The sequence below is a fragment of the Silene latifolia genome, chromosome 11, assembly GCF_048544455.1.
Source record: "Silene latifolia isolate original U9 population chromosome 11, ASM4854445v1, whole genome shotgun sequence".
In the NCBI taxonomy this organism is placed as follows: Eukaryota; Viridiplantae; Streptophyta; class Magnoliopsida; order Caryophyllales; family Caryophyllaceae; genus Silene; species Silene latifolia.
This window is the reverse complement of record NC_133536.1, coordinates 115516503-115588591: the sequence shown is the minus strand read 5'-3', so window position 1 is coordinate 115588591 and position 72089 is coordinate 115516503. Positions and strand designations below refer to the sequence as shown.

Below are 72089 nucleotides of genomic sequence, written 5' to 3'. Positions count from 1 at the left end.
GTAAATTATACTCACAAAATTATCCGTCAATTTTAAGCAATTTAATTAACTCGTATCGGTATATGATTAATTAAATAATCAATTAAGAGTATTTCCCTATAGGTATGACCTAAGGGGATCAACTGATCACCACCGTCGCACGACAGTAATGTCAAACTCTAGTCAGCCAATCATTACCGATATGTGTGGACCAGTTGACTGTAAAATATTACATCCCACATGTATTCTTAAAATGAAATTTAATAATGATATTTAAATCATGTGATCGCACTATTGTTGAGGACACATTTCCCAACAATCTCCCACTTGTCCTCGACAAGTGTGCGTCACCAATTCTCTTGTCCTATTACTATCTCCCACTCAATGCAAGGTGTCTTTCAGGTCGTACTTGCAAGTGATCATATCGAGAGTGGTTTACTCGATCTGGAGAATAACTGATTGACCGGATTTATCTATCATAGATACCTTCCGAGCGTGGCCACGCATTTCCAGTTCATTACTCCTCGAGTGGCCCTGAGATATTGTTTTAACCCTGACAAGGGGATGGACAATTCCTATCGCACTCATTCCCTTCGACTAGACACAACCATCATAACCCAAAATATGCCCATTTGACCCCATTTACGAAGGTCGTAGTAACACAAATCAAAGTTAATCTGAAACTGTGCCATCTTAGGCGAATAGTCTTTAGTCAAAAGAATCGACTCATTTGAATACTATAGTAGCTCTCGCCACGACCAGGCTATATAAATTGCCAGAACTCTATAAGCGGTCATAAAGCCCGACAAAATGTTCCTAACAGTCTGCCTATGTGATCGACTAGTCATCTCACATGACTCTATGGCACTTGAACTTGCCATCAATCGCATCACACTCTAGTCACTTCGAGACGTCACCTCATACAAGTAACTATGGGCAAATACAATGTTAATCCGTGTTCACTTTAACGGGGTTCAATTGTCTCCACAACCCGTTTGGATGTAACAAAGTATAATAAAAGAGTTTTAAAATAAAACTCGAACGACAAATGCGATTATCACACATGAATAGTCAATGCCTGATTACTATTTCATGTTCTATAATCTAATTTGATCTTGTACGTAGTTGTTCATTTCAATTCAATTGAAATGACATGACTCATCATGTTTAGCCTTTGAGAAGGCTTTGGTTAGTAGGTTTTATCAATTTCTTGTACCTTACTCAACCTTCCTACATACTCGTTTTCCTTTGTAATGTATACATTTGCATTACAAAACTTTCTGAGTACGTGTCGAGATCCAATCAAGACATAGGCCTTCTATCCTTAGAATAGCTCCCACTGTTTTTGCAGTGTGCGGGACTCTTCCTTCTTGCACATCCCATGATTGCAAGTGTACTCAATTTCCGTTATAAATATCTCTCATTGTTCTTTATTGCCTAGAACGATTCTAGAAAATCTACTTCTTAATTAACATTGCCACAATGGTATCTTAACCATCCTAGTGTGTTTTGATTATGGTTTTGTCGGAAACCATGCGCAATCTCAATTGTCAATTGTCACTTGTGTAACACCCTTACACAATATTGCATCATAAACACTTTGCTTTACTTCCTTAATGCTTCTGCAAGCACTTAAGGGTAATCTTTATAGCTTACTTGGTAAAGATTACTTAAATTCGATTTTTGAAAACAATTCATCATACTCAAAGCATATGAAGTGTTATACATCGATTCTCATTTAATTGATCCGGCAGCGGAAGCAAATGGAATCAATCAAATATGTTCAATTTAATTGAACTAGTCATGAATCTTATTAACATAAGACTTCTTATTGACGCTAATAACATGTGGATTTATCTTCATAAATCTGGATATTAAAGATGTATTGTAATACTCCAAAAGTCTTAAATCATTCCTAATGATCAATATGTCATCCACATATCGGACTAATTAAAATTTCCGTAATTCCCACTAAACTCCATGTATAAACATAACTTCTCGACTTATCGAGAAATGTTTTATCGCATGATCAAAATGTTGATTCCAACTCATTGATGTCCTACTTAAGACCCTCTCTTAAGTTTCACATTATCTTAGGATTGCAAGAATCTACAAAACTCATGACATGTATTGAATATATTCCTTCTTTTGAAGAAGCGGGTTTTAGATTCACTTGCTACGTATTTCATAACCTCATAATGAAACACAATCCTTAAGAAGATCCAAATAGACTTAAGCATTTCAATTAGTGCAAAACCCTTTGCAACCAATCTTGCTTTGAAATATCTCTTTATTAGTGCAAAACCCTTTGCTCACTAATCAAGCCTTTTCGTTTCGGATTTTCATGGCTCTAAGCCTTGTATTGAGTTGTGACTTTAAACACTCTTATGTAAGTCATATGTTCATTACTTTCTAGAAGTAATCAACTTGAATCAAACAATTTCTTTTGTAAGTTATAAGCTCTTTACTTTCTTAAAAGTCGCATGAATTCATCATTTTTAACAAGTGACGAATTTAACCTCCTAGGTTTTGAAGAAACAATGTCTTACACAAAACGTCTCATGTAGCCAAGAAAGACCAGTTTCTTGCGACATAACATTCTCTGTGGCATTCTTTGTGGCTCTTGAATAATTTCTCCCACTCTGTCTTCTAAAATAAACTTATATTTTAGAAAGACAGCTTCATGAGCCGCAAACCCGTCGTGCTCGTGATAATTGCAAGGGAAAAATGAGCATTTGTTTCTTATGAAAAACTTACAACCATGGTACCCTTACCATTTCATATCTCATATGATTCGATTTAGTGGAAAAATAATTTAGACAAAAATGATAAAATCCCCAAAAGGATCAAGTAACTCAAAGTAACTTGATTGAAGTCCAAACCATATCAAATAGCGTTTGATTTCTTATCCATCCACACATTATTCCATAATACGTGCTAAGAGAGATTAATTTGTGATACTATATCACATTTTCTTTGGCTTACATCAAAGTCTTCACTTTGATAATCCCATCACGACTTAAATCGTGATTCCTTGAACTCTTTAAACTTCTTCAAAGATTTTTCTATTTACCTTATTAAGTGAACACATTAGCGTCAACTTAAATCATTGGTAAAAGAGAATGATCAACCTATTATGGATCAATGATTTATAACCTCGATCTCCTTTTCAACCAAAAGGCACGAGACTTCTTGCTTTGAATACAAGATACGCATATACCATTAACAATCTAATGGTTTCAAGAGTACTCGTTAACTCTTTGCGTTCATCATTCCAAAATATTAAGGTTTAATCTTGGGTTACCAATTTGAGTCTTGCATCATCTTTATGATATATTATTCTAGTTTGGTTTAGAATATAATCACCTTGATGATGGGCTAGCCATACATCAAATCATGGTGTATATGGTCACAAAAGTGAAACCTCTTTTGTATCTTTAACAAATTGTATTCTTATTTAGAGTTTATGTACTTAATAGTCACAATTAAGTACAACTCCAAACCCGAAAACTAGATTTAGTACACAATGACTCTATCTCTTGACTTCATTGTTGCTAGTCGTCATATTCTAATCATCCTATGTATCAAACATAATGATGAAAACCACCACCGGTTTCTAATATTGACGAAGTAATACTAGCAAAATTTATGTTTAATCAAATAAACATTTAAAGAAGAAGGTTCAATTAGATGTCCCACAACTAACTTGTTGATACTTCAATAATTTGGGGTAGTTTCCTTTCTCGTGTCCAACATTTAAGACAATGGAAACTTATCGGTTGGGATTGATAGGTTTAGTATCGTCATTCTCAACAACTTTACCTTTAACATAACCTTGTATCAATTCCATTATAATCTTTACTTCTTGAACCTCGTCCTCATCTTAACGGTTTAAGAGAATGCTCCCACTCATTTCAATGAGTCTTTGCTTTGAGAAGCAAAATTGAATTCATGAAGATTACTCTTCATTTGTTCGTTTTAGTCTTAAAACTTTCATTGAAGTGGTTGCGTTATTTTGGTCAATTACGAATTCTTGACAAAACTAATTACCAAAACAATTCATCGCTTCAAGGTACTTAATTCACTTAAGTACATGGAAAAACAATCCATTGTAAGTAGATGTGTTAGTCTCGAATCAAAAACCTGTTTGATAATGAATAACTTTAATCTATACTCTTTACAAGAGATCCTTAGCAATGGTTCGTTTGAGGTTTTAGAAGCAAATTCAAATTTTGTCTTTAGTTACGATGTTTTAATGGAGATTTGTATCAAAATCGAAATGATATCGTATATGAAATGTGGCAAAGAAATAGAACAATATAAAAACGGAATAGTAGAAAACTTAACATTTATCGTTTCATTAATACTTGAAATAACAAGTATAGCATTTACATAGTGACCTCTACCCAACTATGATAAATGATTCCAAGACCCAAATTCATATTGACTTAGGCACGGGGTAGCCGATGCAACCTTTATCAATATAACTCGGTGGATTAACCTTTTAATCGATTCTACTTTTAGAACTCTTGGTCGATAAAATTACTCTAATGTTTATCTATAGCCCAAAACACATCAACAAGGGCACGGGGTAGCTGATGCAACCCTTATCAATAACTTTTGTTGAGTTCAATCCAAATTTCGAATAAATGTGTCCATTATCCAAACCCACATTAACTTGGGCACGGTGTGGCCGATACATCCCTTATCAACATGAATTCGGTGGATTAACATTCATCACCCACTTCCCCTACGTAACAAGGTTTGTACCCCGGGGTAGCCGAGCGCACTCCCTCGCGAAATAGGTTTTCATGGTTTCTACTATTTGGTAAGGCTATGTCTCAATTAATTGTTTTAGCGAGAGGTCATGTCAATTTATTATCACGTTTTAAGTGAACTAAAGCGGTGAACTACGATAATTTTAATTGACACGGTCGATAAACTCGATGAAATAAGGATGCATGTTTTAGTTATGGCGATTTAGCGATGCATGTGACATAAAATAAAATGCAAGCATAAAAATAAATTAAATCCTAGTATGGCCTTTCCTAAAATAGAAAAACTATTTAACTATTACATATTCGGAAACCAACTCCATTGGTCCCTTGAACTTCGGTTGTGGCACGCATCTCGAGGTAACACCGTCTTTATGTATTGCCATTCTTGAAGAAATCCGTCTTTGGGAACTTCAGAATGAATAAAATTACATAATAAATTACATAATTTCCTATTATACATTTGTAACTAAAATAAAATAAATCTATTAAATTACAAAACGGTGATACGAGATCACAATAAAAATTACAACCGAATTGATATTCCCATACATTTCGGGAAATACCAATTAAAATCTAAGGCCATACTAAGTAAAATTACATAATTCAAAATTACATAAATTAAAATTATGACAATCATAAAGAAAAAAAATGCAGCATTATAATATGTATGAACATGCTCAATTTTATGCTAAATCGCCTTTAATTAGCCAATATCGTATATTACTCGGTTTTTACGGATTTGCGTGATTTCAACATTTTATAATCACAAAAATACATAAACTCATATTTATGCATAAGTTAATTACCCTAACCTCTTAGGACTCAAAATTTAGTCTTCACTAATAATTTGACCATAATTAACCCATATTTTATAAAATTGTTCATAAATGGACCAAAAATTACAAAAATAAGCTATTAAACTTCAAATAAATCACAAAATTTCAAATAAATTCAAAATTCAAAATTTAAATTCATGAACATTCTGGAAAAATACCATGACACTCATAATGTTCAAAATCTTAGGTTAAAAATTTCGAAATTTTCCGGAAAAACAATGTTGCGGTTTATCGATTTTTAATAAAATAATCATAAAAACATGGAAAAAAAAATTATTTTCATTAACTTTTCAATTTTAGATCTGAAAAAGATAATAAAAAGCAACATTAGACGTTTTTCCTAAGTCATAGATTATGTTTTATTAATATTTCACTAATAATGTCACTATTTATGCTATTTTTCTTCAAAAATCCATAAATCATGCAAAAAGACTTCTTTATAGCCAATTATTTTACACACATCTTGTAAAATTTCATGTGACAACATATAAATTTTCTATGACCATATTCGAAATTTAACTCATATTAACCTATTTTTCACCTAAATCCGAATTTAATAATGAAAAATCCATTTTTCGAGCATAACAAGTCCAAAAATTATGAAAATTTACAGGTTATCTCAAAATAATATATGTGACAACATATCCAAAAATCAATGGAAAATTCGAAGTATAGCTAATTTTAGACCGAAAATGACATTTTTACTCATAAAATCATATTTAAATGCCATTATAGTATATTATGAACAATAAAAATCCGTAAAATTAACCAAAATATCCTAAAACATTTTAGGACCAGAAATATTAACATGCATGGATTAATTTCGTGATATATCATAATAACACAAATTTTACAAGTTTTATTTGTTATTCTTATAACTCGGAAAAACTTTTAACCGATTTGCATGCAAACAACCGTGGCTCTTGATACCGATTGAAGGAAATGTAGATCTATATACACTAACATACTCATATATGTCTTAATTAATTTGTCATAAAATTAAATATGGATTTTATGCATGCAAACAAATAAACAAAATAGAGAAGAAATCATATTCTTACAATGGGTATTTCGGTTTATATGGGCACAAAAGAGATCTCCTTCTCTTTTGTTCTTGAGCTCTCCAAATGGAAGAACAAGGATTCAAATGTAGAATCCCTCCCAAAAGCATATACCCAAGGAATACATCTTAATAACCAATATTATTTAGATCTAGTAATAATATTAGTTTTGCTATAAAATTGATACAAAATAAATTGTATTTTTGGCTCTTGAATCACTCGGTCAAGAGGGAGTATATGTGAGATTTTATTTCTCTAGAAAATTCATATATTGTAGAGATTCACCATTTTCTTACACTAGAAAATGTTATATGTAAAATGATGAATGAATGAATTGAAAAGAAAAAGCTCTTTTTCTTTTCTTGTATGGTTGGCCGAAAATTGGCTTGGGTAGGATGCCCAATACTTTTGTTTTTGCTCTTCTCAAAAGCATAGGTGGGCATGGCTAGAGATTAGACTTTAATAATTATGTTTTCTCTTATTAAAATAATCAACATAATTATTCCACTAATACTCCTAATTTTCGGTTTATACAAGATAAAATGGAAGGTCCATTTTATTTTGTCATTTGTCAAGTGTGACATATGTGACATGTTACTTGACATGTGAATTTGTAATGTATTTTTAACATATTAAAAATCAACATACTCATAAAATATGTCATTTACAAAATCGACTAGTAATTCGTAATTACTTGTACCAAAAATGTTTCCAAATTATAAACTACAACATTCTGTATTTATAATAATTTATTCATTCCGTTTCAATTTGTTTCTGCAAACAATAATTTCATCTAAGTAATAAAATAATTCGATTACTTAGACCGTGTCTCATTTAATCATATTTACAATGAGATACGTAAATTATACTCACAAAATTATCCGTCAATTTTAAGCAATTTAATTAACTCGTATCGGTATATGATTAATTAAATAATCAATTAAGAGTATTTCCCTATAGGTATGACCTAAGGGGATCAACTGATCACCACCGTCGCACGACAGTAATGTCAAACTCTAGTCAGCCAATCATTACCGATATGTGTGGACCAGTTGACTGTAAAATATTACATCCCACATGTATTCTTAAAATGAGATTTAATAATGATATTTAAATCATGTGATCGCACTATTGTTGAGGATACATTTCCCAACACGAAACACTTCCTTCTCAAAATTCCCATTTTAGAAAAGCTAATTTTTATTTGCCATTCTTCATTAAAATGAAATGCGGCAATCCCTAACATAATGTATCTTGATCAACATCTTCATGTCAATCTTATGCATTTGAATACTCTGAAGCTCTATTTACCTTTAAAGAGACCCTTGCTTTGAAGTAAATCTACTCTTGAGTAACAATTTTCGGATTGTAATGCTATGGCTCGTATGTAAGAAGATCGATTTGGAATAAGGTCATAATACCATTACCTTCACAAAGAAATGTTTTAACAAATAAGACATGTGCGCTAAACTCCCATTGAACTATACTCCCACTCTATCTTTATAGATTATAGTTCCATTACTTTCACAAAGTAACACTTTAACAATAAGACATGTTTGTAACGATCCAATCTACTCCTACTCTATCTCTCAGAAATACATCTATCTTCTTGAGAGGTAGTTTTGTGAGTTACAAACATATATATGGTGGAGTGTTAGGAGTTTGTCTAGATTGACATGTAAGCACATAAAAGAGCAGCTTTATAATGGCATCTTGACTCTTGTCATATGCCAGTCTGATCCATGTCATATGTTAAATAGACTCTTTATTTCTGGTATCTCATGGTTGACCATCTATTTAGAATTACTTGTCCGTTTTGGATTGCAAATTCCCAAAATTTCAACAAATCAAACCGACTCATATTAGTTCGATCTTATGGATAGTGACACTAGGTTATAATCCATCTTTAATAAATCAAATTTATTATTTAGATCTTTGCCACTACGATCGGATCGTAATGCTTTAGAACTTTATTCAATTGGTTCTCTACGTCATTTAGAAATTTCTCAAATTTCTCAAATGCTTCACTTCATATTTGATTAAGTAAATATACCCATATTAACTTTAATCATTATTAAAAGTGACGAAGTAGTCATAAATTCCCTTTGCGATGACGCATATTTAGAACACATACATCGACATGTATTAGTCCCAACAAATCACTTGCTTGTGTCCCTTTACCACTAAAGGGAGTACAAATCATATTGCAAAGGAGACAAGATTCGCATATTTCATATGATTGAAATCATATGGTTCATTAAATCTAGTCGACGCTAGCCTTTAATGCGTTTCTCATTTACGTAACCTAATTGAAAAATCAAATGTACAAATCATTTGTATTACTAGTTATGAGTCTTTTAGATCGTATTATGTAGATATCTTTGCTTAAGTTGGAAGTGTCTAAAACTTGTATATCATAAAGATAAGTGATATGGCTAACAACCATATCAATTTTCAAACACAATACAACCTTTCATGTCTAACATAGAAATGGAAATAATGTTTTAGACTAAGTGGGTACATAATAACAATTATGTAGATTACAACTCAAAGCTATTAGCTAAAACAAGTACATAAGTCCCTCTTGAAGTGGCGGCTACCCTAGCTCCATTTCCTTGTCGGAGATTCATATTACTCTTGTTTAGCTTATCCACATTTCCAAGTCCCACTTGGAGTAATAAGTCCAACTTTGATATTTCCCAAATACTTGGGGCAATTGCGTTTCCAATGGCCCATGACATTACAATAATGACATTCCTCATAGGATTGGGCACCTTTCTTGGTCTTGGTTTTGGTAGTCCCACTATCCATTTCCAATTCATTATCAGGTTTGGTTTTCTCACCCATCTTTGCCTTCCCTTTATTAATACCAATACTCTTTTCATTTGCAAGGACACTCTTGCTAGAACTCCCACTGAATTTAATATTACTTCTTGTTTCTTCAAACATGGATGCCTTGTGTTTAGTGAGATTTTCTTCACAAGATTTTCTTACCAAGGTGGTGGGCAATAATATTGGAGTGGGTGGAGTGTAGATGGTAAAGAAGCAAAAATTTCCATCCTGACTAATGCCAACGCGTAATTCTCTAATCGTATCATTGTCATAATCGGAGCACTTTTCATCAAATGATTGGAGCCATGTATCAACGGTGATTGGTGTAGGAGTATTAGATGAATTCATTGCGTATAATTAACTACAAAAACGAAAATGAAGGAAATAATTAACATCTATCGTTTTAATTAATACTTGTAAACAAGTATTGCATTTATATAGTGTCCTCCACCCAACTAATATAAATGATTCCGAGATTCAAATTCATATTAATACGGGTACGGTAAGCCGAGTCATCCCTTATTAATATAATTCGGTGGATTAACCTCTTAATCGATTCTACTTCTAGAACTCTCGGTTGATAAAAATTACTCTAATTTTCATCTTTAGCTCGGAACAGATGCGACTACAGTCACGAATACTTCCGTTGAGCTCAATCCAAATTTCGATGTAATAACGGCTCAACTCCCTTATGAAATTGGGATTCATGGTTTCTACTATTTGGTAAGGCTATTTCTCAATTATTATATGTGAGAGGTCTTGTCAATTTATTATCTATCACGTTTTAAGTGAACTAAAGCGGTGAACTACGATAATTATAATTGACACGGTCGATGACTCGATTTGAAATGTATGTTGTTGTTTATGGCGATTTGGCAATGCATGTAACATATTAAAACAAATGCAAAGCAATAAATAAAATAAATTCCTAGTATGGCCTTCCTAAAATAGAAAATCTAATAATCTATTACATATTCGGTAACCAACTCCTTTGGTCCCTTGAATCTTCAAATGGGACGCTTCCCAAGACACCGTCTTCGTCGGATCACCTTTCCGAATGGCACCGTCTTTGAAGATGCTCCATAATTACAAATAATAATAAAAATACAAAGCTATTCCTATTATACATTTGTAAAATTGAAAAACTAATAAAACAAAAGTGATACGAGATCACATTAAATTACAACCGAATCAATATTCCCTTTCATTATGGGTAATATCGATTAAAACTAAGGCCATACTAAGATAAAATTACATAATTCAAAATTATATAAATAGAAGACATTCAACAATTGAAATATGCAGCATTATAATATGTACCTATCATGCCAAATGATGTGCCAAATCACCCTTTTAACTTATGTCGTATATATAACCCGGTTTTATGGAAATGCGTGATAATAACCTTTTAAAATCACTAATTAACACTTAAATCACATCTAAGCTCAAGTTAATTATCCTAACACTTTTTAGGACACAAAAATTAGTCATCACTCAAATTTTGACAATAATTCAACTTGATTTAATTTTATGCTCATTTTTTACCTTAAAATCATAATATTTATGAAATAAATCCAAATTAAATTATAAAAAATTTTAAAATTTGAATTTTAAATTTTTTAACATTCTGGAATAATTCCATGACACTCATAATGTCAAAAAATCATGGTTAAAATTTTCAAATTAAATTTGAGAAAATATAGTTGCATTTTATCGGTTTTATCTCATAAAATGTTTAAAGTATCCAAAAATTAATCCAATAATTTTTACAACCTTATATCTGATTAGTGGGATATTTATGAAACCTATAATAATTTTATCATGCCATGCAATACGTGTTAGGTATTAATGCCAAAATAGTCACTATTTATGCCATTTTTACACTAAAAATTCATAAATCATGCTAAATGAGATCATTTAATCCCTAAATTTACATACACTCTTTAAATTATGCATGTGATAACATATTAAAGTTTTATGGCCAAATTCGAAATTTAACTATTTTTAACCATTTAACCTTATTTAATCCATTTTTATCTCATAAAAATCATAAATCATGCAATATTAATCCAATTAATACGAGATTTTATACACAACTTGTAAAATATGTATGTGAGGTCATATAAAATTTTCAAGATCAGAGACTTAGTTTAACTATTTTCAGCATTTTAATTCCCATTTTAGTCATAAAAATGTAATAAAATGACCAAAAATCATTAAAATGCGCAATAAATTTCCATAAATCATAAAAATGACCTAAAAACATTTTAGGACCAGAATATATAGCATGAATGTTTATTTCGTAGCTTATACTTATAAATCACAAATTTTTAGTTTTATATGTTAACTTTTTAACTCGGAAAAACAATAACCGATTATGCATGCAACATCCTTATGCTCTGATGCCACTTGTAAGGTTTATATACTTATTATTAGACTCTTCTAATGGTGAACTAATTACCTTCTTAATTATTTTTTCTTTAGATCTAGTGCATGCATAACAAAATAAAAGATTTATAAGAAAACAATATCCCTTACATTGTAAATTTCGGATTTATCGGCACAAGTAAGGTCTCCTACCTTCACTTGTTCTTGAGCTATGATGAGTAATAGGATGATCCACCAAAGACTTCAAGTATACAAGTCACTCCTCTTGATTGCACCCAAGATTATCACTTACCTCTACTAAATAATATGTTCTAGATATTTGTTTAGTAGTTTACCTTAAAATTGATTACTAATACTCATATATTATACTAATAATATTAGTAATCTTGTTGAACAAATTGGATCATCATTTCTCAAGTTTTAGAGAAAGATGAAGTAAGAAATATGTGAGACGTAAGCATTTTGCATGTGAATGAATAATGGTAGTGTAGTATCTATAATAAGAGAACAAAACTCTCTTAAAAGAGAGTAGTGCAACCGGTGGGATTGTGGGAACAAGAGAAAAGAGCCAAAATTGGCATTTTGCTTTTCACTTTTACTCTTTACCATGCAATAGGTGTGTAATGTAGTCTTTTCTAGCCATGATGATGTCTAATTTTACTAATAAAATAACATCATCCCAACACCCTACACTACCAATATTTCGGTCCATTTAACATAAAATGGACTACCATTTTATTTTGTCAATTTGTCATTTGTCACACAATATGTCACATGTAGTATGTTACATGTTATTAATTAATTTAATGCATATTTATCACATAAATATCATTTTAATAAATTAATTAAATTACATTCAACAAATTGACTAGTGATACTTGATCACATAAATAAAATGGGTCATTTAATTATAATTCACAACATCTTGTAATTATAATCAACCATTTATTCTTATCTCTATTGTTTCTCAAACAATAAACAATTTTAGTAATAAAGCATTTTTATTACTAAAATAAATCTTATTTAATCCCATTACAATAAGATAAATATATTATTTCTCACAAATGAATTGTTCAATTTTAAGGAATTGATCAACTTGTATCGTCATACAATTAATCAACTTTACAGATAAGGGCATCATCCTTTAGGTGTGACCTTAAGGGATCAACTGACCACCACCGTCCCACGACAGTAACGTCAAACTCTTGCAAGTCAACCGTTACCGATTAATGTTGATCAGTTGACTATATAAATGAATCATCCCTTACGTATTCTTTATATGAGATTTAATTATGATATTAAATCATGTGATCGCACTATTGTTGAGGACACATTTTCCAACAATGGGATGAAGTACTGATGACTCATAGGCATTGCTTTGAGGCCGTTGATAAAAGTTTAAAAGATGTAATGCGTCTTTTGCACGTGGGAAATGCTAAACTGCCGTTTGGTGGGAAAGTTGTGGTATTCGGGGGTGATTTTAGACAGACATTACCGGTTGTTTCGAAAGGAAGTAGAGCAGATGTTGTGGCTGCATCCCTGTGTTCATCGTATTTGTGGTCTTTCTGCAAGGTATATATTTCTTTCTTTAAATATCAATTTTACCGTTTTATGTGACTCTTACTTCAATTATTATTGTCGTAATACATTTAAATGATATAAAACGTATACCACGTATAAGTACTTAGATTGACCAAAAATATGCGACTACAAGTTGGTAGTTCAATCGACAATGTTAAGGAGTTACGAAAATTCTCTGAGTGGCTCTTGGATATTGGAGATGGTATAGAAGGCGGTGAAAATGATGGAGAAGTTGATCTAGAATTACCAGCCGACTTACTCATTCAGGATGTGACGAATCCTATTAAGACATTAATAGATGTCACTTATCCGAATCTGCTTGCACAATTGTGGAATCCGGAATATCTCCATGAAAGGGCAATCCTCGCCCCTACTCACGAGATTGTTGAATCAGTAAATGAGTATGTTTTGTCGCTTATTAAAAAGGATGAGAGAATTTATTTAAGCCCTGATGAGGTGTGTAGTGATGACAGAGGTACAGGTGACGATGACATTCACTCTAATGAATTTCTCAACAGTATAAAATATGTCGGACTCCCGAATCACCAATTGAGGTTGAAGGTCGTGCTATGGTGATGCTTCTGAAAAAATTGATCAATCACGTGGATTGTGTAACGGTACGAGACTAATTGTGACCGATCTGGGGGCACGCGTGATAAGATGTACTGTCTTAACTGATAGTCATAAAGGTGATAGAGTGCATACCGCTTGAAGGAATAGTAGATCTATATACTAACATATTCATATATGTTTTAATTTAATTTGTCATAAAATTAATAAGTGATCTTATGCATGCAAACTTATAAACAATATAAAGAAGAAATCACCATCTTACAATGTGTTTTTCGGATCAATAGGGCACAAGAGAGTTCTCCTTCTCTCTTGTTCTTGAGCTCTCCTTAAATGGATGAACAAAGAGGATACACGTATAGTATCCCTCCCAAGGATTAATACCCAAGAAATACCCTTAATAAAATTAGTATTATCAAAACTAGAATAATATTAATCTTAAAATAAAAGACCCAAAAATATTTCGGTCCTCTTGTAATTCGGTCAAGAGGAGGAAGAAGGAAGAAGAATTATTTTTATCTCTCTAAAAATAATGTTTGAATGATGGATGATTGAAAATAAATCACACACTCAAGCATGTAGTGAATGATCAATTTTTAAGCAAAAGACCCTTGTTCTTTTCTAGGGGAAACTGGGTAGGAGGGTGGAGGAATGGCCAACGCATGGGCTTGGTGCTCTTCCACAAGAGACAATAGGTATGCATGCCTAGTGTAGGGAAGTAATCATATATTCCGCTAATCTTAATTAACATTATAAGAATTGTTAATCACACCTAATATTTCGGTCCATTTGAGGATAAAATGGATTCCATTTTATCTTTGTCAATATGTCACATGTCACATGTTACATAAAATTGTTATGTATTTTTAACATATTAAAAATCAACGTATTATTAAAAATACGTCATATACAAAAATCGACTTAGTAATTAATAATTACTTGTACCAAAATATTTTACCAATTATAAATCACAATAACTTGTATTTATAATAATTCATTCAAATTTAATTGTTTCCTTAAACAATTATTTCATCTAAGTAGTGAAATAATTCAATTACCTAGACCGTATCTTATTTAATCAGATTATAATGAGATACGTAAATTTACTTCCAAAATTATCCGTCAATTATTTTTAATTTACTCGTAACATTATACGATTAATTAAATGATCAATTAAGAGTATTATCATTTAGGTATGACCTAGGGGATCAACTGATCACCACCGTCGCACGACAGTAATGTCAAACTCTAGTCAGCCAATCATTACCGATATATGTTGACCATTTAACAGTAAAAAATACTTCCCAATCGTATTCTTTAAAATGAGACTTAAACATGTGATCATCATGATCAACAGTTGTGATCGCATTATTGTCGGAGGACACATATTCCAACAATCTCCCACTTGTCCTCGACAAGTGTGCGTCACCAATTCTCTTGTCCTATTACTATCTCCCACTCAATGCAAGGTGTCTTTCAGGTCGTACTTGCAAGTGATCATATCGAGAGTGGTTTCCTCGATCTGGAGAATAACTGATTGACCGGATTTATCTATCATAGATACATTCCGAGCGTGGCCACGCATTTCCAGTTCATTACTCCTCGAGTGGCCCTGACATATTGTTATAACCCTTACTAGGGGTGGACAATTCCTATCGCACTCATTCCCTTCAACTAGCCACAGCCATCATAACCCAAAATATGCCCATTTGACCCCATTTACGAAGGTCGTAGTAACACAAATCAAAGTTAATCTGAACCTGTGCCATCTTAGGCGAATAGTCTTTAGTCAAAAGAATCGACTCATTTGAATACTATAGCAGCTCTCGCCACGACCAGGGTATATAAATTTGCCAGAACTCTATAAGCGGTCATTACGCCCGACAAAATGTTCCTAACAGTCTGCCTATGTGATTGACTAGTCATCTCACATGGCTCTATGGCACTTGAACTTGCCATCAATCGCATCACACTCTAGTCACTTCGAGACGTCACCTCATACAAGTGACTATGGGCAAATACTATGTTAATCCGTGTTCACTTTAGCGGGGTTCAATTGTCACTACAACCCGTTTGGATGTAACAATGTATAAATTAAAGATAAAAGACAAATGTGATTGTGAACATGAACAAAAACAACACTTTTATTTCATTTCAAAATCTAGCAAAAACTTGGTACACGTTTAAGTCCCATGGACGCAACATGTCCATCATGCTTAGCCTGCGATAAAGGCTTGGTGAGCGGATCGGCTATGTTGTCATCCGTCCCAACCTTACAAATCGCAATTTCCTTTCTCTCAATGAAATCTCTTATTACATGATATTTTATAAGTACATGTCTAGATCTATTACTAGACTTTGGCTCCTTAGCTTGGAATATTGTCCCACTATTATCACAATAGAGAGTGATGGGATCATTGGCGGTAGGTACTACTCTTAGACCTTCCGTGAATTGCACGATCCACACTTCCTTGGCGACTTTCTCGATGTTGCAATGTACTCAGCCTCCGTTGTTGAATCCGCGGTCACAGCTTCCTTGAAGCTTCTCCAGCTAACGGCACCACCATTGAGCATGAAAACGAAACTAGCTTGAGATTTCATGTCATCTCTATCTGTTTGAAAACTCGAGTCCATGTATCGATTAACACGTAGCTCAGTGTCTCTTCCAAACACCAAGATAGAATCCTTAGTTCTTCTCAAGTACTTAAGGATGTTCTTGACTGCAATCCAGTGACTCTCACCTGGATTTCCTTGATATCTACTCGTCATGCTTAAGGCATACGAGACATCAGGACGTGTGCATATCATGGCGTACATGATTGATCCGACAACGGAAGCATAAGGGATCGTCTTCATGCGTTCAACATCATGGGGTTCGGAGGGAGATTGAGTCTTGCTCAATATCGTCCCGGTTACCATAGGTACCAAACCCCTTTTGGATTTGTCCATGCTGAATCGTCGAAGAATCTTATCAACATAAGACTCTTGACTTAGTGCCAATATCCTCTTGGATCTATCTCTATGGATCCGGATACCTAATATGCGTTGTGCTTCTCCTAAATCCTTCATTTGGAAGTGGTTACCTAACCATTTCTTAACAGAAGACAACATTGGAATGTCATTTCCAATGAGTAGTATGTCATCGACATACAAGATTAGGAACACAACATTGCTCCCACTAAATTTCATGTATAAACATGGTTCCTCAACATTTCGAGTGAAACCATTCTCCTTTATAACATGATTGAATCGATGATTCCAACTTCTAGATGCTTTCTTAAGACCATAAATGGATCTCTTAAGCTTGCACACTTTGTTAGGATTTTTAGAATCAACAAAACCTTCGGGTTGTATCATGTACACCTCCTCTTCTAAATGCCCATTTAGAAAAGCGGTTTTGACATCCATTTGCCATATTTCATAATCATGAAATGCGGCGATCCGTATGGATCTTAGCATGGCTACGGGGGCGAAGGTCTCATCATAATGGAGACCTTGGACTTGGGTAAATCCTTTTGCCACTAGCCTAACTTTGTAGACATCATCATGTCCTATGCCATTTTTTACTTTGAATATCCATTTGCATTGAAGGGGTCTTGCCCCTTTAGGCAAATCTACCAAGTCCCAAACTTGGTTTTCATGCATAGAATCCATTTCGGACTTCATGGCTTCAAGCCATAAGGAGGAATTTGGACTAGAGATTGCGGTCTTGTAGGTGGCGGGCTCGTCACTTTCTATAAGCAACACATTGAGTGTCCCATCTTCTTCGATAAGTCCCACATATCGATCGGGATGGCGAATTACTCGACTCGTTCTTCTTAGTGGAGGAGGTATATCCACGTTAGACGACGAAGGAACATCTTCTTGCGTCTCTACCTCGGTTTGTGGCTCTTGAACTTCGTCAAGTTCAAAATTTCTCCCACTCTGTCTCTTAGAAATAAAGTCTCTTTCTAAGAAGACAGCCTCGCAAGACACAAACACTTTGTTATCTTGAGGTTTGTAGAAGTAGTATCCTCGAGAATTCGAGGGGTAACCTACAAAGGTGCATTTTTCGGATCTTGGGGCAAGCTTGTTGTCATTTTTAGTCTTGACGTAAGCATCACATCCCCAAATTTTCATGTAGGATAGATTAGGAACTCTTCCTTTCCACATCTCAAATGGAGTTTTTCCGGTAGCCTTAGTGGGACTATTATTCAAAGATATAATTGCGGTTTGAATCGCAAATCCCCAAAACGAGTTTGGTAAATCGGTTTGACTTATCATAGATCGAACCATATCAAGTAGGGTTCGATTTCTCCTTTCGGCAACACCATTGAGTTGTGGTAATCCGGGTGGAGAAAGTTGTGATATAATACCACAACCTTTCAAGTGTGAATCGAATTCAAGGCTAAGATATTCTCCACCACGATCGGAACATAGTGCTTTTATCTTTTTGTCCAATTGGTTCTCTACTTTGTTTTGAAATTCCTTGAATTTCTCAAACGCTTCACTCTTATGTTTCATTAAATAGACATACCCATGTCTACTCAAATCGTCGGTGAAGGTTATAAAGTAGTCATAATTTCCACGAGCGGTGATACTCATTGGTTCACATACATCGGTGTGTATGAGTCCCAATAGTTCACTAGCTCGTGTCCCTTTACCACTAAAAGGATTACGAGTCATTTAGCCAAGTAGGCAATATTCGCATGTACCATATGATTGATAATCAAATGGTGTAATCACATTAGTCGAAATTAATCTTTTGATGCGATTCTCGTTTATGTGACCTAATCGACAATGCCAAATGAACGCTTCACTTGGGTCACTTGATTTGAGTTTCTTTGATTGAATGTTATAAATATCATTAGTCGGATTTGAGGTCTCTAAAACGTAAATGCCATTGATGGAAGAAGCTTGGCCTATAACCAAATCATTCCTAGAAATAGTACAACGATTGTTCTTAATGACAAAACAAAAACCGTCCATGTCTAGCATGGTGATTGAAATAATGTTTTTAGAGAGTGTAGGCACATAAAAACAATTATGTAAATACAACTCAAATCCATTAGGCAAAGCTAGAACATAAGTTCCTTTGGATTCGGCCGCTACTCGAGCTTCATTTCCAAGGCGTAGATCCACATCTCCCTTGCTAAGCCTCTCCACATCTCTTAAACCCTGTAAATGATTACAAAGGTGAGAACCACAACCGGTATCTAGTACCCATGTCGTAGTGGAAGTATAATTTATATCAATAACATAAATTTCCTTAGGAATTTTACCTTTTGGAGTGATGATTCCTTCCCTTATATTTCGCAAATACACGGGACAATTCCTAAGCCAATGTCCCATGCCATAGCAATAATGGCACTCATCATTAACTTGCTTGAAGTTTTTGATTTTCTTTCCCTTCTTCTTGAACTTTTTGCCCTTTGAAGCAAGAACTTGATTGCTTGAGCTCCCACTAGTTTTGGCATCTTTATCTTCCAGAGACAAAGACCCTATAGATTGTATGAGGTAGTCTTCCTGAGACGGACTCACACGAGTCTAGTAGTAGTAGGTGGTTTAGAAGAAGTGATGAAGTTAAGGTTTCCATCCGAACCTATCCCAAAATGTAGTTCTCTAGTAGTGTCGAAATCATTGTTGGAGCAAACGTCGTCAAAAACATTGTGGTTAGACTCAATGGTTATTGGTGCGGTAGCATTTGATGGATTCATTGTAATGAACTACAAGTATGGAGGAAAAGGAAATATTAACATTTGTCTTTTTAAATCATACTTGTAAAAAGATTGACAAGATATGAACATTTAAATAGTGACCTCTACCCAACTATTATAAATGATTCCAAGATCCAAATTCATATTAACTTAGGCACGGGATAGCCGATGGAACCCTTATTAATATAACTCGGTGGATTAACGTTTAATCGATTCTACTTTTAGAACTCTTGGTCGATAAAATTACTCTAATGTTTATCTATAACCCGGAACACATGCGACTACGGTCACGAATACTTCCGTTGAGGTCAATCCAAATTTCGAATAAATGTGTCCATGTTCCAAATTCACATTAACTTGGGCACGGGATAGCCGATGAAACCCTCATCAACACGAATTCGGTGGATAGACATTTATCACCCACTTCCCCTACGTAACAAGGTTTGTACCCCGGGATGGCCGAGTGCACTCCCTCGCGAAATAGGTTTTCATGGTTTCTACTATTTGGTAAGGCTATGTCTCAATTAATTGTTTTAGCGAGAAGTCATGTCAATTTATTATCTATCACGTTTTAAGTGAACTAAAGCGGTGAACTACGATAATTGTATTTGACACGGTCGATGAACTCGATTAGATGATGATGCATGTTTTAGTTATGGCGATTTAGCGATGCATGTGACATATAAATAAAATGCAAAACATAAAAATAAATCCTAGTATGGCCTTCCTAAAATAGAAAAACTATTTAACTATTACATATTCGGAAACCAACTCCATTGGTCCCTTGAACTTCGGTTGTGGCACGCATCTCGAGGCAACACCGTCTTTATGTATCGCCATCTTGAAGAAATCCGTCTTTGGGAACTCCGAAATGAATAAAATTACATAATTTCCTATTATACATATGTAACTAAAATAAAAATAAATCTATTAAATTACAAAACGGTGATACGAGATCACAATAAAATTACAACCGAATCGATATTCCCATACATTTCGGGAAATACCAATTAAAAACTAAGGCCATACTAAGTAAAATTACATAATACAAAAATTACATAAATTAAAATTATGACAATCATAAAGAAAATGCAGCATTATAATATGTATGAACATGCCCAATTTTATGCTAAATCGCCTTTAATTAGCCAATATCGTATATTACTCGGTTTTTACGGATTTGCGTGATTTCAACATTTTATAATCACAAAAATTACATAAATTCATATTTATGCATAAGTTAATTACCCTAACCTCTTAGGACTCAAAATTTAGTCTTCACTAATTATTTGACCATAATTAACTCATATTTCTAAAAATTTGTTCATTAATGGACTTAAAATTATAAAAATAAGCTATAAACTTCAAATAAATCACAAAATTTCAAATAAATTCAAATTTGAAATTTAAACTCATGAAAATTCTGGAAAAATACCATGACACTCATAATGTTCAAAAACTTAGGTTAAAAATTTCGAAATTTATCCGGAAAAAACAATGTTGCGGTTTATCGGTTTTAACTAAATAATCATAAAAACATGTGAAAATTATATTCATTAACTTTTCAATTTTAGATCTGAAAAATATAATAAAATGCAACATATAATGTTTTTCGTTAGTCATAGAGTATGTTTTATTAATATTTCACTAATAAAGTCACTATTCATGCTATTTTTCTTCAAAAGTCCATAAATCATGCAAAAAGACTTCAATATAGCCCATTATTTTACACACATCTTGTAAAATTGCATGTGACAACATACTAAATTTCTATGACCAGATTCTAAATTTATCTCATATTAACCTATTTTTCACCTAAATCCGAATTTAATAATGAAAAATCCATTTTTCGAGCATAAGAAGTCCAAAATTTATGAAAATTTACAGGTCATCTCAAAATAATATATGTAACAACATATCCAAAAATCACTAGAAAATTCGAAGTTTAGCTAATTTTAGTCCGAAAATGACATTTTATTCATAAAATCATATTTTTAATGTCATTATTATGAAATATGAACAATAAAAATCCATAAAATAACCAAAATATCCTAAAAACATTTTAGGATCAGAAACTTTAACATGCAAAAATTAATTTTGTGATATATCATAATAACACAAATTATACAAGTTTTATATGTTAATCTTTATAACTCGGAAAAACTTTTAACCGAGTTGCATGCAAACAACCATGGCTCATGATACCGATTGAAGGAAAAGTATATCTATATACAAACATATTCATATATGTTTTAATTTAATTTGTCATAAAATTAATAAGTGATCTTATGCATGCAAACTTATAAACAATATAAAGAAGAAATCACCATCTTACAATGTGTTTTTCGGATCAATAGGGCACAAGAGAGTTCTCCTTCTCTCTTGTTCTTGAGCTCTCCTTAAATGGATGAACAAAGAGGATACAAGTATAGTATCCCTCCCAAGGATTAATACCCAAGAAATACCCTTAATAAAATTAGTATTATCAAAACTAGAATAATATTAATCTTAAAATAAAAGACCCAAAAATATTTCGGTCCTCTTGTAATTCGGTCAAGAGGAGGAAGAAGGAAGAATTATTATTTTTATCTCTCTAAAAATAATGTTTGAATGATGGATGATTGAAAATAAATCACACACTCAAGCATGTAGTGAATGATCAATTTTTAAGCAAAAGACCCTTGTTCTTTTCTAGGGGAAACCGGGTAGGAGGGTGGAGGAATGGCCAATGTATGGGCTTGGTGTTCTTCCACAAGAGACAATAGGTATGCATGCCTAGTGTAGGGAAGTAATCATATATTCCACTAATCTTAATTAACATTATAAGAATTGTTAATCACACCCAATATTTCGGTCCATTTGAGGATAAAATGGATTCCATTTTATCTTTGTCAATTTGTCAATATGTCACATGTCACATGTTACATAAAATTGTTATGTATTTTTAACATATTAAAAATCAACGTATTATTAAAAATACGTCATATACAAAAATCGACTTAGTAATTCATAATTACTTGTACCAAAATATTTTACCAATTATAAATCACAATAACTTGTATTTATAATAATTCATTCAAATTTAATTGTTTCCTTAAACAATTATTTCATCTAAGTAGTGAAACAATTCAATTACCTAGACCGTATCTTATTTAATCAGATTATAATGAGATACGTAAATTTACTTCCAAAATTATCCGTCAATTATTTTTAATTAACTCGTAACATTATACGATTAATTAAATGATCAATTAAGAGTATTATCTTTTAGGTATGACCTAGGGGATCAACTGATCACCACCGTCGCACGACAGTATTGTCAAACTCTAGTCAGCCAATCATTACCGATATATGTTGACCATTTGACAGTAAAAAATACTTCCCAATCGTATTCTTTAAAATGAGACTTAAACATGTGATCATCATGATCAACAGTTGTGATCGCATTATTGTCGGAGGACACATATTCCAACACCGCTCGACTAACACTTACTTCATCGGACACCAGTAGATTTCCGGTACGTTTTAGTAGAAGGCAATTCCCCATCGCTGTTTATTTTGCGATGGCGATAAACAAGAGTCAAGGACAGTCTTTATCTTAGGTCAACATCTATCTTCCAAGACCAGTGTTTAGTCATGCCCAGCTTTATGTCGCACTTTCCAGGGTCACCCGAAATGAAGGCTTGAAAATTCTAATTTGTGATTCAGATATGCGCCCTTCTACTACGACTACTAATGTAGTCTATCATGAAATTTTTCAATTTTTAGAATAATTTGCAATGTTAAACTTGATTATTAAATTATATTTCTTTTATCGGGATGTAAAGTTTTTTATGTATGCAAATTTTATTTACAAGAGTAGAGTACGTTATTTCCTCATAAACCATTGCATGTGAACACGTATTTGTAACAAATTTAAACATTAATCATGTAGATCACTGATTTTGACCAACTAGATAAGTACAATAGTTTATATGCAAAAACAAAATATATATATATACATAAAAAAACATTAATACCGACCCAAATACATACCCAAGCAATTTTGCACGGGTTTAAAACTAGTAAAATTTTAAAACAGGCGCTCGCGCGGGATATTACCTAGTTTTGATTTAAAACCGAGTTGGAGAAAAACATTCACAAAATTCAGTCAATTTACCGTGTGGTATAAGAAGAAGATAGAAGAAACGTACTGCATGTGAAAAAGAGGAAAATCCCTTTGGCAGAGAAGGGGTTCCATGTAATAATAAGAGCATGATAACTCCAACCTTTTCCTTTTGCTCCTTAACAGTCGGATATTTACCTTTTTTGGCTACTCATAGCTTAATCTTTTGATAAGGTTGAACTTGTCCCACCCTTTTGCGAGAAAAAAAGTAATAATTAAAATTAAAACTAATACAGTACGTAGTAAGGGTTTTCCTGCTTTGTGAAGGCCATACCCTTAGAAAGAACGAGACATAAATAAATAAATAAATAAATAAATAAAAAAGAAAAAAAAAAAAAAAAAGGCAATTAGGACCAGCCCTTCCTTCAAAAACGCATCCTATTCTTCCACCATTTTGCATCGCATTTGTTCCTCTTGAATCTCCTAGTATTCTTGTAAGAGTAAGAGAGAGAAAGAAAGAAATTAAGGAAGAAGAAAAGAATATAATGTTCCACCCAAAGAAGCCTTCTTCTATGAACAACAACCCAAATGAAAGGTCTTCTTCTATGTGTGTTCAAAATGACTCTGGTCTCGTTCTCACCACCGACCCTAAGCCTCGTCTTCGTTGGACTGTTGAGCTTCATGAACGATTCGTCGACGCTGTTACTCAACTTGGCGGTCCAGATAGTATGTCTACTTACTACTTTCTATCTTTTACATATCTAATTTAGCTTCTATATTTTTATTTATTTATTAATGATATTCTGCAGAGGCTACTCCTAAGACTATTATGAGAGTTATGGGTGTCAAAGGTCTTACTTTGTATCACCTCAAGAGCCATCTCCAGGTTTGCTTCCTTCTTTTTCTAATCATGATTTCAAGCTTTTTCTTGTACTCCATATCTTTTTTCTTTGTATAAACATGCAATAGTAATTTAGCGCTTTAATTTACTTTGTTTTCTTGTCAATTGATTTTATGTTTTAATAATATTTTCTTTAAAGTTTAATTTTCTGTTATATCACTAGAAATTAATTAAATCAAATAGTAGTACTGCACCCTTTGGTTCTAGTTGCACTACACAAAGTACTGCTTAAATTTTCACTAAATTTACTAATTCATGATATATTTCTCGTTAATTCTAACCGTTTTTTTTTTTTTTTTTTTTTTTTTTTTTTTTTTTTATGTTCAAATAGAAATTTAGGCTCGGAAAGCAACCACATAAGGAATTCAATGATCACCCATCATTTAAGGATGGTAAGAGAGGTGACTAGGGCTTCTCATCTCTAATTTTTTTTTTTCTCGAACTCCAATTCTCGATTATATTCAAATATTTTATTATCGATCATACTCTCGTTGTCCTAATCATTCATTTTAATTTTATTAAGATTGTCTTCATAAAAAAACATGAACGGTTGACTGGGATACAGAGAGAGTTAAATTTTAGTATAGTTTTAGAATTATTTTATTTTATCTAGTTTTTGATCTTTGTTTTTTTTCGTTTTGTGGGTTAATTTGGCGCTATAGCATCTGGGTTGGAGTTACAACGAAACAATGCTTCCTCGTCGGGATTGATGGGCCGTAGTATGAACGAGTATGTTTATTTCATCTATGATTCTTTGCCGAGAGTTTAAATCTCATTTGAAATTAAACATGACTTTAATAAGGCAACTTCTCAAGGAAGTAACCTTGATTTGTTTAAGAAGCACCTTATTCTCCCCCCATAAATTTCTTTATAAGGCATCTTCTTTTCACTTTCTTCTTTTGTTTTTCAAAAGTTATTAACTGCAGCTAGCTAGCTAATTAGTTATATATAATCTTGATCTCTTATGTTTTTTACGTGTTTTGTAAAACTCTAGCAGCAACGTCCACATTACTGATGCTATCAGGATGCAAATGGAGGTTCAGAGGAGACTTCAAGAACAGCTTGAGGTGACACAAAACTTCATTAATATATAGTACCATTTTTGGTAAACAGAAACATCAGGAGTAAATAGTCAATAATTATACATACTTGTTTTACAAATTCTAGAATAAAATGATTTCACACCGTGAGACGGTCAATTTTTATAAAAGTTTATGAATTTAGTGCTAATAAATAATGAATTGTCTAGTATTTTAATGGGACTGTCTTACAGTGTTAGGCCGTCTCACACAAGAAATAATGTAATTGTGTATATGCAAAAGGGTTTGTTGCCATGTTTGCCTTATCGGTACCATTTTTTGGACCCCCCCCCTTGCTTGCTGAGCTATAGCTTATATCTGCTGTATACGTGCATGGATAATAATAGTGAAGGTCTCTTGGACACTCCTATTAACTTAAGTCTTTTATGTGTACCTTAAACATTCTGAAATTTTTTATTAATCAATATTACAAGTCATCAACTTTTTATCGATGAAATTTAAAAACAAACGCATACAAATTCAACTGGGTTTGATTTCACTATTGAACAGACTTAAGGGATTAAATTAAAGGTGCATGAGCTGTAATAACTGTGAAATGTTATGGCAGGTACAAAGGCATCTTCAAATGAGGATTGAGGCACAAGGAAAGTACATGCAAAACATTTTAGAGAAAGCCTGCCAAACACTGGCAGGGGAAGCCAACATGACACCAGCTTCAGCAAGTTATAAAGGCAACAACAATATCCATGGAAACTCTTCTCCTATTGCTGATCATTTTGGTGGATCAATGAAAGAATTCGGACCGTCACCTCCTCCAATGAATTTCCCATCTCTTCAAGACCTTAACATCTATGGTGGAGATCAACTTGATGTTCACCAAAATATGGACCGACCATCTTTTGAGAATTTCATGCAAGCTCCTAATGACAATCTTCCTTTAGGGAAGAAGAGGCCAAATTTGTATAATAATAACAATAACGGTAAGTGCCCTTTAATTTGGGCCGATGACCTTCGTTTACAAGAACTTGGACATCAAGATCATCAAGATCCATTCAAAGGAGATATACAAATTGGACCGCCGAGCATTGATCAAGGTACTGAACATCAAATTGATTCCATTTCTGAAATCTACGACTCTAAGCCGATTTTGTCAACTGATCACGGCGTGGGAGATCAAAAGAAATTTGATGCTTCACAAAAGTTAGATAGGCCTTCTCCAAGGCATACGCCAATTGGAGCTATGTCAGGAAGAAGCTCACCTTATGGTTGATTTTGGAATGCTTCCAACTTCCAAGGATTAACCATACTTTAACATAGCTCTATTCTTTCTTGTTGTAGCTACAATTATAGGCTTTTACGTATCGGTCTTCCGAAAAATATTGTCATAATACCATGCACTCGAGAGTTGTTCGCTTTTTTTTCTTTTTTTTTTTTTTGGGCCCGGTTTTGCTCATGTAGTTAGATGTTTAATCAATTTCAAGGGATTGGAAACTTAAAGAATGCTACGGAGTCTGTTTGACTATATAATGGTTTTTTATTCTCTGTACAAATACTTCGCATTTGTATAGGTTGACATCTTGGGTCTGCCTTGTAGATTTCAATGAGGTTACTTGTGCTTTGGAAAAATTGTGGGTAGTGGAAAAATTAAGTTAAGTTGTTTGTTTACTTCATCTATGAACTCGGGAATTTTATTGATATTGGATTCTTTGGGCCTATATTCAGGTGGACTAATCGCATACGCTCTAACCTATTTTTGGGAGTCTTGACCGGGTGTGGCCTGGGTTATTCAATTGTGGCTTGACCAATACCCCAACACCCATAACCATCATCTCACCCACCTGTCTTCTAACCACTGCTCTTTCATTCTTAGATCCTCCCTGAACCTTAAGAGCATGTTTGGATTGAGTGATTTGGAGGGAAAATAAAGTGAGGGAAAGTAGGAGATTTAAAATCCCTTGTTTGGATAACAAATGAGGGTGGAGGAAAATAGAGAGGAAGAAAGATTTGGAGGGATCCAATTTCCCTCCTCCAAGCCTAATCAAAATCTTTTCACAATAAGTAAGATTTGGAGGGAAATTGTATCCAAACACTGACCCTCCATTCCCCCCCTCCCTTTCCCTTCTCTCCTTCCCCCTCCATCCCCTCCCTTTCCCTCCATTTTTGTTATCCAAACACACCATAAGTCTTTTAAGTTCAAATCCTTTTAATTTGACTTTTTGACCCTAGTTTCCTCCCCCTCATCTCCTAATTGACCTGGCCTGCTGTAGATACTCAGTTTCTTCACCTTCCAAAAAACATACTATGATGATAGGACTACAACATGTTTTGATAAGCGTGTATGGATTGGCTATATATGAGACTGTTTAATGCGATGCTCAAACATGAAAAATAATTCCAAAAGTGGTTTTCTAACTTCATTTGTTTTAAACAACAGTATTCACAGTTAAAATCGAATTCGGACCCAAAACCGACTCATCAGAAACCCGCAACCCGAGTCAACCCGAGTCTCGAACATAAAAATAATGGCATAAATGGTTTTATCACGTCATTTGCATTAAAATAACACTATTTAGAGTTAAAACCAACTCTGTGTCCAAAACCGATTGAAAACTCAAATCCCGACTCAACACGAGTGAAACCCAAGTCAAGCATGCAAAACCTCCCCAAAAAAAATCTAAACATCATTCCACAACCATCTTACACAACATGATAGTAGACACAACAGATCACACCAACCAAACAAGGCATAGAACAAAGGCCACGACCCAACTTGAAAAGCACATGACCTCATTGGTGTGCAGGGTGGCTCACGCCCCTTTTGGCCTACTCCTTAACCAGCAAGCAAACTTAACCGACTTACCACATCACATTTCTCTATAAATATCCCCTCATACGCATCTCTTCAGGCTACGCGAGAGTCAACCTCCCCCCTCCCTCCCACATCTCCCTTAAAATTGTAGACCTCGACTTCCTAAGTCAAAAATCGACACGTGTTTGAGACCTACCGATCTAAGACGCAAGCATTAGACATTTGTTTGGTACCGTCGCCGTTGCATTTGGCCGACCAATTTGACCAACTCAACACCTTAATCATCATGTTTTCAAACAACATCTTTTCAAAACAAAATTCTTTTTTTAAGGCATTCTTTTAAACTTATGTTGATACCGAGTGAACGCATAACGAGAAAACTGCTTCAATAGTCGTCTGCCTCGCAAACAGCATAACATGTAAGCTTCAGGATATAAACAACTCACTGATTTCATGTATTTATTGTTTTAATGACTTTATAAACATGAATAATGCATAACACGATTTAAAACATGGAAAGATCGAGACAAAACCAAGTTTTGGCCTGAGGTAGAAGCTCTTTGTCATGCAAAGAGACCCGCGCCCCTTGTGGCTTCTTAGGTCAAAACTCAAATGTATTTGATTTCGTCTTCCTTTAACAATTTCTTTATTTTTATTTATTTTCTTTCATGGTTTTACCTTTATTTTCTAAACCTCTTACAACCTTTTGACCATTGTCAAAATCATCCTTGATTCTTTATACCATGGCGGTTTACTTCGTGACACGATGATATTTGTTGGTTAATTATAAATTAATGGGTATTTAAACAACCTTTCCTTTTACTAATCATTTTTCTCATTTATTTACATGACAAAAGAGACCAAGTGAAGTAATCAAAAGAACATGTTCTCAAGATAACTACACGAGGAGAACAAAAGAAGGTTTTGGAATAAGAATGACTAATGTAAAGTCTTAACAAGAGTTTTGACTAGTTTATGAACAACATTTGACCAATAGTTTCAATATTGATATTTACTTAAGAGCCTAAATGACAAATCTCGACTAATTACAAAGCAATGAACTTAACATAATTAGTTCATATCAAACATTTCTCTTTCACTTTTACTTCATTTTTTTTTTCATAGTCATCTTGACCATATCATATGTCATCCTTGGTTAACATATACTCCATGTCGATTTAACTCGAGTACGGTGATGAAACGGTCAAGCATACATCTTTTACACTTTTATTTTACAAACTATTCATGTCAAGCATGCAATTCCAAGCTCGACATGGAACATTACCAACATAATGGTTATTATTCCGAGTCTTGCATATTGTATACAAAAACAATAATACAAAAGATGTTTGGACAACCTTTTCAACAAAAGCAGTTTTAACAACCTTTTAAACATCCAGGAGATGCCCCTTGGATCGCCATATGGCTCGCACCCTAAGTTTTCTCATGTTTCCATTTTTAATAAATCAGGGCAGAGCCCTTTGCAAAGCCATATGGCTCGCGCCCTTATGGGTTGCCTGATACTGTTCTGTAACTCCTTTCGCACTTGTCTAGGACAATCTCGATTACTGTTAATCCGAATGCATCACGGATTAGATTGACAAGTTAACAGTCTGTTACACATTTTATATTTTTATTATTTTATCCTTTTATCTTTTCATTTTAACAATAAATGAATCATGTTAAACACCTTAATATGAACTTAGTAAATGGATGTTTAATTTCTGTTTTCACATGAAAATAAATCTAAATCCATCTCACAGTGACCGAAACAGCCATGGGGGCTATGCTCGCACAAACTATAGCAAAAGAAGTAAGAGGTATTTACTACCTTAGTAAGAAGTTCTTAGAATATGAGTGCAAGTACACTCCTCTCGAAAAAACATGCCTCGCTCTTGTGTGGGCAACAAAGAAGTTACGCCATTACATACTTAGCTACTCTGTCAAGGTATATTCCAAAATGGACCCTGTCAAATACCTCTTCGAGAAACCCGTTCTCAATGGTCGCTTGGCAAGATGGACCCTAATGCTCTCAGAGTTCGACCTCAAATATGTACCTCTGATGGTTATAAAGGGGCGAGCCGTTGTCGAATTCTTCGCCGATAATCCTGTCAACGACACCCAAACGGTAGACATATGGTCATTCCCAGACGAGGACATACTACAAACTAATGTAGACTCCTGGGACCATTATTTTGATGGAGCATCGAACCTAAGAGGATTTGGAATAGGAGTGTTGCTCATTTCTCCTGAAGCATACACCACTCTCTGTCAAACTCGACTTCGAGGTGACAAATAACGCAGCAGAGTATGAAGCTTGCCTCATTGGGCTACAAGCGGCAGTAAGCTTAGGCATCAAGAATCTTCGAGTTCACGGAGACTCATCCTTGATCATCAACCAAATTACTGGATCTTGGAAGATTCAAAGTGAAAGTCTAGCACCCTATCAGGCTAGGATAGATCAAGTTGCCCAATTCTTCGACCAAGTCACCTATCTGCACCTACCTCGTGAAGAGAATCAATTTGCAGACGCTCTTGCAAAACTTGCATCTTTGATTAATATGCCAGACGACATGGTGGAAATGCCTCTATGCATTTAACGACGGTCAGAACCTGCCTATGTGCACGAGATTACAGATGAGGAAGAAAATCCAGGGGAACCTTGTGTTGGGGTTGGTGTCCTTAACAGTTAGTGCAAGGACTTATAAACCTCTAAAAGGATCAAAGGGCATACTTTGGTATTATTATCAGTTGATCCACGTTTATCAATAACGGTTGGCTTGCTAGATAAGTTTGACGTTATTGTCATACAGATGGCGGTGATCAACTGGTCCCTAAAAGTCACACCTATAGGATACGTTCGAGAGATGTGACGGTATGAAAATACTGTCATGTAGATGCCAAAATTGACTAACCAGTTAGTCCGAGTTATTTGACTAGTAATTAGTCAAATATGTGATGTTGAGATATTATATTTAATACGGATTAAATATCATGGGCTAAGGCGAATTAACCAGTTAATTCGTAAAATTAAATATAAGCGATTTATATTTAAATGTATATTGAATATAATTATACAATACTGTTTTGTCGGACACGTATTAATAATTCAGCTAACCCGTATTATTAGCTGATGCCTTAATTTCCGATAACCGATAACAGTTTATAATCAGACCGTGTCATATACATTTAGGATTTCGGATCGTACCATGAGTTAAAAATAAGAGAAAGTGGAAAGCCCACTCTCCCCATGAGAAACTCACGGCCGAACCATACAAAGAGGGAGTCTCTCCTCTTTGTAACCTAATCGTCATTTGCCAAAACAAATTAGGGTTTTGGAGACATTTTCTCTCTGAAACTGAGATCTCACATCTCGAGAAAAACTCACATCAGTTCTCCCAATATTGCAAGGCAATCGGAGAACACTGTTCTAGCACAAGGGCATATCTCGGACAAGTCTTGGGTGCAACGATTAGGAGGAAATCTGCTTTGATTTCTGTTCTTTACGCCGCAATTTAAAGGACCCGAGGTTATTTCTTGTTCCTTATCGTTTCTATTGTTTTTATGTTTTATGACGATATTCGCATGTTTAAATTTACGTTATAGTCCTGCAATTTAAGGGTAGTATACGGATATTAACCCACAAGTGGTATCAGAGCGAGGCCACGTGAATTTTTCATGTGTTTTTCATAAAACGCGTTTTTGAAACGATGATTTTCTCGCTTTCAAAACCGTGCCTAGTATACACGGCAGAAATTTTTTTTAAACCGTGTCATGTATTACACGGTAATTTCATCATCTTGTTTTTGCATATTGTTGTTTTATACAGAAATTATAACAATATGTCATGTTTTTGTCAATTGTTAAAATTGATTATATGCGTTTTTGATCAAAATTGTTTTGGTTTTGTATCATAAAACTTGTTTCACGAGGGTTTGGAATTTTTCAGAATTTCTTGTACTCGATCGAACAATATTTCCATCGATCGAGTGTTTTTTCTGCTTGTTTTTTGCTCGATCGAGTCCCTGTTGTACTCGATCGACCCCGTGTCAAAAACCTTTTTCTCGATCGAGTCCCTGTTGTACTCGATCGACCCCCTTCTAAACCCTGCTGCTCGATCGAGTTGTCCTCGTACTCGATCGAGTAGTTTTGCTGATATAGGTATTCGATCGACCACCAGTTTAGTCGATCGAGCACCTCCTGATTAGCATACCTCTCGATCGACTTGCAGTTCAGTCGATCGAGCCCTCCTGTCCCTCGATCGAGTACTCCCTGATTAGCATACCCCTCGATCGACTTGCAGTTCAGTCGATCGAGCCCTTTAGTTCCTCGATCGAGCACTTATGTCCCTGGATCGAGGGATTTTGTCTTTAACAGCTTTGAAAATTTGTTTCTTTTGATTTAAATTTTCTTTTGGCTTCAATATGTACTTTATACGGATATAGTACACTCGCTATGATTGTGAAACGGTTCACACACGTACCATTAAGTTATTTTAAAGCGTTTTTAAAGTAACGGATTGTAATGGATTAAAATTAAATGATAGAAGCGGTTTTATCACATGAATTTTAATCATTAAAAGGTGGTTTGGATAAATTTAACATAATTACGGAATTATGTCACGAATGAATTTGTTTTTAGTTGATGCATTTTTATTTATCGTTTTGTTGAATGCCGTGAATGCCATTTTAATTACGTATTTAATTTTTACAATCAATTGTAACTTAGTGTGGCCTTAGTAGAACGTGTTACCGTAATGATGGAACACGGTCTTGGTTGTATTTTGAGATCTTGCATCTCCGTTTTGGATTTTTCACTTGTAATTACAGTTTTAATTAGAATGTAAATAGGTTTATATTTTGTAATTTTAAATTGTAATTTTTGAGAAGACCAAAGATGGAGACCGGATGCTCACTCCCGCTACTTGGATCAAGATGGAACATCAAGACAAGCTTTTCGGGTCCAACGGTGGATTCCAAAGTTGTATCTTGTTCTTATACTAGGATAGGCCACACTAGGAATTTTTTATTTACGTATCGCATTCCTTTATTTATTTTTATGCAACGATAATATGCATCATATTCCGCCTAAAAACCAAACCACCTATAATTTATTGCATGAAAACTGACACATATAGAGGTCACGAGTTAGTTTTCATTGACATTCTCATGTCACACGTTTTTAAGCCATCTTCCAAATGAATTCATTCACGACAGACGCTAGTTATTCGTTCACTTAAAATGAATTATAATTTTGTTGATGGGATCTTCCTCGTATAAACTAAAATTGAGAACGGTCTTTATAGGTCAAACTCCAATGAGTCCCTTCTTCGTCGGTAGGCATACTATGACCCCTTCTACGTCGGGTAAGTTGGAACCGATTGACCTATTTTATCTCAACACTGTGGTCACTCGTACGATCCTGTGACTATGGTGGACTATAGATAGGATTTACGGAAATCTATCGACCAAGAGTTCTTCCGGAAGAATTAGCTAAACAGTTGGCTTATCAATTTACAGAAATTGAGTCTTGGGATCACTTGTATCATTCTTGAGGGAGATCAATTATGCAAGTGCGAGAGTCTACATGTTTAAAATGAATTTTAAAATAGACTTAAATCACCTCGATGAGTTGCTTATTTCGTTTTGTTTTTCTTTCTTTTTCAGTGTAGATCACGTTTTTTACTGCTAAAACAACTAATGGCTGGTTCAAGTGATAACCCAATGCCAAGTGCCACATTGGATCGTGAGTCCTGGCTTAGGATCTTCATGAGTCAGATGAATCAGTCTACTCGACTGAAGAATGATGGATCCAACTTCGCGGATCGGGAGGCAAATTACGGAATGCTGCGCCGCCGACGAAAGCTCAAATATCTGCTTGAGCCCATGCCGTTAAACCCAGGCCCCACGGCTGGAATCAACGAAATCAACAAGTATAACGATTTCGCTTTAGAAGCGGGTGCGGTAAAGAACGTACTTATTTTTGCAATGGAACCCAATTTGCAGAAACGCTTCATAGCCCAAGGTGCAAACAAGATTTTCACCACGCTCACTAAGGAATTCTCGAAAGCACCGAGAATCGTGACCTATGAGCATACCACTCGCTTCTTTGATGCGAGACTCCGAAAGGGCCAACCGGTTAGCCCACACATTCTCGCATGATTGAGAATGTCGAGAAGTGAGACCTTTAACTGTAACATCAGCGAGAACATTGTTATCGACCGCATGCTTCACTCACTCCACGATGGTTTTTCGCAATTTAGAGCGAATTACTATATGAATGATTTGAAGAAAACTCCCCATGAACTGCACTCCCTCCTCGTACAGACCGAGAAGGACATGAAGTTCAGTGATACCTACAAGTCGACTTACTTTCCCCCTAATCACTTCTATGCATTGTCTAACAAGACTCGAGTTGGTTTATATCTTATAAGTCAAGTTGAATAGATAAGAGATGGTTGTAAATGCAAGGATTCGTAGGCTTAGCATTTCATCAAACATAACATGTGCATAGGTTGACATCACAACAAGCAAGCAAATTAATTATGTGAGCATATTAGATTAAGCATGAATCAATCCCCATGTTGGTTTCCCTAATTACCCATTAATCTTAGCTAAGAGACTACTCACTCATTATCAAGTTTAGCATGCTAACAAGGTTGTCAATCATATTAACAAGGCAAAACATGATGAACAAGTAAGAAAGATTAACAATAATTAAAACAAGGATTAAGGGAGTTATACCTATGGAGATTCCAAAATAATAATGCAAAGGATAATAGAAGTACTTGATGATTGATAGAAGGTTGTCAATCTCCCAATAAGCCCAAATGATCTTCTAATTACCCAATAATAAACTTGAATTACTCAATAATAAACTTGAACAATAATTAAAGGAAAGATTAATGTGTGATTTGTGTAAAGATTAAAGAGTAATCTATTCTAATCTACTCCTAATGAAAGCTTAACCTAATCTAAAGAAGGATTGAATTAATCTAATGAAAACTTTTTTGGTTTGATTATTACAAATGGGGTATATATAATAGAGCATCATTTGGTTACGCAAGGGTAAAATAGTAAATAACAATGCTAAATGTTGGGTAGGGAATCGCTCCTCTCAGAAAAGATGCCGGTCTCCATTTAGCTAGTCTTGGATAAATATGCGCATCTTTCATGGAGGGAAGAAGAGGACGTACGGGCCTGTAAGAGAATCCGGGCATCCAAGGGGTCGGGACGGGCGGATTGTTGCTTGGACGGGCGGATTGGTGCGTGGTTGGACGGGCGTCCCTATGGCAAAGACGCTCGGAATCCTGAAGTGTTTTTCTTCATTCTTGTCTGTCAAACAATCCGAGCGTCTTGAAGGGAAGATGCTCGTCCTGCAGGAGACGAGCGGATTGGGTCTCGGGACGAGCGGATTGGCGGACAGCTTCTCTGTTTGAGCTCGGATTGTAAAACGGACGTCATTTTCTCATCCGAGCTCCTATTGGAGTGATTCAAAAGCCTAGATCACTTTATTTTCGACGCCGTTCCATCTAGCATACTTTTAGAGCTAAAGGAGCAACCCTTGGTTCGGTTCCGAGCAATTTCTTCTTGCATTGACTTCCTTCTCGTCATCCTTGCTTTAACCCTATGATCCTTCTATATACTCTTTATTCCTACATACTTGGCCATCATTCTCGCCTCCTCTTCATACGAGTCCATCAAATATCGTCAACAAGCTTCCAAATATGCATGAAAGACGGGAATTTTCGCCTAATTACCTTCTTTTCTACAAAACATACGAAATGCACTAGGAAAGCAAAATAGAAAGCATTTGACGGATAAAATGACTATGGAATGATATAATAGTATGCAAAACAGGCTCAATTAGGGGACTAAATGTGCGTAAATATAAGTCACATCAAATATCCCCAAACCGAACCTTTACTCGTCCCGAGTAAAGAGGTGACAAAAACTAGGACCCTTATTCAAACTAACCTATACTAATATAGCCGATGTGAGACAATTAGCGGGTCTCACTCCGCCCCTTCAACTCACAACAAGACAACCATGAGGTAGGATGCTTTCTTACAAGGCAAGGTGGGTCTTGCCAAAATGGCGACACATCCAAACATTAAAGCACACAAAATCAAGTAATGGATACATCTACAAAAGAATAGCAACTTTCCTCATCTAAGTGGCGAAAATTATCTACAAGGGAAGCAATTCAAGGGTAAACACTCCTTCATAGATGCAATTTCTTCAAACTACTAAGCCTAGAAGGATACCAACAAATTACCTCCACGTTGTGTCAATCTAGGGTACCTTTGTCCTCAATCGTTAAATGTTTTTGTCAAGAATAGACTCCTTATGGTGTTAGAAATACTGGAGGATCGCGGAATTCCCCCTCTTGCCTAGACAAGAAGAAGGGTTGTCCCCTCTCTACCATGAGCAAAAGTGGATACGATGGATAAAGGGATCGATAGAATTTTGAGTTTCATTTGGGAGTTTACTTTTGTTGTTGTTTTTCCCCCCAAATTTCTTGTGGCATATAACATTTGAGAACACTTTCTTTTTGCCATTTCTTTTGATTTTTGGCATTTCAATACTTGACAACTTTTCAACTTTTGCATTTTTCTTTTGAACATTTTCAAAGTCACCCCAATTAGAAACGAGGGTGCCTTATATTTGAATCATAGGAGTTTTCATTTTTGTTACTTCTCTTTTCTTTTGATGCAATTTTGCAAACTTTTTCTTTTCTTTTCTTTTCTTTTCTTTTCTTGAACTCAAATTTGAATAATTTTTGTTTGTGCCCATTCCCTTTGATGACAAAATGTGGTAGAACATGGATGAATGATGGTTGCATGGTTTCAAGGGTCACCTTGGAATAAACGGTAGCCAAGGAGTTATCACACCACAAGGTACTTGTAACACCCCGGTTTATAAAAGAAGTCTTCGTCAAGACATTCCCTAATAAAACGGACTGTTACCATCTCGGTTTCCCGAGGTAGTGAATAACAAATTAAACTCCAAGGCAATTTATGTAATTATTTTAACTCAATTATTACAAAACCTCTTCTACGTCAAATTACAAGAATTAATATAAATAAAAGTGAAAGTCTTCTACATGATGATCTAGCTACTAAGTCGTCTGATCCAGTGTCTCACGCCCATCAAGCTCCCGTCCTATCTCTTAACCTGTCAAGTCTGCTCCCCATTAAAAGGTTCATCACAGGTGATCACGAATACACAGGGTCAACCACGAGGTTGAGTAGGGAAAACAATAAACAATAAAATATGATATGCATGATACTCCGCCACCTCCATCTCCATCTCAACTCATCACACACATCTCATACCCCGAGACGCCCAGCCATACCGATCCCCGGTAGACTATATATCGACCGAAGCCGATCTGCCAGCTCGCAGCTGAGGACACCAGGGCAAGTCCTGCAGAACCCGCCTGGGCCTTATCACAACATCACATCGTATCTCAACATTGTCACTACCACATCATCCTCCAACTCCAATGCATATGAAATGCTCAACAGTAATTAATGCAATGCAATATGTATATAAATCACTGAACTGATGAATCATAAAGTCATGCCAGTTACCCGATGTTGTGATATCATACTCAATACGATCAAATCAGTCAATCACCTTTCCGAATATAAATGATAACGTAAATCAACAACCATGAAACAGTCAACACAATTTGACAACAACGATAATCAGTCAAGTGTATTTCCCTACCTCAAAGTGCCAGCAATTCCAATTAAGCAGTTAAGCAGTCCAGAAAGTAAAGCAATGAATTTGACAATCGACCCTTCACGAATCCGTCACCTAGAACAATTATAATATTTATAATTACTAACTACTAAATATAGAAATCTCCCAAAATAGAAACTTTCCCGATATAGTAACTTTCCATTTTAACCAGTCCCGACTCAAAGTCCATCTCTAATTATTTAAACGACTCGGGGATTAAATTAAATAAATTATATGATAAATAAAAGATTAAACGAATTATATGATTTAAGAAATACCCGAATCAACTTTAAACAATTCAAACATCCCGACTCAAACCCGTCTTTAATTATGTTAATGCACTCGGGAATTAATTAATTAATTTAGAATACGACCCATTACGAAATATAACGATTAAATTATGAAAAACCCGTTTCAAAACCAAAACAGCCCGTCATCAACACTACCCCCTTCACACGCACCCACTCTCCTCACACGCCACCTATACCACCACGACAACCACCAGTCGTGGTCCCCACTTCAACCCAGCCACCAACAACCACCGCCACTGGGGTCGACTGCCGCCGGCGGTTCAAACCAAGGCCGCCATTTGGCCTGGTTCACCACCACGCATCACCAAACACCTCTCGTTCTCAACCTGCCACCACCGCAACTATTAACTAACCCCTGCCCAAACTACCACCGGCTTACTCGCCGTCAACCCACGAACCCAGACGACATGGCGCCACCGTTTCGACCTCCCCCTAGTCCACGGTGGCGCCACCCCAAATCTAATCACTCAAACTCGCCTGAAAACGCACCATTTAGCCCGTTTGCCACCCTTGTCGCTGCCACCTATTTCAGCCACCACCACCACCTAAAGCCAACATAACCACCACCATTTCACTCGTCCCCTACCACTCTACTCCTATACCCTGTCAACAACCCCCATAAACTCCCCTATCAGACACGACACAACCACCAAAACCCCGACATAAACAATGAAAAACAGAGGAGGGGTTGAACTCTTACCATTTCTGCCGCCACAGCCGCCACCAGGGTTACCACCGGACGTCGACAACCACCCCTAGATCTTCCTTGCTGCGCCGACAACACACACGGCCACTCTCTCTCTCTCTCTAACCGTGAGGGTTGATGTTTGAGCTGAAGAAAAGGGAGGCGGGTTGAGGGAGGCGGGTTGAGGGAGGTTAGGGTATATTAGGTTTAGGGTTTAGGGTTAAATAGGGTTAGGGTTATTGGGCTGGACATGTTATTGGGCCAGCACAAATGGGTCGATGTTTAATTGTTTAGCTCACCTTTCGAATTCAATATAAACCCGTCTTAATTAACTTACGATAGTTTAGCGTAATTATCGACTCACCATTAACCCGACTTAATTAGCAACATAAAATGTATAATAAATAATATTTAATAATATCCATTTAATTTATTATATAAAAATACGGGGTATTACAGTCTTCCCCCCTTAAAATGAACTTCGCCCCGAAGTTCGCTCCCATACTCAAACCTCAAAAGGGTATTGCCTATCGTACATACGGACGTCACGCATTCCTAACACGGTTAACACACACTTGACACATCAATTAAACATACAAACACGAAATGTTACATTCTTCCCTCCTAAAAATAAACTTCGTCCCGAAGTTTAGCTCGTCATTACTTAACCAATTAACTATAACTAATAACTACCTGAGAACACAAATGTATAACAACTAAATAATCACCTGAGAACACCGTCATCTTCCATCTAAAATCCGATCTCAAACTCAATCAAGTCAATAACCATGGTCGCACCGGACCGCAAACGTAACTCGGCACAAAGGCCCCACAACTCAAAACTCGATACCAGAAGTTTAACTATACTCCCTTTTTACACCTCAACCAACTAACAGAAGTAGGAATAAAACATATAGGACTCATTTGTATAGGTACCCCACAACTAAACATCAACTTGGTCAACTATAACTTACAAACAAGTGCAAATTAAGCATCAAGATTTTACAATCCTACCCGACTAGAAACACGGTTACGTCCTCGTAACCTTCATTATTATAACAAAAGTTCTCAAACTACTGCTATCGACTGAAAGAGAATAAAAGATTCACAACTCACGTTCAAGTTAACTAATCCTTACCAAAGACAACCAATATACCAACTCTCTCAAGGAAGCTACCGTTACCAGTAAAAATCATTAGTAATTATTCATTTTACCAATCATTGTAATCTCATACCTTAGAAACATAGGGGATTAATCATCCTAAGAAAGGAATTAGGCTCAAAACCTAATAAATCGATTTATGAAAATTTATAACCTAATAGGTCCAGTCTGACTTTCCTTTTCTTAATTGTACAGATTTAGGTCAAGACACAGAATCACCGATAAAAATGAAGACAACCAGTTTCGCAGTATTTATCGTCCCAGAAATATTTTTAATCCTCATAGCAAAGGTTTGGTATTTATTCATGAATGAAGAATGCACATTGATTGGCAAATTTTATAACTTATTGGTCGAGTCACACAAGTGATTAAACAACGATATTGGAAAGGTAACATACAAGACTATCATACATAAAATTTTCGTTCTTGGTTTTAAATATATTTCGACTGTACCCAACACCATGACATAACAGATTAAATGTATTTAACTACACCAATTTTACCAATATCCTTTACATATCATGCTAATATCAACCTACCGTGTTAACACATAATTCACTTAAATCACCACATTACATTTCCCGTTTCGACATTCGTAACTAACCACACCCACCAATTCGCTATATGAACGAACAACATGACTAAATTACCCCGCTACTTATGACTCCGTTCTAGTTTCATTCCTCCAGACTAGCAAATATCATGGAACCATACCACCAGACACTGGCTGGAAATCTCATTCCGAATTTATACTCATACGACAAAATTTAACTTCATTTTTTTCAAAACTTTTACTTTCATACTGGATGGTGAATAATTTTCTTAACCTAATCTTATAACAGGCCGTCCATAGAATTCATTTACAGCTTACTACGAGACTCAAAATCAGGTAAACTTAATTCAATTCCTTCAAACAAAACAAGCTTAGGTGTCGACTCATATATCGTAATTTACAGGTTCCTTTTATTCATTTCAGTCCTATCTTTACTAATGAACGACTATTACCTCAATCATCAGGATTTTAATTGCACTTCTTTACTGAGTTATATTCACGGCTCAATTAAACGTAACTATAACGACTATTATTGGAACAAATGCATATCATGTGAATCATTAAAGGGTTATCCCATTATAATTGCCAATATAATTATCATAAACAATCTTTATTAAAATGTAATTGATAGTAACGACTCGAGAATATAGATATGTCAAATGTCGTGCTACAATAGCAAAAATCATTTTAGCATTTTATGACAATGTAATAACGAATATATCCAATAAGAAACAACAACACTGTTTATTATCATTTTATAGGTTTAGGTTTAACTGAAATAATTTAATGAAATGAAAGTTACAAGTATAACTATAGGCACACCGACTCACATAAAAGACATTAGAACTCAGATGACATTCTATGTGTATGAACATTTAGACATACTCATTACTACCATCCGTGTGTAAACATTTAAACATAATTATTATAATTATTCAAGCGTGTATTTTCGAGCAATCAAATTAAATTTTTTAACGCCATCAACTTTACCAAGATATGACAATATAGTTTTATATTTATATATATCCGACCACTATGCAAATATGATGAACACACTAGAAATATCACAACATGCCAAACATATATAGAATATGAAACAACTGGACTCGTATAAAATATTTCACCCTTGATTTAAAGATCAATTTAAGCTATTCAATTTTACTCATACTATCATGCCAACAATGTTATCAACTAAACCTTAAATTTTATCACTGGTTAGATACATAACTACTGAACATGCGTGCTACTATCGTCATATAAAACATTAAAAATTCACGTTATTAAACTCATGAATTAACCAAACAATTGTATGAAAATTCAATATAGAACGCACATTTTAAATGTTTTGATTTACGTTGTAACTTCCAAAATTCACGAATAAATAACTATTTGATTAAAACTTGATTCATATTACTTTTATAAAACACGGTGAGTTCAAAACACAGGGAAAAAGAATTAGGTTTAAAGCACAAGAATTCCATTTTTAAAGAATTTTACAACTCAGTTGGTCCAAACAAACATGTGGCAACAATTGGTTCAAAACTTGGGTCAGTTTGCAAAATTTACCGTTTAATATAAAGACATCAAGAATTTTCGTGGCTTGTTAATTTGAAAACATATGCGACTCTTTTGATCGATGGAGTTGTATTATGCAAAAATTATTAATACCATTTAAATGAGGATTTTTACAAAATCGTTGGTCAAACATCACTGCACAGAAACTTCCTAACCACATCTTACTAAAATATTTATTACTCCTAATTCGTATATCATATAAGCATGAAACCGACGCCAAATGAACACTAACTCACGAGGCTACCTCTCATAAAATTTTTATCCTTAGGCAATGAACAGAAGAGAAATGGCAGTAAGGTCAATTAAAGAGTAACATCAACTAAACGAGTTTCAGCACTATGTCATTCATTTTCTATGTCCCAATTCTTACAATTATACTATCGATACTAATTCATCCTAACTTAAATCTCACACTGTACAATTCGTAACATCTACCCCATAGAATCCCTTCGCATCTCGATCTTACTCCGTATATCTAACTCACGATTGTTATGTCTATAAACATGCAATTCGATAGTGTTTCTAATTACTATCACAATACTATACTAACATGGGTTCGGGATCACATAACCGCATATTACTTAGTTATAGTAGTACTAGCAACACATCATTCATAGAAATTACTTACCGTAGCGTTGTCCTGCAGAATGGTTAGAATATATCGGTCTCAAAGTATACATCAACTCTTTTATGCAATAATCAATGTATCAATCAATTAACACTTAGGCAACGATATATGAATTTCCTGTTCATCCTCAAGCAACTATTCTACCCTTTCTCTCGTATACACTCATGGTTTCCGGGTCAACTGAGAGGACCACTGGATCGGTGTAAGGGGGCCCCTAACTCATACCTTACCTTAGTGTGCTCCTAACAGTTTTATCCCGGGGTCATTTTATTTAGACACATCCTATGTTCATTGGGCTCATTGGTTTAGGCCTGAGGATCGTTCGCTCTGATACCACTTTGTAACACCCCGGTTTATAAAAGAAGTCTTCGTCAAGACATTCCCTAATAAAACGGACTGTTACCATCTCGGTTTCCCGAGGTAGTGAATAACAAATTAAACTCCAAGGCAATTTATGTAATTATTTTAACTTAATTATTACAAAACCTCTTCTACGTCAAATTACAAGAATTAATATAAATAAAAGTGAAAGTCTTCTACATGATGATCTAGCTACTAAGTCGTCTGATCCAGTGTCTCACGCCCATCAAGCTCCCGTCCTATCTCTTAACCTGTCAAGTCTGCTCCCCATTAAAAGGTTCATCACAGGTGATCACGAATACACAGGGTCAACCACGAGGTTGAGTAGGGAAAACAATAAACAATAAAATATGATATGCATGATACTCCGCCACCTCCATCTCCATCTCAACTCATCACACACATCTCATACCCCGGGACGCCCAGCCATACCGATCCCCGGTAGAATATATATCGACCGAAGCCGATCTGCCACCTCGCAGCTGAGGACACCAGGGCAAGTCCTGCAGAACCCGCCTGGGTCTTATCACAACATCACATCGTATCTCAACATCGTCACTACCACATCATCCTCCAACTCCAATGCATATGAAATGCTCAACAGTAATTAATGCAATGCAATATGTATATAAATCACTGAACTGATGAATCATAAAGTCATGCCAGTTACCCGATGTTGTGATATCATACTCAATACGATCAAATCAGTCAATCACCTTTCCGAATATAAATGATAACGTAAATCAACAACCATGAAACAGTCAACACAATTCGACAACAACGATAATTAGTCAAGTGTATTTCCCTACCTCAAAGTGCCAGCAATTCCAATTAAGCAGTTAAGCAGTCCAGAAAGTAAAGCAATGAATTTGACTATCGACCCTTCACGAATCCGTCACCTAGAACAATTATAATATTTATAATTACTAACTACTAAATATAGAAATCTCCCAAAATAGAAACTTTCCTGATATAGTAACTTTCCATTTTAACCAGTCCCGACTCAAAGTCCATCTCTAATTATTTAAACGACTCGGGGATTAAATTAAATAAATTATATGATAAATAAAAGATTAAACGAATTATATGATTTAAGAAATACCCGAATCAACTTTAAACAATTCAAACATCCCGACTCAAACCCGTCATTAATTATGTTAATGCACTCGGGAATTAATTAATTAATTTAGAATACGACCCATTACGAAATATAACGATTAAATTATGAAAAACCCGTTTCAAAACCAAAACAGCCCGTCATCAACACTACCCCCTTCACACGCACCCACTCTCCTCACACGCCACCTATACCACCACGACAACCACCAGTCGTGGTCCCCACTTCAACCCAGCCACCAACAACCACCCCCATCAAGGGTCGATCGCCGCCGGCGGTTCAAACCAAGGCCGCCATTTGGCCTGGTTCACCACCACGCATCACCAAACACCTCTCGTTCTCAACCCGCCACCACCGCAACTATTAACTAACCCCCGCCTAAACTACCACCGGCTTACTCGCCAAACCCACGAACCCAGACGACATGGCGCCACCGTTTCGACCTCCCCCTAGTCCACGGTGGCGCCACCCCAAATCTAATCACTCAAACACGCCTGAAAACGCACCATTTAGCCCGTTTGCCACCCTTGTCGCTGCCACCTATTTCAGCCACCACCACCACCTAAAGCCACCATAACCACCACCATTTCACTCGTCCCCTACCACTCTACTCCTATACGCTGTCAACAACCCCCATAAACTCCCCTATCAGACACGACACAACCACCAAAACCCCGACATAAACAATGAAAAACAGAGGAGGGGTTGAACTCTTACCATTTCTGCCGCCACAGCCGCCACCAGGGTTACCACCGGACGTCGACAACCACCCCTAGATCTTCCTTGCTGCGCTGACAACACACACGGCCACTCTCTCTCTCTCTAACCGTGAGGGTTGATGTTTGAGCTGAAGAAAAGGGAGGCGGGTTGAGGGAGGCGGGTTGAGGGAGGTTAGGGTATATTAGGTTTAGGGTTTAGGGTTAAATAGGGTTAGGGTTATTGGGCTGGACATGTTATTGGGCCAGCACAAATGGGTCGATGTTTAATTGTTTAGCTCACCTTTCGAATTCAATATAAACCCGTCTTAATTAACTTACGATAGTTTAGCGTAATTATCGACTCACCATTAACCCGACTTAATTAGCAACATAAAATGTATAATAAATAATATTTAATAATATCCATTTAATTTATTATATAAAAATACGGGGTATTACAGTACTCTTGACTAGGCCTTAATCCATGGGTCAAAGGATACTAGCGTGACACATCCTAGGGTGTTTTGCAAGTATTCTAACAAGCAAAGTATTAAGAAGAAAAATCATCTACTAGGGCCTATATACACTTGTCAAGCTTCCCAAGTAGACGGTTTCACAAAATTTTCTAACATGCAACTATATGCCATGATGCAACTAACATTTATACATCCTAATGCATATGATTCTACCAACTAGTATGCCAAATAATCTAAATTCAATCCTAAATTCACATTGTTTATACCGCATCAATCAAAATAAAGCCACATAGTCATTAACATAAAGAGGAAAAAGGAGATTGGAAAGATCATACCATGCGGTCTTCAATATCCTCATGTCTCGGATGTGGCGTAGTCGATCAATGTGAACAAGGATGAACAAACATGATATATACAAAACAATATATACAAGACTACACTACAAAGGAAATGAACATGTTTTTGGATTTTTCAATTTTTCAAAATTTTTTATGGGTTTTGTTTTTATGAAATTAAAAGACATATTTTTGTGAATTTTTGAAAATTTTCAATTTTTATGCATTTTTGGAATATAAATTCCCATCCTCCACTTTATTTTGGACATTGTCCTCAATGTACAGGTAGGAGTAGGAATGAAAAAGAAATACATTTTTTTCGATTTTTAAAGTTTTATAGAAATTGAAGTGCAAATGCAATGATATGATATGAATGAATGCATGCTCTAACTAAATGCAATTCTATATGACATATATAACAAATGAATGCAATGTAAACTATATTATATGATGCATGATTTCTAGTAAACTATGGTCACCTATGATCAAACCTCCTCAAACCGATTTATACACTATTTCTAGTGTAGAAAAGAATAGGATTGGTCATTAGTGATTATGCATGAATTCTAGTCTATATGCAACTAACTACATGAATCATGTGAGATATATTACAATGCAACTATACTATATGAACTAACTAATGTAAATTCAATATGAAATATAATATAAGTGCAAGCCTAAACTATATGATATATGTATGTTGCTTCATGGTTTAACCTCCCCAAACCGGTTATTGAGGAACTCCATCAATAACCGCTTCATAAATGATATATGAAATATAAAATTACACTAAATGCATATATACAAATTAATGGTTATTGAGGAACTCCATCAAACCAAAGATTGAAAATTAACAATTTTATAGAAGATTATCACTAGCACTCAAAGCACGTAGAAGTCGATCAAATTCTTGGGAGTGAGAAATAAATAGGCATGGATAACAACACAAGATTATGCAATGAAATAATGCCCAAGAGACCGAACAAGCATGTCAAGAGCATCATGACAAAAATTATAAGAGAAATGATGGATGGAAGGAACGTGAAATGGGTAGTTGGTTGGCAATTCACTCAACTCATCCTCCAAATAGTCAAAATCACCACATTCAATACAAGTACTCTCATTATCATCTAAGGTGATTTCAAGGGTGTCTATTTGGGGTTCCCAAATGTCCTCATCATATTCCTCATCCCAACAAGATCCATTATCAAAGGGGTTATCATAGCAAGGCTCACCAAGCTCAACACAATTGTCTCCCTTAAATATATCATCCTCAAAGGGTGAGTTTTCACTCAAGCTCACATCCATATCATTCTCACTTTGCCCATTAACATCAAATTCCATGGAGATTGAGTTCATTGAAACACAAGAAGAGTAGGATGACGGCATCCAAGCATTAGTTTCCCAATCAAGAATGTACTCCTCCTCATCATCACTCTCCTCATCTAGCACTCCATCTTCCCAAGGTGGGGTAATTTTGTGGGCATAGTAGGTTGACTCAAGGTTATAGGAAGGTTTCTCATCCTCACAAATCTCATTTTCATCATATTTTTCCTCAATGAATTTTTGAAATGTGGTTTTTATCGCTTCTATACCTTCCTTGGCACTTTCAAATATGTCATGTATAGTTTGCTTAAGACAATGAATGGTCATGAACTCAACAAATTCCCAAAATTCCTCATAACTCATCTCATATATCCTACCACCACTCAAGTGAAATGCCAAGTTGAGGGTTTCAAGGTTCATGCCATTATAAACAAGACAACATGCTTCAAAATTTGAAAGAGTAAAACCATGATGCCAAGCATAAGTCATATAATCTTCAAATCTTGCAACATATTTATCAAATGACTCATTTTCATATTGCCAAAAAGTGAATGTAGACATGTTGAGCATGTGAAATAGAACAAGTGCAATAAAACTCAAGAAAAAGAAGCACAACTAAAACTAGACAAAAGAACAAATCAAATAAACAACACCACCCCCGGCAACGGCGCCATTTTGATGGGTGATGTCGTCGGGTCACATCCAATCAAACACATTTATAATTCTCAACAAACAACTAGTTAGTGGTAAGTCGAGGTCGATCCATGGGACGGTGGTTACTCAAATTATTCAATCTAATTATGGTTGTGCTAGGGGTTGTCACAATTATAATGGGTTGATGATTCTAATCTAATAAAAGCAATAAACAAGCAACAAAAGGAAAGATGTAAACAAATGACTAAAAATGCTAGGATATCATGGGTTCATAAGGAAATCATGGGAGTTGATCATACAAACATGTTCTTAATTATAAGCATGCAATTATTGTTATAAAGGAACCGAGTTGGTTTATGTCTTACGGTTCTTAGGAAGAGTTGGGTCCCGGAGCCGAATCTATTAGATTGTACAACACCTACAAGTGGACTTACTTTCCCCCTACTCACTTCTATGCATGGTATAATAAAACTCGAGTTGGTTTATATCTTACAAGTCAAGTTGAATAGATAAGAGATGGTTGTAAATGCAAGGATTCATAGGCTTAGCATTTCATCAAACATAACATGTGCATAGGTTGACATCACAACAAGCAAGCAAATTAATTATGTGAGCATATTCGATTAAGCATGAATCAATCCCCATGTTGGTTTCCCTAATTACCCATTAATCCTAGCTAAGAGACTACTCACTCATTATCAAGTTTAGCATGTTAACAAGGTTGTCAATCATATTAACAAGGCAAAACATGACGAACAAGTAAGAAAGATTAACAATAATTAAAACAAGGATTAAGAGAGTTATACCTATGGAGATTCCAAAATAATAATGCAAAGAATAATAGAAGTACTTGATGATTGATGGAAGGTTGTCAATCTCCCAATAAGCCCAAATGATCTTCTAATTACCCAATAATAAACTTGAATTACTCAATAATAAACTTGAACAATAATTAAAGGAAAGATTAATGTGTGATTTGTGGAAAGATTAAAGAGTAATCTATTCTAATCTACTCCTAATGAAAGCTTAACCTAATCTAAAGAAGGATTGAATTAATCTAATGAAAACTTTTTTGGTTTGATTATTACAAATGGGGTATATATAATAGAGCATCATTTGGTTAAGCAAGGGTAAAATAGTAAATAACAATGCTAAATGTTGGGTAGGGAATCGCTCCTCTCAGAAAAGATGCCGGTCTCCTTTTAGCTAGTCTTTGATAAATTTGCGCATCTTTCATGGAGGGAAAAAGAGGACGTATGGGCCTGTAAGAGAATCCGGGCATCCAAGGGGTCGGGACGGGCGGATTTTGGGGTGGCTGGACGGGCGGATTGTTGCTTGGACGCGCGGATTGGTGTGTGGTTGGACGGGCGTCCCTATGGCAAAGATGCTCGGATTCCTGAAGTGTTTTTCTTCATTCTTGTTTTTCAAACAATCCGAGCGTCTTGAAGGGAAGACGCTCGTCTGGCAGGAGATGAGCGGATTGGGTCTCGGGACGAGCGGATTGGCGGACAGCTTCTCTGTTTGAGCTCGGATTATAAAACGGACATCATTTTCTCATCCGGACTCCTATTGGAGTGATTCAAAAGCCGAGATCACTTGATTTTTCAACGCTGTTCCATCTAGCATACTTTCAGAGCCAAAGGAGAAACTCTTGGTTCGGTTCCGAGCAATTTCTTCTTGCATTGACTTCCTTCTCGTCATCCTTGCTTTTTAACCCTATGATCCTTCTATATACTCTTTATTCCTACATACTTGGCCATCATTCTCGCCTCCTCTTCATACTAGTCCATCAAATATCCTCAACAAGCTTCCAAATATGCATGAAAGACGGGAATTTCCGCCTAATTACCTTCTTTCCTACAAAACATACGAAATGCACTAGGAAAGCAAATTAGAAAGCATTTGACGGATAAAATGGCAATGGAATGATATAATAGTATGCAAAACAGGCTCAATTAGGGGACTAAATGTGCGCAAATATGAGTCACATCAGCTATACCAATGGTATTGGAACCATATTTGGTTTATTTATGGATTTGCAATAAGTAGGGAAAAATTTGGAACCTGGAACATAGTCATTTGTGGAACTTAAGAAAGAGTGTATGAGACCGCATTTTTGAGCATGATAGTTGAACTTCAGGACGAAGTTCTCTTTTAGGGGTAGTGAATGTAACAATTCGGAAAGTAAGGAAAGAGAAAGTACGGAATGTATGGAATAGAGAGAGAGTTGTGAGGAAGTAGTAAGAGTGGAACACCGAACATCGGGAAGAGAGTACATACGATTTGAGGAAATAGTCGGAAAGGGAAGACTAAGGTGAAACTTCGTGGACGAAGTTTATTTTACGGGGGAAGATTGTAATACTCCGTATTTAATAATGATGATAATATTATTTTATTTATACGAGTTATGTTGAGACGGAATAATAATAATAATAATAATAATAATAATAATAATAATAATAATAATAATAATAATAATAATAATAATAATAATAATAATAATAATAATAATAATAATAATAATAATAATAATAATAATAGTAGAAATAATTATAATAATAGTAGTAGTAAATGTAAGCGGCTCGGGTGAACGCTTACATTTTTACTAGACTTAGCTTTGCTGTTGCTAAGGCTGTGGGAGCCCAGATTGTCTCTCGGCTCCCCACCAATTTCATGTAAACTTTTATTTTCCTTTTAATGAAAGTTGCGCGCATCCTTATAATAATAATAAAAATAATAATAATAATAATAATGATAATAATAACAACCTAGAGAGAGGTGAGGGAGTGCGATCGTCAGAGATTTTGTTAGGGCTACATTGTCGCCTGCCGCCGACTGCCACCGAGGGGCTGACCACCGCCTCACGCCGATATTAGACCTCACATCGCTGTCGTGTACGAGTGTTAGATGGTGTTGCCGGTTGCGTTCGTTGTTTGTTTTTCGTCGGTGGTTTCGGTCTGTTATCTTCGGCCCTCTGTTAATCCTAATACCATCGACCACCATTGTCCTCGCCGTTCTTTTACGCCGGACATTTGGTTGTTGGTGATGTTCGTCGGTCTGAGGTTGCTCTTTGTGTGTTTCTGCGATTAGGGCATCCTTTTGCAATACATATCCTTTTGCGATAAGTATCGCACGACTGCAGCGGCTCCTCCACGACGGTTCTGGTTGCGATGGTTACCAGTTATGGGGGTGATCCTTTGCAATCCTAGGTTGTCGTCTGCTGCTTGATTCCGGCGGGTTTAGCGATTTTTCTTCTCCTTTCTTTCACCTTTTTTTTATTCTACTTCGTTATTCTTTTACTGTTTTCTCCTGCCGCTGCCTTTGGCTGCCTCCTGCCGCCGTTTGGTTGGGTTGGGGCTGGTGTCGTGGTGTTGACAGGGTTTTGGTGGGTTTTTTTGGTGCCATTTGCTGCTGATAGCCTATCCGTTGGTGGCCTGTTCGTGTCTTATTGCCGGAATCAGGTTGGCAGGTATGGCAGGCTCTTAGGCTCCGTCTTTTGGTTCCTTCGTGCTTGGTCTTGCCGTGGTTAGGGCTGCCTGGCTGTCGTGGCAGGTTTGGTGTGGTGGCTGCCTTGGTGTGGTGGTTTGTCTTGCTTGCTCCTTTATGCCTGAACATGTACGGTTTTATTGTCCTTTTTCGAGTCTTCATGCGTGTCCAGATGGTTTTGGTAAAGGCCTTACTAAGGCTGCATGGCATAAAGATTTTCAGGGCCGGCATTGTCATGATGGTGCTTTAGACCTTACGCATCAAACTCTTGTTGATAGTCTGACTGTTTTCTCTAATGCCGAGATTACTTTGAAGTGGATGGGGCTCTGGTTGTGTGGGGTGTGCTTTAAAACCCGTACCACTCGCTCTAGATGTCGGTATAGTCGGGGTGATGTTGTGGCACCTCCGGAGTGTGTTGATGGCCTCTACAGCTTTCATATTTATGATATTATGAGACCATTGGCTCCTTCTCCTTAGGTTTCTTCATCTGATGATGGTGTTGAGCTTGTTCAGTGTTCTATATCTTCGCTTGATCGTTTGTTATCGTTGGGCCTTCGCACCGTGAAATCTATTCCTCCTAAGTGTCGTCTTGGGTTTGCTCGGGCTTTGAAAGGAGTCCTGGATGATGTGGCTGATTCCCCTGGTGACCTCTCCCGCTGGATTCGTTTGCTTGTTTTACCACTTTGTCTACTTAAGACCTTCGCTCCTCGGAGTAATCTTGAGTGTAGGACTGTTATTCGGCACCAGCGTCAGGAGGTGAGTATTGTCAGGGCTATCCTTGCTTAGGGGGTACCTGGGGGAGGTTTGCAGCTGTTGCAGGAATGTTTGGATGAGGGTCCTTGTTTGTTTAATGTGGAGGAAGATCTTGATTTGAGTGAGCTTAACCTCTTTCAATGTCGGAGGAATATTTGTGATGGTCACTATACTGCTGCTGTTCGAGTGCTTTCTTCCTCTGGGGTCGCACCCTCCTCCGATGCCACTCTTGTGGCCTTGCGTGAGAAGCATCTTGCCGCCCCACCTCCTTCATTGCCTCCTTTGTCTGGGGATCATCATCCTCTGGTTGCCTCTTTGACAGTGGTTTTGGATATTATTCGGAGCTTCCCACGTGGTACTTCTTGTGGGAGGGTTTGTATCTAAGACTGGTTCTCATTCTTCTTTCTATCACCATCTCTATTCTCGAGCAACCGATCTTGCTCATCATCAGCTTGAGCAGCCTTCTTCTGAGCCTCGTTCGCCTTAAGTGCTTGGAACTTAGAACGATTATAAAACCCAACACCCCAAAACGCCAATCCATACCTAAACAAGTTAATAGGAGTCACAGTATCCTTAATAACCGACCACGAGAACGCAATCAACATCCAATCCTTGACAACCCTAGCAACATTTATAGTCAATGCAGAAGTCTTCCTAACCAGCAAGAACACAACAAGGTTCAAAGCAAATGCACAAAGCGAATTCATCCCAAAAATGAACCAATCAAGATGAAAACTTGAACTGTCCCTCAAAATCAGGTACTCAACCATGATCTAAGGGTGAGACAGAAACACCAAACAACAAGTCACCCCAAACTCTAGTGAGAAAGAGGTATGCTAGACGATCTCGAGACATTGACATCAATTTTGATGCTTTTTTAACACCAACTCCAGCTCCGCTAACAAACTACACTTTATTTCTCCTTCAAGACTTTCAAAATTGCCACCAGAACAAAACTAAAACGAAAATTCCAATACAAAAACCGATACCGTAACTCGTAATAACAGTGCTACCATAAACTTAACACTCCCAGCTTGTGTTAGCAAACCCGATTCCATTCTTGAAAACATGGCAGATCTCAACTCCACCACAAGGTCAAATTCATCTTTTACCTTCTCTGAGTCTAGTAAGAAGAGGTCAGACCCGTTTGTCGAGTCTGAGGTCAAAGTAAGGGATGATTTGATGTAGCCGAGCCTTCATAAGTATGTGACAGTGAGGAAGTTGGGCGGTGACATGGACGACGAAGAATTATCAGGGAGTAATAACATTGTGGGACACCAGAATTGGGTTCTTTCTGCAAGTTGGGAACCTAACTACGCTGAATCTACTGATTGTTGGACATCAAAGAGTTACTCCTTGGAAGACGATGTTAGCCCTGTTGGATTTCTGAAACATGCGATATCTGATAATTTGAAGTATGTATAGAGCCTTGATGACAATCTAGTATGTTACCCCAAGAAACAGCTAAAACATATCGAAGAGAGCCTGCATTTTGTCCAAGTCTTTGATGTCAAAAGTCTCGAGATCGTCTAGTAGACCGACTTCTCATCAGAGTTTGGGGTGACTTGAGGGAGTCGGTGCGCGAGAGTATTAAAGGAGTCACTATTGCATCATACTCAACCGCATTTAACTGATCCTTGGCATGAGTCTCGCTCATTTGCTCGAGGTCTGGTGTATGCAGATCATTCACTCTGCAATAATTAGTTTTCGTCATCTCATAGCCTTAAGCCCCTGTACTTGTAGTTCTTCTGTGAGTAAATTGAGGAGCGACCTTGTTCTGCAGGCAGAAATGCAATTAAGATTAAGTTCAGAAATGGTCTCATAATTTATAGCACAATTCTACCAGAGAAAGCTGTCATTAAGGCTTTATTATAAATCAAAGGTCAAATAACTACTCAGAAATGAACTGCACAAGTCTCCTTAATCACGACATTGTGCACAAAAATGTTGAGCAACTAACTATTCTGACAATCTGAAAATGAACTGTGCTTGAATTTGAACTGACAAGATTGCAGTCCAAAAAATTGAACACGAATCAGATTATAAATTATAATACACAACATTAGACAAATAATGGAAATCAAAAAATTAGAGAAAAATACCTGTGAAACAGAATTTAATATGCAACATTAAAAAAATAATAATATTTGTTGCAAAAATCACAATAAATAATGTAAGTATCACAAATTGTATAAGTATGAAGCAAAAATTGAGAAATAGAGAAACATAAAAAATAATATCCCTAAAAGTATTTTATTTAAATAATTTTTTACCTTTAAATCCTAAGAGTTTAGTTAAAGTAAAAAAATTAGATCAATAATATAAATATAAGTGTCAATAACACTCTTTTTCATCTTTTCATCTTATATAAATATTTTACATCACGGTCTTTTGCAAGACCAATCCATTAACCCTCTAATTAAATAAGCTGGCGTGAATTCTCCTGTTTATTACAAACCATACAGTCCATTATAAATAGAAATTATATGGCGCATCATGGCGGGTTTAATGGTAGATCCCCAAGACGAGGTTACTATTATTCTTTTTTTTTCCCCCGCCTTTGTGGATTTAGATTGGTCGAAGACATGAAACCGTCTTATGCAAGACTTGCGTAGATAGAGAGCAGTTTGGATAATAGTTCCCTCTCTTGGGAACTGAACAAATGCAGCTGCTCTCCGGCCAGATGATCTGACAAAAATTGTTCCGAAATTGATTACATCCATTCAAATTATGAAAGATGGGTGCCTATATAGTCACAAGTGTTCACATATAGCCTAAGGAGTGTAGAATAAAAACCTCATGAGTCATGACTTACATATTTTCCCAACTGGACTTCATTTTCTGAATTGTCAGTCATTGCTATACTGTAAATGCTTTTCTTCAGCACATTAGTTCTTTGCCCTTGTGCCATTTCTTTGCCCTACATTACATATATACACATATTACTTAGTCTAGATACACATATCAATATTGTAAGATACATAAATCATCCATGTATCTAGTATTATTCATACATGTATCTAGTAACAGTATTTCATGTATCCACCCCATTGGAATCTTGATACATGGCCGGCTTTTACCTAGCATTTGAACTTGATAGACTATTGTCAATCCAAAACACCCACAACAAATAAGTTCACCTTCAGAACATCAATATACTATCCACATCCGACAACCAATCACGCTTCATGTAGGACAAGTTTTCGCAATTCAACTTCACATGATTTGGTAAACTAAACAAATAAACTTAAAATTTGAGTTAGTAGCCATCAAACTAAACTACCTAACCGAGATAATCTATTTAATTTCAGCTCGAATCAACGACGAATACAAACAAAAATAAAAACAACCACAAACTACGATTAATCTAGTAAAAAAAACTACAATTCCCACACCACAGATTCACAATGAAACCGCAAAAGTCTAAAAAAATACCTAGAAATCGAATCAGGAGACGGCAAATAATCAGCATTAAATCCTTAATTAAAAGATGACAACAGATGCTTCATCATTCACAAATCTTTATCACCCTCCCTTTCCACCATTAAATCGATCGTATCGCGTCAAAAAAACCACCAGCATCTTCACTCTTGGCAATCTTAATAAGGATGAGGATAAGAACTATGCAGGAAGGAAAAGGAGAGATAAATAAGAATGTCGCCGGCGATGATGGGCTCGGAGCTACGCCGACGAGATCTATGTCGGTGCTCCGGCGGCAATGGTCGGGGTGGTGGTGTGGTTCAGTTGTTGCGGAGGTTGGTGTAGAAGGATAGAAATGAAAGTTTAATGCGTGAGGTGTATGACTAGGATTTAAAAGAACAACGTAATGTTATATGACGGCTCCTATAGAGTAGTTCGTACGGTTCGTACTGAAGTCAAGTTCGTACGGGATCTCGCCCCTATATATATATTAAAATGTAGATACATAATAACATGATGTAATACTACGGTTTTCTAAGTCTGTCACTCGGCCGAATATAGCTTACTCGGCCGAGTAAGTGTGTCGTGTGTTTCTGGTCAGACTACTGTCCAGGAATACTCGGCCAAGTATGGGAATACTCGACCGAGTAGGGGATACTCGGCCGAGTATAATTTATACTCGACCGAGTATCCGGTCTGATGGAGATTATTTCTGCGGTTTGATTAGAGACGGTTAGAGATATAAATTAAGATTCACTGTTTCACTTTTTACGTTTTACAAAATCTAAAATATTCTACGTAACTCTAATCCACTCTAATCTCTCTTAAGATCTTTGATTGTTCATGAGTCCCCGTTCATTTCTCTATTGCGTCTACTTCTTTGGTTAGTCTCTAGTGCTTTGTAATCATTTAATTGGTTGTCTTTTAGGGTTTTGCCCTAATTATTGATTTGGGTTAATTTGGGGGAATGGTTTATAGTGATGGTATGTGATTATTCGTGTGTAGGTGACAGTGTCATGGAGAATTGCTATTGATTGCTTGTGTGTGCTTGGATTGCGAAACGGAAGGGTTTCCCTACTCGGTTAACTGTTTAATGGATTTAAGATTATGTGGTAATTATTTGTACGATTGATATTGTGATTATCTGCTGTTATTAGATTGGAGTTTGGTGTTGGTTTTATGATGGTTGTTGATGATTTTAGCGAGGCGCGTCCTCGGCTGAGTGGATTCACTTGCAGGAGTGGCTTGACACCTTAGTTTTGCCCTCTATGGAACCCACCATAGGAGGGATGTGTACATTAATGAACAGGGTTATCGCTCATTGATGATCAGGGATTTGGTGGGCAAGGCTGCGGTCCCCCACTGGTAGGGCTACACACTTTAGTGTGTAGTCAGTTACATGATGTGATTGGGAGTTGGAGGTGGATTGTGAACAGCTGTTTATCTTATTGTACTTGTCTTATGTTGATTATACTAGTAGAAAAACCCCCTATAGTGGCGGTCATAAATGACTTTTTTGTGGCGGTTTTTACAAATTTTGGGTGCGCCGTATATCACGGGGTTGTTTAGACTTTGCGGCGGTTGTACAACCGCCACTATAGCTTACCTACAATGGCGGTTTTTAAACAAGACCGCCATTATAAGCTTATATAAAACGACGGTTGTTAGACAAAAACCGCCACTATAACTCATCTAAAGTGGCAGTTATTGCTTGAAAACCGCCACAATAGGTATTTTAATAATAAATTTGTACCACAACCCGCCACTACATGTTTTCTATAACGTCGGTTGTTGTTAAAGAACCGCCACTAAAAGTAATTATCACGTCGGTTGTTATTAAAGAACCGCCACTAAAGATGAACTAATAGTGGCGTTTCATACTTAAGAACCGCCGCCATAGATAAGATTTTTTTTTTAAAAAAAATTATTTGCTACCAAAATTTTCGGCAGCAATATCTATAGATTTGACAAGCTAAATAGCGAATAAACAAACAATGCATACAAAAGAATGTCAACCAATGAACTTGCATATCATCCGACATAACAATAATGCCTATGTTCCAAAATTATACAACCAAGTGTATAAATAATCACATACACGTCTTAGTTAATAAACTAATCAACATTTCATGTTCTGTAAACATTTAATTTCCCACACGTCTTTAACATCTTTCATCTCGTCAAGTAACATGGTTGAATCTGCAATAATACATTTAGTAAACCAATAGTTAGAAAAAAAAGTTGTGGCAAAACTAGTGTACGCAGCTTATTATCCCCATTTTGTGTACTAGTGTATTAAGACTTTGACAGAGTTACTTCCTTAATTAATACTAGTACAAGTATACTAGTGTGTTGCTTAGCTTCGAGTAGTGTAACTTATTATTCCATTTAGTAAATGTTCAAGTCATACATTATTTTATATCAAGATAACAATATTTGACATCATCTTACACTATCAGCAGCAATTTACACAAGTTAAAGAATGAAGGAATTTGCATACGAATGAACTACATCCTTGCTTAATAATTATCGCATAAAGGACAAAAGGAGGATCACTTTTTCGCACCACATGAAAGTAGTCAACCTGCACACAAAATGCAAAGGAATATAAGATTAACTCGTCAGTATAATGTAATTTTAAACATGATTCAATATGAGACTTAATTAAAGATTAAAAAGAAAAAAAACTACATTCATTTTTAGTATGGCCACTGAGGACTTCAATGGCAATAATGCAGAAATTTGTGTTATTCAATGGTGATTTGATTGGTGCTCCAAATCAGCTTCTACAAAAATCAGAAATCAATTAGTATACTTCATCAAATGTCATGAATACCTGAGTATCCAACTCCCCATTGACTTATGATTTGTGAGTTGTTTCCAATCTCTACAACATATCAAGTGGTCTTCTAATCAAAGATACAAAATTATCTCTCATGCTACATGCACAAAGAAAATTTATCATCTGTAACATGAGATGTAGCCTTATCATAATCCAATATAGTAACCTTTTGTGATCAAAAGAATCAAAATGTATTTCTTAAAAGTGAAATACTAAGATCCAATCACCTTTGGTTTACAATTTATCAGCTGTACCATGAAGATGTTAGGTATCACAACATTTACGTCTCAAACCAAATACTATGCATTAACTACTACCTGCTTCACACATCGACCCGATCTAGAGTCAATATTGAACACAAGTTGAAGGAAATTAGGTTGTTGCTATGCACAAACTAGCCAATGAAAACAGTAGTAAAATACAATGAAATCATATGTTGAGCTTACCTAGTGACATGCTAATACTAGTCTGAGATGCATGAAGTCCATCCCTCACCGAGCTATCCTCAAAAGAGCCATATGCTGAAGGGTGAGAACCACCAACATCGGCGGCTAATTTAACCCCCATCCTGAATAATTATAACACACAGATTTCCGGACATCATCATCTAAAACTTAAAAATAGAAAAAGCCATATAAAAGATATCTCAAAGTAAATTCAAACTGAAAATGTGGTGAAAGAAGACAGTCAAGCCCAGGAGCACTAGTTGCACTAGTTTTAACTGAACTAGACAATCCAACAAATAGATTAAACTACACAAAGCTTATCTCAAGTAATGCCTAGTGCATTTACTATGTGTTGGAATAACATAAGTTAAAGAATGAAGGATTACCGTGCTTGATAATTATCCATAAGGAACAGAAGGAGGATCACTTTTTCTCACCACATGGAAGTAGTCAACCTACATAAAAAAATGCAAAGGAATGTAATGCTAAATAAATGTCCCAAACAAACACTTATAAATTCATAGAGAATTTGCTGGATTATCAGCCCTCCTTCTAAAAACGACAAGAATTTTATAGCCTAAATCATTTCAGAAAGCTAATCATCTTTCCGTCCCAACATCAGTCGAAGAGGTACTATCAGATGAGCGAATCGCAAACGCATACTGTCCGAAATAATGACAAGTATAAATCTATATCGACGGAAGACAACATTTTAAAAAAAAAAAGCAAATTCAATTACCTGTGGCATAGTAGAAGGCTGTCATTTTCCTAATTAGTACTCTCAAATAGCAGTTCAAATCAGCGACGAACATACAGTTCACATCGATTACCAATGACTGAGGCGAAGACCATGACAGAGGCGATGACATTTTATTGGGTAATTGTGGTAAGAAATGGTTAGCGCAAAGAGTTTATAAATACAGAAAACCAGGAAAAAAAGTAGTACGGCAAAGTCGGCAAAGTAGTTTGCGAAGGTTTATAAATACCAGTAAGTGCTCCAACTATGACTTGCATAAATGATATAGCTTTTAAATTCAAGTCAATTCACAATAGTTAGCGCATTTTAAACGAACAAATGAAGATACAACAAAAATATACCCAAACAGGAAAAAGAGTTGTCAACATCTCAATAATATTTTCATACTGACTTAGTTCCTTTAGGGAGCTGCTAGGAATATCTCCGGAGTAATCTGTCGCTGCCTTGCATAACAGAAGAAAACTCATACATGGGCTTTTAGTCAGCTATCATATTGTTACCATATAGGAGTAAGCCGCAAGTGAAAGCCAGTAATCACAATGAAAAGCCATCATTCCTCGAACAAGGGTGAATAATCGTGCCAAAACAGTTTCACAGAACTATTGTCTACTTCATAAGTGATGCACATAATATCAGTTTATAAACAATGAAGCCAAATTATAAACAAATCTTCACTTATCATCGGGCGCTTACCCTGTTTCCTAACATGCAACATTTGCCTTTTTGAGAAGGCTTTAGTAGCCCCATAATGCCAAAAAAATGTCCACTGCTTTGCTAAGATTGATATCTATCACTACACATTGCACAAACCTATGTCCTCTTCTAACCCAAGAAGCAGACAATGTTTATGCCGTCAGCTAAACACTTGACACTATTGCCAAAACCCGTTTCTACACTAAAGCTAATCTTAGACCCACGCGACCAATCAATAACATCCTGTTTTAATTTGATTATTTCCGCCTCGCCAGCAGAAACAATCACAAGTACAACCATACAACTCCCATCTCTGACTTACACTCCCAAAATCACCTTCCCCTCGTTTCATTCTCAGAATATTTACTTGCAGCTGGTTAATTTATTTCAGAAATACAAAGATACATTACAACATTTTAGAACAAGTACACTTTGGCTGTCAAAGGATGTTCTTTGTCAATTAAAATCACAACATCAGTTGTTCTCTATCAATTAAAATACACAATCAGTCAAATTCAAACCACAGATCTTACAATTAGATACACCCGTAACATTAAATTCAAAATAAAATACTAAACTTCTCGTAATTTTAATCCGATTTTAGAATCAATTTCAGACGGCTTGAAACCGAAATACCAATGAAAGATTTCCAAAGTGAATATCTAATTCAATTTAATCAAATATATAAAAAATTGAAAATTGAATACGTAGACAATGAAATATACCTGAAGTCCCAAATGGATTTTGATAACAAATGGGTCGAAAAATGTGCGGTGTAGCTGGAAACAACAAGGACATTGATGGTTGTAAAGGGTGCATAGGCTTGAGAAGGAAATGGATGGTTGTCGAGGGCGGCATGCGTGAGAAACTGGAGTTGACGGTTGGAGTTGAATCAGTTGATGATTGAATTGGGGGATTGTGAGGTTTAATTTGGGGGTTGGGGAAATGTCAAAGAAGAGGGAGATAGAAATGTAAATAGGTTTTGGAGGTTTTTTTTTATTTTTTCTATTAAAGTCGGTTTTAATTACAAACCGACACAAAAACATATAACGGCGGTTTTTTAGCCCAAAAATTGTAAATTAGTATAAACTTTTAGCGTCATTCTTAACGTCGGTTGTTAATATAACCGCCACAATTGACTTATGGTGGCGTTTTCTATTTGGAACCGCCATAAAAAGTATCAGTTATCACGTCGGTTCTTACATAAACCGCCACAATAGACCTCTTACATATATAAAATTTGGGTTCCCGCCAATTTATTGGGCTTTTTACGTCGTTTCTATTAGAACCGCCACGATAACTGCGTCGTGATAGGGGGTTTTTCTACTAGTGTATGCAGTAAACTGACCATGTTGTTATTTTGTAAATATGTGGTGATCCATTTGGGGATGGTGAGAACATTGTGACACATGATGATGGTTATTAGCTCCGGGGACGAGATGGGAAGTCATCACTCGAGTCTAGCTTCCACTTTCATGAGATTTACCTCTCTAGTTTTAGTCGATTGAGTACTAGTGAACGTTGTTTTTGGATTTGGTTTTAGAACATGTAATAGTTAATTCATTATACTTTAATAAATGTTATTTTGGAATGGTAAGTTTGATATACTAGCCTCAGGAAACTGAGATGGTGACGGTCTCTCATGCTAGGGTGGTCCTGGTAAGGCACCTTGGTATGTGGGGGTGTCATAAAGTGGTATCAGAGCGACGATTATGGAACCTAAAACTAATGAACCTGATGAACATAGGGAGTCTAAATAAAATGAACTCGGGGAGAGTTGTTTGGAGCTACCGCAAAGACTTCGGAGACGTCCCAAAGTCGCACTGAGGCCCTTACGATCTCGAGCCGGTCACATGGGGGAGTCTTGGGAGCCGTTGTATGTTTAGACTCATGTGTGTTGTACTTGTAGCAGTGGTTTTTGTGAAATTGTTGGATGAAATGAGAAAATAATGTGTGTTATACTTGTACCTTTAAGTATATGTTGGATGAAGTATACTTTTGGGTTGAATGGAAGTGATTGGAGTATATGTGGTGCGTAACGGTATTATGTCGTTGTCACTACCAACGAAAACAATATTTATAACTTCACAAACTACTCTTAGTAAAGAGGTAAGTAAAGGTCGGATCCCAAGGGACGGGTATTGATTTAAGACCTCGAAGTATGTGCCAAGGCAGTTTGAGGGACGGTGTCTAGCTTCGGGATTTTCTAGTCTTAGGCCCACTTGCCTCAATTTCTCCGAAAAAGTATAGACCATGAATTCCAAGCCGGGAAAGCGAATGGACCGTGTCGGATCCAAACACAATACTCCAGTCACCGATCTAAGATGCCACCATAGCACGATCCACCTAATCAAGGGCCCACCTTCACTCTTCAATTAATTTTCCCAATAATTGTGTACTCGAGTGAAGTCCACCATGTATAGCCTCGTTCTCATCACAACTGACCGGGAGCGATATCATGTCATGTCAACTGGGGGCTCGATCAACCGCAGCCTTTCCATTAACCAGATCTGCAAAAAGCAGACGGGAGTTAGTATCCAAAACTGGCCGTAAAAAAAAAAGCAAAAAAAGCAAAAAATAAACAAAAAAATAAACAAAAAAAAAAGAAAAAAAAAGGCCAAATAGGACAGAAAACGGGTTCTTACCTGCAAAATAATAGGACTCCCAAGATAAGGATGCTCGCGGTTCACCTTCCTGTTATCCAATCCTAGAATGGTCTCCCCTAGAACTAAGGATGCTGGACTCATCCACAGTTCCATTTGCTACACTATGCCTAAAAATCGAGGGTCACCCCTCATCTTTTTGTCCACATGCCCTCGTAGGGCTAAGCAATGAAGAAGGCAAAATCCATAAGCTCTGCGCCTCGCCACATAAGAGATAGTAGGGTCCTCCCTATTTATAAATCGATCGACAAATTCAATTATACGGACACCTTTTGAGGTCACAAGACGGTCTACCTCAGCCTTGGTCAATTCAAGCAAATCCTTAAATTTATTTGTATAGCCTTGAGAGCTAGGGGGTATAGCCGGAACACTTTCAGCGTCCCATCCTCCAACCGCAGCAATTTCTTCAGTAAAAGGACAAATTTCGCCTCCCAGAAGGCAAATACATGAAAATTCGGGTCCCAATATTCAAGACAAGCATCCAAAAATGGCCTAATTATCTTTACTAGCTTAAAACTTACGACTGATCCTAAGTTAAATGTACCTATGTTGTGTTTCTCCACGTTCGTAAATTCGTTCGCCCACTTTTTAATGCGATTTTCAAAGGCATCCATATTTTCTTGGAAAATTTTGAGAAGATATATGATATTTTATGTAATAGACAAAGTCAAGGAAGGAAGAATTGTGAGAATAGAAGCTCAACCGAAGCCTTTATTTATATTATTCGACGTTTCTTAATTTCCGTTGAGAACCGACTAGCTTGAGAGAAGACGCAGCAAAAGCTGCGCCTCTTCGAAGGATCGCAGCTCTTGCTGCGCCTCTTCCCCAGGCTCATTTCCTCGTTTGACAGCCGTGGGATCTTTCCTAATCTGTTTTAGTAGGGACTTAATTCGGTAATTTCGATTAATTGCCAAATTTATGTTTCCGAAACTATTACGGGTTCGCTTTTCGAGGCAAAATCAACATTTTCGCAAATACACACAGTTACTCGTCTTTATTTATTTTTTCTTTTTTTTCAGGGAATCACATCACTCCCTCTTTTCAAAAATGTTTATGACACACTTAGACGTTTCTTTTAAATTCCTTTTTTAGGGGGTAGCCCTCCCTACCGTCCGGTCGCGTCATTTTATCGTTCGGTCACGTCATTTTGTCCATTTTCTGACACCTTTTTTCGTCATTTTGTCCATTTTCGGGCACTTTTTTTCATTTTCTCTTTTTTCGCGCTAATTTAGGCCATCTTAATTATTTTTGCTATATGTTTTGCTTATGATTTCCTACTGAATTTCGACAGCATGATGGCGCAAACCGTCACATGCCAAACCTGTTTTCAAAACTAACCTCCAGATACAACAAACACCCAGCAGCAAAGGCACGCAGACCATCATATATACAACCAAAATGCAAAAATATACATCAAAATATGGGCTCGTGGTTCCTTAGCTTTTCACGCTCCTCGGGAGTGCTAACTTTCCTCCATTGCAGATGATGCGAGTATTTTATATAATGTTTTTACCTCATTTTTACACGTATTTCTGTGCTATTTACGTGGCATCTAGCTACAATTGTCCCTGAATAGGCTACTTTGGGTTTGTCTTGTATAATGGCAGGTACGAACCAGAAAGGAGCGAAATCAAGCCTGAACTTGTCATAATTGCATCATTTTGGGAGAACAAGGAATCGGAGCTCGAAATCTGTCACTTAGAGATGCGTGAAGTGGCCTAGGAAGGTGCCAAGGTTTCCACCCATGCTTATGTATCTCGATCGACCAGTTTTGCTACCCATATTGGTCGATCGAATGCTTTATCATCGAAGAATCACTCGATCGAGCTCTGTTGTTACTCGATCGGGATAGCCATCCTCTGAAGTGCTCGATCGAATTCATTCTTTGCTCGATCGAACAGATTGTCAAGTTTTCATCTCGATCGAGTGGTTTCAATTCACTCGATCGAGGGCCTAGGTGTTTTATGCGGATTTTTGGTTATTCGCGAGATTTCCTTTTGCAATTAGAATATAAGGTTGTGACGGTAGTCATAATTCCTCTCTCTTCCCTTTTCTCTTCCTTCGACTCTTTCTCTTACTCTCTGAGAACTTTTCCTCTTGAACCCTAACTTTGGATTTTACTCTCCTTGTAATCGGTATTCTTACTCTACTCTTAATTCTTAATCAATCATTGTGTTCTATTGTTTTCTTTCACTCTATCTCTGTTGTTGTTATTCTCTTTTTATACTTTTAATCATGTCGAATTTCTATAGTTTATGTATCATTGTTGGTTGCTCGATAATCATGCATAGCTAATCTCTCTTGCTAAGACATAGGGGAGCCATGATTTTAAGGAAATTGTGAAATAGGTGATTAGACTTGATGCGAATTGAATCTATGTTGTTAATCGCTACATATAACTGTTCTTGTCTACTTGAGTCGACACAACTAGTTAATTAATCACGGTACACCTTGACCTAGATCAGAAGATTGGAAAAGGTAAGACCTGTAGCGAACATTAGGGCATTCTAATGAGGGCAGAAGTTAAGTTAGAACTGTCTTAGGGCGAATAGCGGACCGGAAGGACCTTTTTACTACCCTGTAGATCGGAATTGCATTGACCTGAGACCCTAGATTGCATTTTTTAAGAATCATGGTGAACCAACTGTCTTAGCTACTTCCTCTCTGCTTGATCGTTATCATTTCTCTTCTTTATTTCTCTCAGTTTATTTCTCTCTTTTAACCTCCTTAGATTAAAACAATCATTTAAAAACCCCCCAAGAAATTATGACTCAGACGAACTTAGTTTAGCAAACGTTTTCCTATCTCCCCGTGGAGATCGACCCTACTTACCGCTGACTTCTGTTGGTAGTACTTAGGTATTTATTTTTGGTACTAAATGACTGTATCAAATTTTGGCGGCGTTGTCGGGGAGGTGGCGTAATTTTGTTGCTTATATTATGTTTGTCTCTCGTCTCAAGGAATTTATTCCTTGAGACTGATCTCATATTTTTCCAGTGCTTTTATAGTGTTGCGGGGAATCTGTTCTAGAAGAGAACATTGTCATTCCCGCCCCTCTATAGACTCTATTTGCCAATATTCCGAACATTGCCAGTCACTCAGAACCTACGGTGGATTCTCTGCCTAAAGGTTTCCTGCTACCTACTATAGATTCAGGGACCTTTGGAATCCACCCATCTTATATACAGCTAGTTGAGAGAAATCTCTTCAAGGGGGTGCCTGGCGAGGATCCATGTAAGCACATAGAGCTTTTTACAGAGTATTGTTCCACCATTCCTTTAGCTGCTGGGGTGACACAGGATAGAGTTAAGGGAGTCCTTTTCCCTTTTTCTTTGACTGATGATGCCCGGGAATGGTCGAGAGATTTGGACAGGGAAGCTGCCGGTGTTACTGACTGGAATTCCCTTGCTCTAGCCAGCTACAGGCGATATTTCCACCACAGCGCACTAATGCGTTGAGAGGCCAAATTACTGCATTTGAGCAACTGCCTACAGATGATATGAATGAGGCTTGGACTAGGTTCAAGAGACTCGTTCGTTCTGTGCCTCATCATGGCTTCAAATGTTGGTTCCTATGTACCCAATTCTACAATGGGTTATATCCTGACCAGAGAGCCATATTAGATAATGCGGCCAAAGGGAGGTTCTAGAAAAATGTTGAAGATGATAAATGATGGCATCTTATTGAAGAAATGGCCATTCATGTAGCTGAATATGGAAATCCCAGAGGAGGTAGGCGCGTAAATGAGTCTTTGGTAGCTGAGGTGGAGAGTTCCAGTGGAAGGTTAGACAATTCGGAGATTTTGCAAACTTCAGGTGTGCATGAACAAGTTTATACCATAACTGAGCAGGAGGAAGTTTGTGGCAGATGCGGTATTGAGGGACATGACCCTATTATTGGCATGGCGGATGTAGAGCGGGTCCGCGCTTTTAGACAATTGAAGCAAGGAGTGCCGTTCTCTAAATTTTATGAAGATTTAACCATGACAAGTGCCTCTAGTCCTTCTAAGCCAATGCCACAACAAGTTGATTCACCCTCTACAGTTGGAGAACTTGCAGAGTTAAAGTCCTTGGTCTTGAAATTAACACTTCAGCTCGAAAGGAAGACTGCCAGAGATAACAACGATATAGAAGAGCTGCAGGACCAAGTTGCGCGTCTTTCATCCGTGAAAAGTCAAGTGAATCATTTACCTTATTATGACCCACTCAATGCCATAAATCTACGAAGCGGTCTTACTTATGATGGACCGAAAATGCCGCAAGATGAGGTCGTAATTGCTTATGAGATTCCGGATATTGATTTTGAGGAGTTAAGCAATGATGTCCCTGCTGAACATTGTGAGATAGCTCGATCAAATGCTCCTCCCCCTCGATCGAGTGATATTCTATCCACAGGTACTCGATCGAACACTCCCTATATTCGATCGAGAGAGGCTCAAATTGACGAATTTGATCGAGGAGATCAATCCTCTCGATCGAGCGACTTGCCCAATAAAACTGTTCGATTGAGTGATTCAGGCCCTCGATGAAAATGTGCTGAATTTGATGAACTCGGTCGAGAGGGCTACTTTCCTCGATCGAGTGGTTTTCCTGAAGAATGTGTTTGATCGAGTGGGAACAATGCTCAATCGACCACCTGTGCCAGCGGAAGTTCTATTTCACAGCCTAATTCCGCTACCATGTCGTCTTCCCCTGCTGCAGACATGCCACGTTCTGTCAAAGGTAAAGAGAAGGTCGCGGGCCCACTTATTGCTCAAGAGTTCCTTATCCAGGACGCCTGAAAGATGATAAGGTCGAGCGAAAGTACGGTAAGTTTGTGGACGTGGTCAAGAATCTTCAGGTAACCGTCCCCTTTACTAAACTTATTACCCAGGTACCTACTTACGCAAAGTTTATGAAAGATATTTTGACGCGTAAGAGAGAGCTTAGTGAGTTCGAGACTATTGCATTTATGGAAGAGTCTGGTCATTCACTTCTTAATAAAGCTCCGCCAAAAATGAAAGACCCGGGTAGCTTCTCTATTACCTGTACCATAGGAAACGAAGTGATAGATAAAGCTCTTTGTGATTTAGGAGCCACTGTCAGTGTCATGCCGCTTTCTGTCTGCAAGAAACTTAATATGGGTAACCTTAAAATGACTAACATCACCTAACAGATGGTTGATAGATCTGTTTGACGACCTTTGGGTATCTTAGAGGACGTGCCTGTTAAAGTAGGCAAGTTCTTTATCCAAGTGGACTTTATTGTTTTAGACATAGCTGAGGATACACGGACCTCAATTATACTAGGAAGACCATTCTTATGTACAGTTGGGGCCATTATTGATGTCAAACACGGGCATTTGACTCTTGTAGTAGGGGATGACGCGATCAGTTTTAGTTTACCTGGTACACTAGCTCGGCCAATGATAGAGGATACATGCTATTCCGTTGATATTGTTGACGAGTCTGTTTTTGAGCTTTGGTCGGGTTCTTTTATAAAGGATCCACTAGAGGCCTTGATGCTTTTGGATGAGTGTGCAGATAACCCAGAGAACAATGACGCTGTGTTGAATTTGCTAGAAGCTGCATTAGATGAGCGTGAACTCACCAACGCTGAGGGAGAGAGAGTTGAACAAATGATAAATACTCTTTGCGCCATAGAGGTAAAGGTACCTGAGCGTAAGCCTCTTCCTTCTCATCTTAAATATGCTTTCTTAGATGATACAAAGCAATATCTAGTCATTGTTAGTGCTAAATTGGATGATAATCACCTGGCCACTTTGTTAGTTGTTCTTAAGAAAAAAAGGAAGGCCATGGGTTATTCATTGGATGACATTAAGGGCATTAGTCCTGATATTTGTATGCACAGAATTGAGCTTGAGGAAGATCAAAAGCCTTGCAGACAGGGTCAGCGTCGTCTGAACCTGAAAATGCAGGATGTCGTGATGGCTGAGGTAATGAAGCTGCTCGATGCAGGTATTATCTATTCTGTTGGTCATTCTAAGTGGGTGACTCCAGTTCAGGTAGTTCCTAAAAACTAATTGATACCTACGAGAGTAGTGACTGGTTGGCGGATGTGCATAGACTACAGACAGCTAAATGCCGCCACAAAGAAAGATCACTTTCCTCTTCCTTTCATTGATCAGATGGTAGAAAGGTTAGCTTCTCATAAGTTTTTCTGTTATCTAGATGGATACTCAGGGTTCTTTGAGATGCCTATTCATCCAGACGGTCAGGAAAAGACTACGTTTACTTGTCCTCAGGGTGTTTTTGCTTATCGCAGGATGCCTTTAGGTTTATGTAATGCCCCTGCCACCGTTCAAAGGTGCATGATGGGGATATTTTCTGAGTATATAGAGTCTATTATGGAAGTCTTTATGGACGATTTTAGTGTCTATGGAAGTGACTTTGCTAATTGTCTGTCTAACCTTAATAAAGTGTTGCAGCGCTGCATTGAGGTTAATATTGTGCTTAATTGGGAGAAGTGTCACATTATGGTCAACGAGGGAGTTGTCTTAGGGCACTTAGTTTCTGACAGGGGCATTGAGGTTGATAAAGCAAAGGTGCAAGTGATTCAGCAATTGCCTCCTCCTGTTAATGTTAAAGGAGTGAGGAGTTTCCTTGGTCACGCCGGCTTCTACCGCCGATTTATCAAGGATTTTTCAAAAATTGCTAAACCGCTTATACAGCTATTGCTTAAGGATGCCTCCTTTGCATTTACCGACGAGTGTCTTTCCGCTTTTAACAAGTTAAAGAAGGCCTTGATTTCAGCACCGATTATACAGCCTCCCAACTGGGACTTGCCGTTTGAGATTATGTACGATGCTAGTGATTGTGCACTAGGAGCGATGCTGGGCCAGCGGAAAGACAAAGCCTTAAATGCAATTTACTATGCGAGCTGAACTCTGGATGAGGCTTAAGTGAAGTACACCACTACTGAGAAGGATCTGTTAGCAGTGGTTTATACGCTAGAAAAATCACGTTCTTACTTGATAGGGTTAGAAGTTACTGTTTTTACTGACCATGTAGCGCTTAGACACCTTCTTGCTAAGAAGGAAGCTAAAGCACGGCTGTTGAGATGGATACTCCTCCTTCAGGAGTTTGATTTACGGATCAAAGATAAGAAGGGTGCAGAGAACGTAGTAGCTGATCATCTGTCGCGACTATCGCAGGAAGAGGGAGAAGATTCCTTACCTATTGATGATTCTTTTCCCGATGATTCCTTATTTGCTGTTTTGTCTTCTATTACTAACCATGATCCATGGTATGCAGATTTGGCTAATTATGTTGTCAGTGGTGAGCTGCCACCTGACCTTTCTTATCAGTAGAAGAAGCGTTTTCTCTATAACGCTAAGCACTACTTCTGGGATGATCCTTATTTGTTTAAGGAGTGTGCAGACGGTCTCTATAGACGGTGTATTCCGCAGTGGGAGATCAAGGCAATCTTAGAGGGTTGTCATTCATCTTCTTATGGTCGTCACCACGGTCCGTCGCGTACCATGGCTAAGGTACTTCAGTCTAGTTTTTATTGGCCTACTTTATTTGCCGATGCTAAAGTGTTTGTTTCAGTTTGTGATGCTTGCCAACGCTCTGGGAATATTTCTAAGAGACATGAGATGCCACAAAATGGCATCCTAGAGGTCGAGGTTTTTGATGTTTGGGGCATTGATTTCCAAGGAACCTTCCCGTTTAGCAAAGGTAACAAGTATATCTTGGTAGCTGTGGATTATGTGTCTAAGTGGGTGGAAGCGATTGCTTCACCTAATTGTGATGCCGAGACCGTGATTAAAATGTTCAAAAAAATTATCTTTTCCCGATTTGGTGTCCCTAGGATCGTCATTAGTGATAGGGGAATGCATTTTAAAGAAAAGAAACTTACCTCTTTTTTGTCTAAGGTTGGTGTCCAACATCGGCGTAGTTTGGGTTATCATCCCCAAACTAGTGGGCAAGTTGAGGTGTCTAACAGGGAAATAAAAGAGATTATGGCTATGGTAGTTTCTAAATCACGGAAGGATTGGAGTCTAAAACTGGAGGACACATTATGGGCTTATCGGACTGCCTTTAAAACACCGATTGGTGCATCACCATATCGGCTGGTTTATGGGAAGTCCTGTTATTTACCTGTTGAGTTAGAGTGTAAGGCTTGGTGGGCTATTTGTGAACTAAACTTTGATCCTAAGTTGTGTGGTCAGAACCGTTTATTGCAGGTAGATGAACTGGAGGAGTTTCGGCTAAATGCCTATGATAGCTCACGCATCTACAAAGAAAGACGAAGAGATGGTACGACAAGCGGATCATACCTCGAGAATTTCATGTCGGGCAGAAGGTGTTGCTGTTTAATGCCCGACTGCGCTTATTTCCTGGCAAGCTGAAGTCCAGGTGGAGTGGCCCTTATACAGTGGCTGGTGTCACCAAATTTGGGCCGTTGATTTAGAGAGTTCCACGGGCAACATGTTCAAAGTCAATGGCCAATATGTGAAGCATTACCATGAAGCAAACGATGCAGATAGCAGAGTCGAGGTTCTCTACTTCGATAATCCTAATGAGTCAGCTAATTGAAGCAAGAATGGTCGTGCGGGACCTCTTAAACCTGCACTATTGTAGATACCCGGTATCTGCTGAGACTCCAACAAACACCCGATGATTATCGGACTACAACATGTTTTGGGATCGCAACATTTGATCGACAGTTTGTGTACAACTTTACGACGGAAAACTTAAAACGATTTCGAAAACAAAACATTTCAAAACATTTCAAAAATACCTGGAGTGTTTAATGCACGACGACGGGGTCGCAATGACACTAACTAGAGTCAAAACCGACACCGGACCAAAAACCGACTC

At 36.7% G+C, this 72089-nt stretch overlaps 3 protein-coding genes and 1 long non-coding RNA gene across 7 annotated transcripts; 2 read left to right on the top strand and 2 right to left on the bottom strand.

Moving 5' to 3' along the window:
* Positions 1 to 13575: 13575 nt before the first annotated feature.
* On the top strand, positions 13576 to 14031 carry LOC141613839 (uncharacterized). Its single transcript, XM_074432582.1, has one exon. It carries the CDS (start codon positions 13576 to 13578, stop codon positions 14029 to 14031), a length of 456 nt encoding a protein of 151 aa, XP_074288683.1.
* Positions 14032 to 24267: 10236 nt separating this feature from the next.
* On the top strand, positions 24268 to 27393 carry LOC141611869 (myb family transcription factor IPN2). Of its 4 annotated transcripts, none has more exons than XM_074430522.1 (6): positions 24268 to 24552; positions 24636 to 24712; positions 25059 to 25128; positions 25390 to 25456; positions 25722 to 25794; positions 26375 to 27393. In XM_074430522.1, exons 1-6 carry the CDS (start codon positions 24372 to 24374, stop codon positions 27035 to 27037), a joined length of 1131 nt encoding a protein of 376 aa, XP_074286623.1. In that variant the 5' UTR covers positions 24268 to 24371; the 3' UTR covers positions 27038 to 27393. The 4 variants fall into 4 exon arrangements, with proteins under 4 accessions (XP_074286623.1, XP_074286622.1, XP_074286621.1 ...); XM_074430521.1 differs by having other exon boundaries at positions 24269 to 24552; positions 25059 to 25119; positions 25725 to 25794; XM_074430520.1 differs by having other exon boundaries at positions 24269 to 24552; positions 25059 to 25119.
* A 25431-nt stretch (positions 27394 to 52824) lies between these two features.
* On the bottom strand, positions 52825 to 53214 carry LOC141613838 (putative sugar phosphate/phosphate translocator At2g25520). Its single transcript, XM_074432581.1, has one exon. It carries the CDS (start codon positions 53212 to 53214, stop codon positions 52825 to 52827), a length of 390 nt encoding a protein of 129 aa, XP_074288682.1.
* Positions 53215 to 59172: 5958 nt separating this feature from the next.
* Positions 59173 to 60045, bottom strand: LOC141615040 (uncharacterized). Its single transcript, XR_012529571.1, has 3 exons — positions 59892 to 60045; positions 59539 to 59607; positions 59173 to 59274 (listed from the first exon to the last, which is right to left on the bottom strand). It is a non-coding gene; the product is annotated as an uncharacterized LOC141615040 (long non-coding RNA).
* Between the last annotated feature and the right edge of the window lie 12044 nt (positions 60046 to 72089).

Bases quoted from the DNA above. Each gene is read 5' to 3' on its own strand.
- LOC141613839 (XM_074432582.1), top strand. From the start codon at position 13,576: ATGCGACTACAAGTTGGTAGTTCAATCGACAATGTTAAGGAGTTACGA.
- LOC141611869 (XM_074430522.1), top strand. From the start codon at position 24,372: ATGTTCCACCCAAAGAAGCCTTCTTCTATGAACAACAACCCAAATGAA. The intron at 24,553-24,635 runs GTATGTCTACTT...GATATTCTGCAG, and splicing joins TCAACTTGGCGGTCCAGATA to AGGCTACTCCTAAGACTATT. The intron at 25,129-25,389 runs GTGACTAGGGCT...TTGGCGCTATAG, and splicing joins ATTTAAGGATGGTAAGAGAG to CATCTGGGTTGGAGTTACAA.
- LOC141613838 (XM_074432581.1), bottom strand. From the start codon at position 53,214: ATGGTTGAGTACCTGATTTTGAGGGACAGTTCAAGTTTTCATCTTGAT.